This window comes from Astatotilapia calliptera, chromosome 7, assembly GCF_964374335.1.
Source record: "Astatotilapia calliptera chromosome 7, fAstCal68.1, whole genome shotgun sequence".
Taxonomy (NCBI): domain Eukaryota; kingdom Metazoa; phylum Chordata; class Actinopteri; order Cichliformes; family Cichlidae; genus Astatotilapia; species Astatotilapia calliptera.
The window spans coordinates 2,369,108-2,439,584 of NC_137428.1; the positions used below are offsets into that span (position 1 = coordinate 2,369,108).

At 42.3% G+C, this 70,477-nt stretch overlaps 4 protein-coding genes and 1 long non-coding RNA gene across 8 annotated transcripts; all 5 read right to left on the minus strand.

Moving 5' to 3' along the window:
* Window positions 1-612: 612 nt before the first annotated feature.
* LOC145429651 (uncharacterized) lies at window positions 613-4,551 on the minus strand. The gene is made up of 5 exons (XM_080303362.1): window positions 4,286-4,551; window positions 3,626-3,821; window positions 3,472-3,527; window positions 752-1,589; window positions 613-667 (listed from the first exon to the last, which is right to left on the minus strand). The coding sequence occupies exons 2-4, from the start codon at window positions 3,649-3,651 to the stop codon at window positions 790-792; spliced, it is 882 nt and encodes a 293-aa protein (XP_080159488.1). The 5' UTR covers window positions 3,652-3,821; window positions 4,286-4,551; the 3' UTR covers window positions 613-667; window positions 752-789.
* Window positions 4,552-7,910: 3,359 nt separating this feature from the next.
* On the minus strand, window positions 7,911-10,744 carry LOC145429907 (uncharacterized). Its single transcript, XR_013910239.1, has 3 exons — window positions 10,497-10,744; window positions 10,348-10,403; window positions 7,911-9,778 (listed from the first exon to the last, which is right to left on the minus strand). It is a non-coding gene; the product is annotated as an uncharacterized LOC145429907 (long non-coding RNA).
* Window positions 10,745-14,078: 3,334 nt separating this feature from the next.
* LOC113025070 (uncharacterized) lies at window positions 14,079-17,241 on the minus strand. Its single transcript, XM_026172456.2, has 4 exons — window positions 17,085-17,241; window positions 16,931-16,986; window positions 14,218-15,067; window positions 14,079-14,133 (listed from the first exon to the last, which is right to left on the minus strand). The coding sequence occupies exons 1-3, from the start codon at window positions 17,162-17,164 to the stop codon at window positions 14,256-14,258; spliced, it is 948 nt and encodes a 315-aa protein (XP_026028241.2). The 5' UTR covers window positions 17,165-17,241; the 3' UTR covers window positions 14,079-14,133; window positions 14,218-14,255.
* Window positions 17,242-23,873: 6,632 nt separating this feature from the next.
* Window positions 23,874-28,786, minus strand: LOC113027211 (uncharacterized). 2 transcript variants are annotated; one of them, XM_080303363.1, is made up of 4 exons: window positions 28,544-28,786; window positions 28,379-28,434; window positions 26,755-26,788; window positions 23,874-25,282 (listed from the first exon to the last, which is right to left on the minus strand). In XM_080303363.1, the coding sequence occupies exons 3-4, from the start codon at window positions 26,765-26,767 to the stop codon at window positions 23,985-23,987; spliced, it is 1,311 nt and encodes a 436-aa protein (XP_080159489.1). In that variant the 5' UTR covers window positions 26,768-26,788; window positions 28,379-28,434; window positions 28,544-28,786; the 3' UTR covers window positions 23,874-23,984. The 2 variants fall into 2 exon arrangements, with proteins under 2 accessions (XP_080159489.1, XP_026032618.2); XM_026176833.2 differs by lacking the exon at window positions 26,755-26,788 and having other exon boundaries at window positions 28,544-28,784.
* Window positions 28,787-32,794: 4,008 nt separating this feature from the next.
* Window positions 32,795-52,418, minus strand: LOC113027231 (uncharacterized). 3 transcript variants are annotated; one of them, XM_080303364.1, is made up of 4 exons: window positions 52,191-52,347; window positions 52,037-52,092; window positions 32,940-33,819; window positions 32,795-32,856 (listed from the first exon to the last, which is right to left on the minus strand). In XM_080303364.1, the coding sequence occupies exons 1-3, from the start codon at window positions 52,268-52,270 to the stop codon at window positions 32,978-32,980; spliced, it is 978 nt and encodes a 325-aa protein (XP_080159490.1). In that variant the 5' UTR covers window positions 52,271-52,347; the 3' UTR covers window positions 32,795-32,856; window positions 32,940-32,977. The 3 variants fall into 3 exon arrangements, 1 of the variants encoding a protein (XP_080159490.1); XR_013909915.1 differs by lacking the exons at window positions 32,795-32,856; window positions 32,940-33,819 and adding an exon at window positions 51,685-51,803 and having other exon boundaries at window positions 52,191-52,335; XR_013909916.1 differs by lacking the exons at window positions 32,795-32,856; window positions 32,940-33,819; window positions 52,037-52,092 and adding an exon at window positions 51,685-51,803 and having other exon boundaries at window positions 52,191-52,418.
* Window positions 52,419-70,477: the final 18,059 nt, after the last annotated feature.

Genomic DNA, 70,477 nt, shown 5'->3' on the forward strand with positions numbered 1-70,477 from the left:
CTGCCAAACCTCAGTGCTCCACTGCATTTGATAAAGGCTCAGGAGGGGACAGGTCTCATTTAACCCTTAGAAGAATCATCTTACCTAAATCTTTGTCATTATTCACCAGGGAGAAAACGTTAAACATTCAAGTCATCCTCTGCAGCCAAGAACTGTCCTGGAGAACAAGTTTAAGATGTGAGAAACTATTCAATAGTCTGCCAAAACTGACAGTTTGGGGGGCTAATCTCGTGTCTTGGCAGGCAGCGATCCCAGCTTGAGACTCCTCAGAGCAGGAATTCGACTGAAGTGTCATTCGATGGCCGAATGGAGTTTCTACATAAATTGGAGTGCTTGTAAACTTGTACAAGAGCAGGTTGTGAAAGACGGGACACTTGATTTGGTGTCAAGCCTGCAATAATTGTGAAATACTGGGCTCAGTTACATCTCTAGATGCAGTTCAAAATGTACATCACCCAAATATTTAATGAGCTGCAGAGTCAGTGGCTTTTAACATTCGGGCATAGACTTGTTGCTTGCAAACACATGAATGTCATTAGCTCTAAAGAGCAACCTCAACCCAAGTGTTCAGCTATTCTTTCAACCTGACAGAAGACGAGAGAAACTGCAGGAGAGCTTTCACACTTTATTTTAGATAAATACAGGAGATCCTTGTTGCACTGTAGAGCTGTGAAGGAGGAAGAAATTATGAGGAACAGGTTTTAACCATCAAGAAATGCCATGTTGTAATAGCCAAAAACCAGTGACCCACCTGAGCCCTGCGAGTTTGGCTCGTCTCTTCCATCCATGTCAGTCTGAAGCTGACCGATGGAAATTTGGCCAAGGGTCAGAAGATGGATGCGTTACATGACCCCAGTGAGGTCCATGGTAATACCACCAGTAGTCGTTCCATGTAGGATTCATGTGGGAGTTGTAGTAGCCACTGTAAGGGTCAACATATCTCTGAGGATGGCGCGGCCTTGATGGGCGTTCCAGTCCATCTGGCTCCGGAAATGCAGAGACCTGACCAGGGCGGCCTTCATCACGATGATGCTGCTCGTTGGGATGCGGCCTTGTATGAGCCGGCACATAAACTTGCGGTCTTTGGTGACCCAAATCATCTTCCTCAGGCCTGTGTCGATGTCCGCCGTGATATTCCTGGCGGCGTGGAGAACCTCGTGAAAAGGGAACGGATAAGCTGAACTGGTAGCCCAGCTTGGAAGCGTCATGGCCATGGCGTCTGCCGGGATTATTAAAACTGTTGTCAATAATAAAGCCGCTTGGTCCGTACCGAGGAGGATTAGCACCATCACGAGACTGAGCAAAAGGAATCCTCAGGCTCAAGTCAAAGCTCCTGGGCTTGGCCACAAGGTGGTTTCTGTGTGCTTGAGGCTGGAGCGGATACGTTTCCATGGGTCTGTGGGCGGGAATATTGGAGCGTGGCTGATACGATCTCGGGGATTGGACTTGGACCTGATCGTGCACATTAGGGTTGATCTTTGGATCTGTCGGCCGCAGAGCCCTCATGTACTGGAAAGGACGAGGACTTCCATACACATCGTGTTCCCCTCTTCCACCCTGCCACGCTCTAGGCTGCACAGGACTTGTGGCTGAGAGAGAACATGGGTAAGAATACAGATTATACCAAGCTTAAAAAAAAAAAACAAACAAACAAAAAAAAAAACCACATCTACAGTTTTTCAGTATACTGATGCAGATTCATCTTAACAGGAGGAAAGTGACTTAAATTTGACAGAGGTCTTCTCTGAGTGGACCAAAATTTGTGTTTCCTAATCTGTAAGGCGGCAAGAAATGCAGATAATTGCAGCTAAAGAAACCTTTTTGCACAGACCCTGCCTCCCCTTTTTTAAATTCTTTATCTTCTTCACATCTATTTAGTACACAGGGGATCTGCCAGGCCTGGGAGCCGCTGCCAGTACCCTTTGAGGTCTTCCCCAAACCGCAGCTCAACTGGCCAAGCCATTCACCTTTACCTACTAAAACACTGTCAACCCTAAAATGATGACGTGGGCCAAGCAAGTGAAATTTGCTTCTAGAATCAGTCATTTCAGTTTCTTCCCGAAAGTATTTACATAAACAGATATTTCCCTGTGTTTAAAACTTTACAAAGGGTTAGTTTTCAGTGCCATGAAGAGGATTTAGCTGTTTGTTACCATCTTTTCATTCAGTTGCAGTTTGGACTAGTGCGAGGCTCTCCACTTTTTGGTTTGGACCAGTCCTCAATTTACCATTTTCAGGTGGGCCAACATGCAGCCATTTGTCTGCTGACAGGTATGAAACTGATGGAGCATAACCCCAGTGCTAGCCTCCCTACACTGGCTTCCTTACAGGATTCAAGTTGTGTTTTTACATCATGAAAACGACCAAACCCCTTCCTTTAGATGTGTCCTTGATCCAACACAGCTGATTCAAACGGTTAAATTACCTCTTCAACATGCCTTGAAGTTCTCCAGAGGCCTGGTAATGAACTAATCACTTGATTCAGATGTGTTGACACAGGGTGAGATCTAAAACCTGCAGGACACTGGCCCTCGAGGCCTGGAGTTGGACACCCCTGCCTCCAAATACTGGATCTGCACAAACACTGGAACATCTTACGTTTCAAAAAGACACAGCTTTAATGGACTGACTTCCAGCACATGTTGACCCAAACATCAAATTTTACAGCTTTGGTCACTGTTGCTGCAGATGTTTATCTTATTGTATCATTTTATATTTTTATTATTCTAAAAATTTTATTATTGTTGTGCATTTTACACTTTAGTCTGTAAAGCGCTTTGTTGGAAGTGTGCTGTATACAAAACACCAAGAACCTTAACACCAGTCACCTTCAACTGGCGTTTTAGATGTTGTCAAGCCAGTTTAGATGAAGAAAACCTGGCTTTTTGGTTTGGTCTGGAATACTTTGTCCCACCACTGGATCTAATCAGCATTTCCAGTTTAACGTTGCTCTAGCATCAGAAACATTCAATTCTTTAGAGTCTTCTGGTGACATTTCTCAGTGTCTGATACATTTTATCCACTTCAATTCTCTGCTTCCAAAGCAAACCAAATTTAACCTGCTGATTTGGACATGACAGAACTTTAGCCCATTGGCTGCATTGTCCTTACAAAGGTAGACTGCAGACCCATTTAGTGGCATTAACAGTCAGCTTTCAAAGACTTGTAATGTATTAATTATGTGCTCTAGAATATTAGCTGTTCCCAAGGTTGTTTTGTCTCCTGTTTAGTACCCACTGAAGGACTTCATACTTTCCCCAATAATCTTGAATCTAAAGAATGATTAAGTGTTTTCTAAAGAGATGCTCCAGGTTCTGCGTGCAGGCATGACTTTGCTGGACTCTTCAGGTAAGGCAGTAAGTTGTTATAGTTTTTTAACTGTGGAGCAGGTTGTTTCAGCACAGGCTGAAAATGTTATTTGCTACAGGCTTTGGAAAAAATTCATAACAACAAGATGCAAGTAAGGCTCACCTCCTGGAAAAGCTGAGGAGTAGTCCACATCACTCAAAACATAAAGCAGTAAAAACCTGTCAAACAGCACAAATACAGTAAAGATAAAACCAGACAAAGGTCCACATTTGAGTACAGGAAGTGTAGATCATGAAAGCACATTTAAACGTGGTACCTTGCAATGAGGAACCGAGCAGCCATGACTGCTGCAGCTGCACTCGCTGTGTCCTCACAAACCCTCCAACCAGACTGTGCATGCAGTGGTGCCCTGTCAGCTACTCCAGCCAAACACCAGTGTGCTTCTGAGTCAAGTGTTCAGGACATGCTGCTGTCTTTATAGGTCCTTCCTACTGCAGGTGTTTCCAATTAGCCTGTTTTAATGAGAAGTTGAACTGAGGTACCCAACAGGTCAACTTCCCTCCCCCATACACGTGTGAGGGAGAGAGAAGAAATTAGTGGCTATATTTAGCAACCTGAGGAATTTGTTTAGGACAGCAACACAGAATTACAAAATCTTTCATTTGAATATCTTCCCGTTACAGGATTGAAGGAGACAACGTAGTTATTTTTTCCTGCTATTTTCCCACCCACGCTCCAGTAGGTGGCAGTAATGTGGCTTTAAGTTGGTTTACCAGCTGCCATTAGGCTTCAAAGAAGAAGAGCCTTCACGCTATGGACTTTATTATTTCTTAGCCCAGTACAGTACCTTTATTTATCCAGGTAAAAACATCTAATTAAGATTAAAAATCCAATTTCAAACAGAGACGTGGCATCGTGGCAGAAAGAGTATTTATATTATATTTCTTTGTATTTATAGCATTTTCAAAAATGTTACCCCACGAGTTCAGATGGTACGAATCATTGACACTGAATCTCCCACATGGTTTTGTTTGGTCAGCATTACAAACGCCGAGCGTTCCCTCTGCACCGGGTCACAGGGTCGACCTCCTGATGCTCTCGTCCACTCAGTGCTGCTTGATGTTGTGACATAAACATAAAAAAATCACAAAGAAAGAACAATACAGTATCCTCAACTGCACCAAAGAGTAAAACAGTGAAATGTGGATTATTAAACATTAGGTCTCTCTCCTCCAAGTCCCTGTTAGTACATGAGTTAATAATTGATCAACAAATCGATTTACTCTGCCTCACAGAAACCTGGTTGCAGCGGGATGATTATGTTAGTTTAAATGAATCAACACCCCCGAGTCATTCTAACTACCAGAAACCTCGAAGCACAGGCTGAGGGGGAGGTGTGGCAGCAATTTTCCACACCAGCTTATTAATCAACCAAAGACCCAGACAGACTTTTAATTCATTTGAAAGCCTGATGCTTAGCCTCGTCCACCCCAGCTGTAAAACTCAGAAACCAGTCTGACTTGTTATCATCTATCGTCCACCTGGGCCTTACACAGAGTTTTCTGTGTAGTTTCTGTGTAGCCTAAAGCAGATAACTTGTAAGTTGGAGAGGAAATGGCGCGTCACAAATTTAGAAGATCATCATTTAGCCTGGAGAAACTGTTTGTTGCTTTATGAGAAAGCCCTCTGTAAAGCCAGAACATCTTACTATTCATCACTGATTGAAGAAAATAAGAACAACCCCAGGTTTCTCTTCAGCAGAGTAGCCAGGCTGACAAAAAGTCAGAGCTCTTTTGAGCAGTGTTGGTCAACTTTCTTGAAAAAAGTAATCAGTAACTAATTACTGATTACTTCCCCCCAAAAGTAATCCCGTTACTTTACGGATTACTTATTTTCAAAAGTAATTAATTACTTAGTTACTTAGTTACTTTTTAAAAACACGAATTACAACCTGAATAGGTGATAAAGCGAGAGAATTTTCAGCCCAATTCTACTTTTTCTGCATAATCCATCATACAAAATGTAAACAAATGGAAAAGTCTGTTTTTAAAACTTGTTTTATCAATTTTAATCTTTTAACTTTATGCATCAAGCAAAAATGAAATTATATGCTACATTCTCTGACTGGAAGAAATTTGTTTAACATTTAAACCTATTTTCTGCACATTCCAGCACATAAAATAAAATATTTTTTTGTGTTTACACACAAATAGATGCAAGTGAAACACAGCAGAAAATAAATAAAATCAAAGACTAGCGGTCCTGTTGCTCTAGGAGTGGGGCAGGCAGAGGTTTGCCCTGGTGCAGGTGTGCCGCAGCGGTCAGTTGAAGAATCCGCGAGTTTCTCTGTGAATTTCCCATTACGTCGTTGCGCACTTGGTGCTTGCTCGTAAGTTTAGGGGTTTTTTCGCTGTAGAAAGAAGTTTTCTTCCCACGCTGAACGAACGCTAATGTTATTGTCACTTTTTATGGAACCAAACTCAAAGTAAGGTCAGTACTTCCACGCTTTAAATGCACACAGCTGTTGTCACGAACGTCACATTCGCTTACGTCACTGTCATGAGACATTCTCGCAAAAAATCACAGTTTTAGTAACGCAGCATTCCTATGGGAAAGTAACTGTAATCTAATTACCGTTTTTGCAATAGTAATCCCTTACTTTACTCGTTAGTTGAAAAAAGTAATCGGATTACAGTAATGTGTTTGTTGAGCCAACTATCCCTTTAACGTTAACAAGTAATGACTTCATTAACATCTTCACAAATAAAATTTTAACAATTAGAGAAAAAATTACCCATAATCATCCCACAGATTCAACATTTAGAGTCTTTTTCTCCAATTGATATTTCTGAGTTAGCTAATTATAGGCCAATCTACAACCTTCCTTTCATATCAAAAATCCTTGAAAGAGTAGTTGTCAAGCAGCTAACTGATCATCTGCAGAGGTTTATTTGAAGAGTTTCCGTCAGGTTTCAGAGCTCATCACAGCACAGAAACAGCTTTAGTGAAGGTTACAAATGATCTTCTTATGGCCTCTGACAGTGGACTCATCTCTGTGCTTGTCCTGCTAGACCTCAGTGCAGCGTTCGATACTGTCGACCATAATATCCTATTAGAGCGATTAGAACATGCTGTAGGTATTACAGGTACTGCACTGCAGTGGTTTGTATCATATCTATCTAATAGACTCCAGTTTGTGCATGTAAATGGAGATTCCTCTTCACACACTGAGGTTAATTATGGAGTTCCACAGGGTTCAGTGCTAGGACCAATTCTGTTTACACTATACATGCTTCCCTTAGTCAGCATCATTAGAAGACATAGCATACATTTACACTGCTATGCAGATGACACCCAGCTCTATCTGTCCATGAAGCCAGATAACACACACCAATGAGTTAAACTGCAGGAATGTCTTAAAGACAAAGACCTGGATGGCTGCTAATTTTTTGCTTCTTAATTCAGATCAAACTGAGGTTATTGTACTCTGCCCTGAAAATCTTAGAAATATGGTATCTAACCAGATTCTTACTCTGGATGGCATTACCTTGGCCTCCAGTAACACTGAGGAACCTTGGTGTCATTTTAGAAATATCCTGTCTCAGAGTGACGCTGAAAAACTAGTTCATGCATTTATTATTTCTACACTGGACGACTGTAATTCATTATTATTATGAAGTCCTAAAAACTCCCTGAAAAGCCTTCAGCTGATCCAAAATGCTGCAGCAAGAGTCCTGACAGGGACTAGAAAGAGAGCAGATTTCTCTTTTGTTGGCTTCCCTTCATTGGCTTAAATAAATAATCAGGCCCCATCTTATCTTAATGACCTTGTAGCACCATATCACCCTATTAGAGCACTTCGCTCTCGCTCTGCAGGCCTACTTGTTGTTCCTAGAGTATTTAAAAGTAGAATGGGAGGCAGAGCCTTCAGTTTTCAGGCCCCTCTTCTGTGGAACCAGCTTCCAGTTTGGATTCAGGAGACAGACACCATCTCTACTTTCAAGATTAGGCTTCAAACTTTCCTTTTTGCTAAAGCATATAGTTAGGGCTGGACCAGGTGACCCTGAATCCTCAGTTATGCTGCAATAGATGTAGACTGCTGGGGGATTCCCATGATGCATTGGTTGATAGTTCTTCACTCACTATGTGTTAATACACCTCCTTGAATCATACTTGTCATTAATCTCTGTCTCTCTTCCACAGCATGTCTTTATCCTGTCATCCTTCTATTCTTATCTTACCAGTTATAAAAGTAAGTGAGGGAGTTGGAAATGAGGACCCATTCCAGCTGTAATAAGGCACTCTGGCATCCACACCCAACACCAATATAGAATCACTATTTAAACACAGAAACAGCAGGCCCTGATGTAAGATCAAACACTGCATTTCTTACTACAGAGGTGACAACATTCCCGGCAAAGCAGCCTGCTTGTGGTCAAATATCTTTGTAGAAGGCAATATACAGAAGTACGATAAAATGTTAAAGATTTCTAAAACTATTATTGGACATTTTAGAAAATATAAGTGAATACCAAGTTATTTTTGCCCTAAAGGGACTCGAGATGTATGAGTAAAAGTATAAAAATATAAATGACATCAGATGCAAGAAGGAAATTGTGTATTTATTTGCATGGTGAGTTACAGTCTTGGCAGAAATGCGCTCCAAAAGTAAAATAACCTTTGTGCACAGATTGAACAGAGTTGACACTGAGTTAGTTCCTGTGTAAAGCCTGTTGCAGAGTTGGTGCCATATTTAAGGTAGGCCATTCTGATCCATCCAGGGTTGAACGTGATTGAGGCTTAAGACCATCTACCTCAAAGGTTTGTTGCCGAGTCGGTGCCAAATTGAAGACAGGCCAGTCTGATCCACCAAGGGCTGGAATTGATTGTTGCTTAAGATAACCTGATTCATGAGTCTGTTGCTGAATTGGTGCTAAGTTTAAAGCAGGCCATTCTGATCCACCAAGTGTTGAACGTGATTGAGGCTTAAGACCAGCTGCCTCAAAGGTTTGTTGCCGAGTCTGTGCCAAATTGAAGACAGGCCATTCTGATCCACCAAAGGCTGGAATTGATTGTGGTTTAAGATAACCCGACTCATGAGTCTGTTGCTGTGTTGCGGAGTTTAAGGCAGGCCATTCTGATCCAGCTATTGCTGAACTGGACTGTGGCTTAACACGACCTGGCTCAAAGGTTCGTTGCCGAGGTGGTGCCAAGTTTAAGGCAGGCCATTCTGATCCAGCAAGGGTTGAGCTTGATTGTTGCTTAAGATAACCTGATTCACGAGTCTGTTGCTGAATTGGTGCTAAGTTTAAAGCAGGCCATTCTGATCCACCAAGGGTTAAACTTGATTGAGGCTTTAGACCATCTGCCTCGAAGGATTGTTGCCGGGGTGGTGCCGAATTGAAGACAGGCCATTCTGATCCAGCTATTGCTGAACTTGTTTGAGGCTTAAGATGACCTGCCTCAAAGGATTGTTGCCGGGGTGGTGCCAAGTTTAAGGCAGGCCATTCTGATCCACCAAGGGTTGAGCTTGATTGAGGTCTAAGATAACCTGGTTCATGTGTCTGTTGCTGTGTTGCTGCAGAGTTAAAGAAAGGCCATTCTGATCCAGTTATTGGTGAACTTGACTGGGGCTTAACACGACTTGGCTCAAAAGTCTGTTGTGGTGTTGTTTCAAAGTTGAAGAAAGGCCTTTCTGTTTCATGCAGAGTGGAGCTTTGTGGTTTAACATGAACTGGCTCATAAGTCTGCTCCTGTGTTTGAAAATGTAGAAAAGGTCTTTCTGATCCAGTAAGAGTTGAACTTGATTGTGTTTCGATGGAATATGGTTTATAAGCCTGTTCCTGTGTTTCTGAGTAACTACTACCAGCAGAGTTTAAGAAAGGTTGCCTTGATTGTGGCATTTCCTGCTTTATGTTACCGTAATTGACAAACTCTGTGTTCTCTGGATTTTCTTGATTTACTGAACTGTCAACATAGCTGGTCATTGGGATATTGGGATATTGAGAGACAGATGAAGAGGGAACAGATAAGTCGATTTGAAAGCCTGGTTTAGAGACAGGAGCGGTATCATTTCCACCATCATGTCCTTCACTGGCCAAATCTCCCCCTTCATGTCTGACCGAAAGATCAAAATATGGAATGCTCAGACTAAATTCGTAGCTTTTGGGTTTGGGTGACAGATATTTCTTCTGTGGTGGAGGCTGGGGTAGAACAGTCTCCTTTGGCCATTTGGTGGCAACATTAGATCGTGGCTGCAAGGGGTTTGCAGGCTTGAGGTTTGAGGCTTTTTGGTACACTATGGGATGGTTTTGTTTACAGATATGGAAAGGGGCCATCATTAAACGTCCCTGCTTTTCCAATGTTTTGTCCTGGGCACTGATGTAGTAGAAAGGATGACAGTTCTCATAGTTGTAGGCTTCTTCCTCTCCTTCACTTTGCCACACTCCCGGTTGCACAAAACTTCTGGCTATGAAAGAAAACAGGTGAAGGTTAAGTTACAAATTACATTGTAAAATTTGGACATTTAGACTATATTTTCCAAACCAACACCTCTAGAACCTCAACAACATATTTCTGCAGGAATAAACCGGCCTGACAGTTGGCTTAAACAAGGTTCTTGTTTAGTTCCCTGTGCGACATTTTAAGCAGCGTAACATGAAGCACAGGACAACTCATATTTAATAGTGTGGAGCATTTAGACCCTGTAACTCCATAACATTAAAATACTGCAGATATACTCTACACAGTCCTGTTTCAATGTACATGGTCTTGAAACAGGACTGTGAATAAAGCTTACTTTTAATTAATTTTTTTTTTTTTACTTACACTGGTATTTAACTGACAATATTTAATCATTTATTAGATTCAGATTGTAAAAATTACATTTCAGGACTGAAGAAGAGTGCCACCTCGAGTCCCCTTTATAGATTCTCCATTTGCTGTATAGCAAAACAATATTGCAATAAAGGAAAGAGTAAAACAGTTACATGTGGATTTTTGTATTAGTTCCCTCAGCAGGAGGTGAGTTAGGCTTACCTCTTGGAAAAGCTGAGGAGTAGTTCACCTCACTCAACAAACAGACCAGCAATAATCTGTTAAACAGTTACAAATACACAGTCAAGGTAGACTCAAGTAAATAAAATGGACCTAATAAAACCCATTTGGTTTCATATTTAATGTGTTACCTTGTAATTAGGAAGCCAGCAGCCATGACTGCTGCAGTCGCTGTGTCCTCACAGCTGCGAGCGCTGAGCTGGACTGTGCAGCACAGCTGCCCTGTCAGCCGTGGATCCAGAAAGCCCAACTTCCAGCTCCTCCAACTAAACACCCACGAGACTCAAAGTCGAGCATCCAAGCCACGCGGCTGTCTGTGTGTGTCTTTTCTATCTTCCTAATGAAAAGTTGGGCTGAAGCAAACTCTGCCTCACACAGGTGCAAACACTTGATGTGATTGGCCTGGCTGAGACGTTAGAATGATTGAATCTATGCCCCAGAGGGGATGTGGACAACAAGAACACGTTTGATTTCAACTTCTACAGTACAGCGCTGTATTGTTTTCCTTTTACAGTTTTATGCGCTTATACACATTTTGACATGAAATAAAAGACTAATAATAAAAGTCTTGCATTGAGCTCAAGCACCAACATAAAATAAATTGGCTACATTAAAGGCAAATTTATCAGAGGTATGAAATATATGGTTTTTATGTTAAGAAAGCAAACAAAAAAAGACTTGAGATACTTTAAGATTAAATAGCTGAATTGTTCTTGGGGTGAGGCAACACTACATGACTGAATGTGCTGTTTAGCCTTCAACCACAAACTGAAGCTAATTTACCTGCCTGGTCAACGACACACTACAAGAACCTGAAAGTATCACCACAACCAGATTTGGCTGTGGAAATTCATGAACAGCTGAAGGAGGATGAGTCGCTCTGTCATCTGTGGCCAAGCCAGGAAATAAACATGTAAAGGCTCCAACATACACACAGTGAAGTTGGGTGCTTTTATTTTGACGTTACTGAGAAAATCATGAGAGAAATAAATGAACACTGAACAGAAAATGGTAAAGGGACAGAACACATTTACAGTGTGCGTTAATCAGCTTGACATGTTTGAATACAGCTCTAAAAGCTTTCAAGCTATGTTCAAAAGGTTGATGAAAGATGAATAAAATTTTAATATCCGATTCAAACTCTAGAGTAGACTGTTTTTCCTCTTTTTTGTACAGAGGAGGGAGAGTGGATACACTGACAAAGGATGTCAAAAATAGAGCTGCCAGGCAATAAAGAGGAAGACCTCAAAGACGATTCATGGATGTAATGAAGGAGGACAAGCAGAGGGTGGAGTGAAAGAGAAGGATGCTGGGATAGGAGGAGGCGGCAGACGATCCACTCTGGCTAAAGAATAAGATGCACTGGGATTTAACCCAGTGAGCTCAAGTTCACACAGACTCACCAAAATGTGATAACAGAAAATGTTTTATTTATTTATTTATTTTTTAAAAAAGCAACTTCACCCGATCTGATGATTTTCTTTGTGTGGTTGGTGTGAAAAACCAACAAACCCCCACCATGGACACAGCTGCAGGAATGTAAAACTGACCTACAAATCAGTCAAGCATAAAACAGGCATCTAACACACATGAGCCAGTGTTTATCTACACAACAGACAACTTTAAAAATAAAAGAAACTCCAACGACAGCCATAAAATTTTATTTTTCACCAATAATGGAACTCCCAAAGAGCTGGTTGCTGAAAATGTGGCATCTCTCATGGCATCTAGTGGCGGTACATCTAGCTATGAAAAATTATATTTGTCCATATCCAAGGGATGACTTCAAGTAAGGCTAGGGCCACATGTACACAGGTATTTTTGAAAACGCAGATTTTTCTGTGCATTTGCACCTTTCGTCCACACGTAAAACTGAAAACAGATTTTTAAAAACTCCTGCCAGGGTGGAGAATCTCAAATACTCAGTTTTTGCGTTTACGTGTGGATGAGGAAAACTGATATTTAGCCACGGAACGTCACAGGTGTGCGCTTTGTTCGACGCGACGCTGTGCGCCATGTTATTGTTTACATGAGATGAATTTCTACAATGGCAGATAGAGACAAAATACTGTTGCTGTTAATCTGACTATCTGCAGTTCTTACACAGTTACTGTCCGTCCGTTTAGAAAGACAGAGACATCAGAGGGAACTTCGGACGTGGCCTCTACAGTCAACACAGCTGCTTCCACAATCCTAACGTGGTTTTGAATAAATTTACTTTTTATTGTTCATTCCTAGTTGCAAGTCTACACCAACCAAAATACTTTTAACATTTGAAATGCTGAAGGCATTTGAAAAGTAACAAATTTGTCTGCCTTTCCAAGAAAACAAAACTTTTTGGAAGTACTTTAGTCTTTCCGTCCCAGGCTTCTGATTTGCCAACATTTCATTTTTAGCGTTTACATGTGGATAGAAATATATATTTTTTTTTTTTAAACGAAAACCTCCATTTTTACCCGTACACAAGTGTGGGGCTGCTCAAGCTCTTGCCAGTTCTAGGCCAATCAGCATTTTGTCCATTGCCTCTAACAGGGCTGAAACTGGTACCTGAGCAGACTACCACTTACAGTTTTGCGCTACATCCAGTCACTTTAATTTTCAAGTCTGATTTGGAGGAAAACGCAAGGTTCTTGAATGATATGCTAGTAGTGGTGTGGCAGGCGTTAAAAGCTTGAGAGCCTGCAGAATTAAGTTTTAGATCATTAGGGCGATCGTGGCTCAAGAGTTGGGAGTTCGCCTTGTAATCGGAAGGTTGCCGGTTCGAGCCCCGGCTTGGACAGTCTCGGTCATTGTGTCCTTGGGCAAGACACTTCACCCATTGCCTACTGGTGGTGGTCAGAGGGCCCGGTGGCGCCAGTGTCCGGCAGCCTTGCCTCTGTCAGTGGCTACAATGTAGCTGCCATTACCAGTGTGTGTGTGAATGGGTGATGACTGGATATGTCAAGCGCTTTGGGGTCCTTAGGGACTAGTAAATCGCTATATAAATACAGGCCATTTTAGATCAGGCACACTCAAACTTAACAGCCTCAATTTTAGGGGCTCGTCTAGAGGCAACATGTTGGCGAATACTATAATCTGAGAATTACATATTTTGCTTAAAGGGATTAGCCAAGGCCAGCCAATCTGGACTGGGTGCAGCAGAACGTCTTCTTTCAGCAACTGCCAAACCTCAGTGCTCCACTGCATTTGATAAAGGCTCAGGAGGGGACAGGTCTCATTTCACCCTTAGAAGAATCATCTTACCTAAATCTTTGTCATTATTCACCAGGGAGAAAACGTTAAACATTCAAGTCATCCTCTGCAGCCAAGAACTGTCCTGGAGAACAAGTTTAAGATGTGAGAAACTATTCAATAGTCTGCCAAAACTGACAGTTTGGGGGGCTAATCTCGTGTCTTGGCAGGCAGCGATCCCAGCTTGAGACTCCTCAGAGCAGGAATTCGACTGAAGTGTCATTCGATGGCCGAATGGAGTTTCTACATAAATTGGAGTGCCTGCGATAATTGTGAAATACTGGGCTCAGTTACATCTCTAGATGCAGTTCAAAATGTACATCACCCAAATATTTAATGAGCTGCAGAGTCAGTGGCTTTTAACATTCGGGCATAGACTTGTTGCTTGCAAACACATGAATGTCATTAGCTCTAAAGAGCAACCTCAACCCAAGTGTTCAGCTATTCTTTCAACCTGACAGAAGACGAGAGAAACTGCAGGAGAGCTTTCACACTTTATTTTAGATAAATACAGGAGATCCTTGTTGCACTGTAGAGCTGTGGAGGAGGAAGAAATTATGAGGAACAGGTTTTAACCATCAAGAAATGCCATGTTGTAATATCCAAAAACCAGTGACCCACCTGAACCCTGCGAGTTTGGCTCGTCTCTTCCATCCATGTCAGTCTGAAGCTGACCGATGGAAATTTGGCCAAGGGTCAGAAGATGGATGCTTTACATGACCCCAGTGAGGTCCATGGTAATACAACCAGTAGTCGTTCCACGTAGGATTCATGTGGTAGTTGTAGTAGCCACTGTAAGGGTCGACATATCTCTGAGGATGGCGCGGCCTTGATGGGCGTTCCAGTCCATCTGGCGCCGGAAATGCAGAGACCTGACCAGGGCGGCCTTCGTCACGATGATAATATTCACGATGATGCTCGTTGGGGTGCGGCCTTGTATTGGCCGGCACATAAACTTGCGGTCTTTGGTGACCCAAATCATCTTCCTCAGGCCTGTGTTGATGTCCGCCGTGATGCTCCTGGCGGCGTGGAGGACCTCGTGAAAAGGGAACGGATAAGCTGAACTGGTAGCCCAGCTTGGAAGCGTCATGGCCATGGCGTCTGCCGGGATTATTAAAACTGTTGTCAATAATAAAGCCGCTTGGTCTGTACCGAGGAGGATTAGCACCATCACGAGACTGAGCAAAAGGAATCCTCAGGCTCAAGTCAAAGCTCCTGGGCTTGGCCACAAGGTGGTTTCTGTGTGCTCGAGGCTGGAGCGGATACGTTTCCATGGGTCTGTGGGCGGGAATATTGGAGCGTGGCTGATACAATCTCGGGGATTGGACTTGGACCTGATCGTGCACATTAGGGTTGATCTTTGGATCTGTCGGCCGCAGAGCCCTCATGTACTGGAAAGGACGAGGACTTCCATACACATTGTGTTCCTCTCTTCCACCCTGCCACGCTCTAGGCTGCACAGGACTTGTGGCTGAGAGAGAACATGGGTAAGAATACAGATTATACCAAGCTAAAAAAAAAAACCACATCTACAGTTTTTCAGTATACTGATGCACATTTATCTTAACAGGAGGAAAGTGACTTAAATTTGACAGAGGTCTTCTCTGAGTGGACCAAAATTTGTTTCCTAATCTGTAAGGCGGCAAGAAACGCAGATGATTGCAGCTAAAGAAACCTTTTTGCACAGACCCTGCCTCCCCTTTTTTAAATTCTTTATCTTCTTCACATCTATTTAGTACACAGGGGATCTGCCAGGCCTGGGAGCCGCTGCCAGTACCCTTTGAGGCCTTCCCCAAACCGCAGCTCAACTGGCCAAGCCATTCACCTTTACCTACTAAAACACTGTCAACCCTAAAATGACGACGTGGGCCAAGCAAGTGAAATTTGCTTCTAGAATCAGTCATTTCAGTTTCTTCCCGAAAGTATTTACATAAACAGATATTTCCCTGTGTTTAAAACTTTACAAAGGGTTAGTTTTCAGTGCCATGAAGAGCATTTAGCCGTTTGTTACCATCTTTTCATTCAGTTGCAGTTTGGACTAGTGCGAGGCTCTCCACTTTTTGGTTTGGACCAGTCCTCAATTTACCATTTTCAGGTGGGCCAACATGCAGCCGTTTGTCTGCTGACAGGTATGAAACTGATGGAGCATAACCCCAGTGCTAGCCTCCCTACACTGGCTTCCTTACAGGATTCAAGTTTCGTTTTTACATCATGAAAACGACCAAACCCCTTCTTTTAGATGTGTTCTTGATCCAACACAGCTGATTCAAATGGTTCAATTACCTCCTCAACATGCCTTGAAGTTCTCCAGAGGCCTGGTAATGAACTAATCACTTGATTCAGATGTGTTGACCCAGGGTGAGATCTAAAACCTGCAGGACATTGGCCATCGAGGCCTGGAGTTGGACACCCCTGCCTCTAAATACTGGATCTGCACAAACACTGGAACATCTTACGTTTCTAAAAGACACAGCTTTAATGGCCTCACTTCCAGCACATGTTGACCCAAACATCAAATTTTACAGCTTTGGTCACTGTTGCTGCAGATGTTTATCTTATTGTATCATTTTATATTTTTATTTTATTATTCTAAAAATTTTATTGTTGTTGTGCATTTTACACTTTAGTCTGTAAAGCACTTTGTTGGAAATGTGCTGCATACAAAACACCAAGAACCTTAACACCAGTCACCTTCAACTGGCGTTTTAGATGTTGTCAAGCCAGTTTAGATGAAGAAAACCTGGCTTTTTGGTTTGGTCTGGAATACTTTGTCCCACCACTGGATCTAATCAGCATTTCCAGTTTAACGTTGCTCTAGCATCAGAAACATTCAATTCTTTAGAGTCTTCTGGTGACATTTCTCAGTGTCTGATACATTTTATCCACTTCAATTCTCTGCTTCCAAAGCAAACCAAATTTAACCTGCTGATTTGGACATGACAGAACTTTAGCCCATTGGCTGCGTTGTCCTTACAAAGGTAGACTGCAGACCCATTTAGTGGCATTAACAGTCAGCTTTCAAAGACTTCTAATGTATTAATTATGTGCGCTAGAATATTAGCTGTTTCCAAGGTTGTTTTGTCTCCTGTTTAGTACCCACTGAAGGCCTTCATACTTTCCCCAATAATCTTGAATCTAAAGAATGATTAAGTGTTTTCTAAAGAGATGCTCCAGGTTCTGCGTGCAGGCATGACTTTGCTGGACTCTTCAGGTAAGGCAGTAAGTTGTTATAGTTTTTTAACTGTGGAGCAGGTTGTTTCAGCACAGGCTGAAAATGTTATTTGCTACAGGCTTTGGACAAAATTCATAACAACAAGATGCAAGTAAGGCTCACCTCCTGGAAAAGCTGAGGAGTAGTCCACATCACTCAAAACATAAAGCAGTAAAAACCTGTCAAACAGCACAAATACAGTAAAGATAAAACCAGACAAAGGTCCACATTTGAGTACAGGAAGTGTAGATCATGAAAGCACATTTAAACGTGGTACCTTGCAATGAGGAACCGAGCAGCCATGACTGCTGCAGCTGCACTCGCTGTGTCCTCAAACCCTCCAACCAGACTGTGCATGCAGTCGTGCCCTGTCAGCTACTCCAGCCAAACACCAGTGTGCTTCTGAGTCAAGTGTTCAGGACATGCTGCTGTCTTTATAGGTCCTTCCTACTGCAGGTGTTTCCAATTATCCTGTTTTAATGAGAAGTTGAACTGAGGTACCCAACAGGTCAACTTCCCTCCCCCATACACGTGTGAGGGAGAGAGAAGAAATTAGTGGCTATATTTAGCAACCTGAGGAATTTGTTTAGGACAGCAACACAGAATTACAAAATCTTTCATTTGAATATCTTCCCGTTACAGGATTGAAGGAGACAACGTAGTTATTTTTTCCTGCTATTTTCCCACCCACGCTCCAGTAGGTGGCAGTAATGTGGCTTTAAGTTGGTTTACCAGCTGCCATTAGGCTTCAAAGAAGAAGAGCCTTCACGCTATGGACTTTATTATTTCTTAGCCCAGTACAGTACCTTTATTTATCCAGGTAAAAACATCTAATTAAGATTAAAAATCCAATTTCAAACAGAGACGTGGCATCGTGGCAGAAAGAGTATTTATATTATATTTCTTTGTATTTATAGCATTTTCAAAAATGTTACCCCACGAGTTCAGATGGTACGAATCATTGACACTGAATCTCCCACATGGTTTTGTTTGGTCAGCATTACAAACGCCGAGCGTTCCCTCTGCACCGGGTCACAGGGTCGACCTCCTGATGCTCTCGTCCACTCAGTGCTGCTTGATGTTGTGACATAAACATAAAAAAATCACAAAGAAAGAACAATACAGTATCCTCAACTGCACCAAAGAGTAAAACAGTGAAATGTGGATTATTAAACATTAGGTCTCTCTCCTCCAAGTCCCTGTTAGTACATGAGTTAATAATTGATCAACAAATCGATTTACTCTGCCTCACAGAAACCTGGTTGCAGCGGGATGATTATGTTAGTTTAAATGAATCAACACCCCCGAGTCATTCTAACTACCAGAAACCTCGAAGCACAGGCTGAGGGGGAGGTGTGGCAGCAATTTTCCACACCAGCTTATTAATCAACCAAAGACCCAGACAGACTTTTAATTCATTTGAAAGCCTGATGCTTAGCCTCGTCCACCCCAGCTGTAAAACTCAGAAACCAGAGCACCCTACCTCCAACATTGAATGAAGCAACTATTATAGTACTTCCAAAAAAAGGCAAAGCACCGGAGGAAGTGGGATCATATAGACCTATTTCTCTATTAAATTCTGATCAAAAAATTCTGGCTAAAATACTAGCGAGTAGACTTAAAACAGTAATAGATAAATTGGTGCATTCAGACCAAACAGGTTTCATTCCAAACAGGAGTTCTTTTAATAATCTTCGACGTCTATTTAATATAATCTATTCCCCCAAGGTACAACAGGACCTACTTATACTTAGCTTGGATGCCGAAAAGGCATTCGATCATGTGGAGTGGTCCTACCTCTTTGCAGTCCTAGAAAAATTTCAACTGGGACAAGATTTCATCTCTTGGATAAAACTACTTTATAATAATCCCACAGCCAGAATTCTTACAAATCAGACATTATCAACTCAGTTTAAACTCAGCAGAGGTACAAGACAAGGATGCTCTCTTAGTCCTTTATTATTTGCCCTGGCTTTGGAACCCTTAGCACAGACAATTCGAACCCATATGGATATACACGGTTATGATACAACATACACTTCTAATTCTATATCGCTCTATGCTGACGACATATTATTATACATAACAAAACCATTAATATCCCTCCCAGCAATTCTCTCCGTGATTGATAAATTCAGTACTTTCGCAGGCTACAAGATTAACTGGGGAAAAAGCGAAATACTGCCCATTAAATTAGAGAATAAACAATGGCTTACATCTCTTCCATTTAAAATAACCTATGAAAAAATCACTTACTTGGGCATTACAATACCAAAAAAATACAGCTCCCTAATGAAAGAGAATTTTCTTCCCTTACTGGAGAAACTTAAAAATAACATTCAGTACTGGAGGACACTTACTATTTCTTTAATAGGGAGAGTGAATTCAATAAGAATGGTATTCCTCCCGCAGTATTTGTATCTGGTTCAAAACATCCCAATTTTCTTGCCCAAATCTTTTTTTAAAAAGATGGACGCCATCATTATGCCATTTATATGGAATTATAAAACACATAGAATAAAAAAAGACCACCTATGCAAACATAGATCCCTTGGTGGACTTACACTACCTAACTTTATGTACTACTACTGGGCATCAAATTTAAGAATAATTTCCCTTCTATTGGATGACACTGCAATACTCCCTAACGGCTTACAGATGGAGCGGGAGGATTGCCTTCCTTACTGTGTTGGTGGAATACTACTCTCTCCTATTCTTTTGACAAACTCATATTACAATTCGAATCCAGTGATTCATAATACCGTACAAATTTGGAGACAAATAATTAAGCACTTCAAATTGAAAAAACTATCAATGTGTACATCCATTACAGCTAACCCCTCTTTCCTTCCATCATGTGTAGACGGAGCTTTCAATATATGGCAGGAATTGGGAATTTGTAAATTAAAAGATTTATACCTAAATGATACTTTTATGTCATTCCAACATTTAAAAGATAGATTTGGATTGCCTCACAGTCATTTTTTTAGATATCTTCAACTAAGAGACTATATCCGTACATACCTGCCACAATTTGAAAACATATCGTCCGATCCTTTGGACAGATGTCTTAGTGATGGAAGGGGGTTTGAACAGAGAATTTCATTATTTTATAATTCAATACAGGAGATGAGTATACCTTCAACTACTTCAATCAAAGAGGAGTGGGAAAAAGATTTTGGGACTCTCCTATCAGAAGATTTCTGGCAGGAGGCCTTACACAACATAAATACGCCTTTTATTAATTCCCGTCACTGTTTAATTCAGTACAAAATTATACACAGACTACACTATTCAAGGGAAAAACTTCACAAAATGTATCCAGAGTGTTCCCCCCTCTGTGAAAAATGCAAGATACACTATGGAAATCTGTTACATTGTTTTGCACTATGTCCAAGGCTTCAGGGTTTTTGGTATGATATTTTTACTTATATGTCTAATATTTTTAAAAGTAAGATTGAACCAAATCCGACAGTAATCATCTTTGGGATTTCCAACGAAACACAAAATTTACAACGTTCTCAAAAAAGGTTTATGGCATATGCTTTGATTATTGCAAAGAAATTGATCCTGCAGCTTTGGAAAGGCAATGAGACTCCTGTATTAAAAATGTGGCTTACTGAACTTATAAACACTCTTCACCTTGAAAAAATAAGATATAGTATGAATGACAATGTAAAAGATTTTGAATTAATCTGGCACCCTTTACTTATATACCTTGGGAAAATATAAAACATTGCTTACTTGTTTCTCTTCCCTTTTGCTGACAGCCGGGGTATTGGGACCCCTTATGGGTGACTGCGGGTTTTTTTTTTTTTTTTTTTTTTTGTTGTTGTTGGTGTTGTTTAATTATTTGCCTTGTTAGTTTAGAGAAAAAAAGGAGCATAAGCTATGTTATGTCAATTTGTAAAAACTACAATCATGATACTTGCTCTCAATAAAAAATATTTGAAACAAAAAAAATATTTGAAACAGAAACCAGTCTGACTTGTTATCATCTATCGTCCACCTGGGCCTTACACAGAGTTTTCTGTGTAGTTTCTGTGTAGCCTAAAGCAGATAACTTGTAAGTTGGAGAGGAAATGGCGCGTCACAAATTTAGAAGATCATCATTTAGCCTGGAGAAACTGTTTGTTGCTTTATGAGAAAGCCCTCTGTAAAGCCAGAACATCTTACTATTCATCACTGATTGAAGAAAATAAGAACAACCCCAGGTTTCTCTTCAGCACTGTAGCCAGGCTGACAAAAAGTCAGAGCTCTTTTGAGCAGTGTTGGTCAACTTTCTTGAAAAAAGTAATCAGTAACTAATTACTGATTACTTCCCCCCAAAAGTAATCCCGTTACTTTACGGATTACTTATTTTCAAAAGTAATTAATTACTTAGTTACTTAGTTACTTTTAAAAACACGAATTACAACCTGAATAGGTGATAAAGCGAGAGAATTTTCAGCCCAATTCTACTTTTTCTGCATAATCCATCATACAAAATGTAAACAAATGGAAAAGTCTGTTTTTAAAACTTGTTTTATCAATTTTAATCTTTTAACTTTATGCATCAAGCAAAAATGAAATTATATGCTACATTCTCTGACTGGAAGAAATTTGTTTAACATTTAAACCTATTTTCTGCACATTCCAGCACATAAAATAAAATATTTTTTGTGTTTACACACAAATAGATGCAAGTGAAACACAGCAGAAAATAAATAAAATCAAAGACTAGCGGTCCTGTTGCTCTAGGAGTGGGGCAGGCAGAGGTTTGCCCTGGTGCAGGTGTGCCGCAGCGGTCAGTTGAAGAATCCGCGAGTTTCTCTGTGAATTTCCCATTACGTCGTTGCGCACTTGGTGCTTGCTCGTAAGTTTAGGGTTTTTTTCGCTGTAGAAAGAAGTTTTCTTCCCACGCTGAACGAACGCTAATGTTTTTGTCACTTTTTATGGAACCAAACTCAAAGTAAGGTCAGTACTTCCACGCTTTAAATGCACACAGCTGTTGTCACGAACGTCACATTCGCTTACGTCACTGTCATGAGACATTCTCGCAAAAAATCACAGTTTTAGTAACGCAGCATTCCTACGGGAAAGTAACTGTAATCTAATTACCGTTTTTGCAATAGTAATCCCTTACTTTACTCGTTAGTTGAAAAAAGTAATCGGATTACAGTAATGTGTTTGTTGAGCCAACTATCCCTTTAACGTTAACAAGTAATGACTTCATTAACATCTTCACAAATAAAATTTTAACAATTAGAGAAAAAATTACCCATAATCATCCCACAGATGCAACATTTAGAGTCTTTTTCTCCAATTGATATTTCTGAGTTAGCTAATTATAGGCCAATCTACAACCTTCCTTTCATATCAAAAATCCTTGAAAGAGTAGTTGTCAAGCAGCTAACTGATCATCTGCAGAGGTTTATTTGAAGAGTTTCCGTCAGGTTTCAGAGCTCATCACAGCACAGAAACAGCTTTAGTGAAGGTTACAAATGATCTTCTTATGGCCTCTGACAGTGGACTCATCTCTGTGCTTGTCCTGCTAGACCTCAGTGCAGCGTTCGATACTGTCGACCATAATATCCTATTAGAGCGATTAGAACATGCTGTAGGTATTACAGGTACTGCACTGCAGTGGTTTGTATCATATCTATCTAATAGACTCCAGTTTGTGCATGTAAATGGAGAGTCCTCTTCACACACTGAGGTCAATTATGGAGTTCCACAGGGTTCAGTGCTAGGACCAATTCTGTTTACACTATACATGCTTCCCTTAGGCAGCATCATTAGAAGACATAGCATACATTTACACTGCTATGCAGATGACACCCAGCTCTATCTGTCCATGAAGCCAGATAACACACACCAATGAGTTAAACTGCAGGAATGTCTTAAAGACAAAGACCTGGATGGCTGCTAATTTTTTGCTTCTTAATTCAGATCAAACTGAGGTTATTGTACTCTGCCCTGAAAATCTTAGAAATATGGTATCTAACCAGATTCTTACTCTGGATGGCATTACCTTGGCCTCCAGTAACACTGAGGAACCTTGGTGTCATTTTAGAAATATCCTGTCTCAGAGTGACGCTGAAAAACTAGTTCATGCATTTATTATTTCTACACTGGACGACTGTAATTCATTATTATTATGAAGTCCTAAAAACTCCCTGAAAAGCCTTCAGCTGATCCAAAATGCTGCAGCAAGAGTCCTGACAGGGACTAGAAAGAGAGCAGATTTCTCTTTTGTTGGCTTCCCTTCATTGGCTTAAATAAATAATCAGGCCCCATCTTATCTTAATGACCTTGTAGTACCATAATCACCCTACTAGAGCACTTCGCTCTCACACTGCAGGCCTACTTGTTGTTCCTAGAGTATTTAAAAGTAGAATGGGAGGCAGAGCCTTCAGTTTTCAGGCCCCTCTTCTGTGGAACCAGCTTCCAGTTTGGATTCAGGAGACAGACACCATCTCTACTTTCAAGATTAGGCTTCAAACTTTCCTTTTTGCTAAAGCATATAGTTAGGGCTGGACCAGGTGACCCTGAATCCTCAGTTATGCTGCAATAGATGTAGACTGCTGGGGGGTTCCCATGATGCATTGGTTGATAGTTCTTCACTCACTATGTGTTAATACACCTCCTTGAATCATACTTGTCATTAATCTCTGTCTCTCTTCCACAGCATGTCTTTATCCTGTCATCCTTCTATTCTTATCTTACCAGTTATAAAAGTGAGGGAGTTGGACCCATTCTAGCTGTAATAAGGCAAGACTACTCACTCTGGCATCCACACCCAACACCAATATAGAATCACTATTTAAACACAGAAACAGCAGGCCCTGATGTAAGATCAAACACTGCATTTCTTACTACAGAGGTGACAACATTCCCGGCAAAGCAGCCTGCTTGTGGTCAAATATCTTTGTAGAAGGCAATATACAGAAGTGCGATAAAATGTTAAAGATTTCTAAAACTATTATTGGACATTTTAGAAAATATAAGTGAATACCAAGTTATTTTTGCCCTAAAGGGACTCGAGATGTATGAGTAAAAGTATAAAAATATAAATGACATCAGATGCAAGAAGGAAATTGTGTATTTATTTGCATGGTGAGTTACAGTCTTGGCAGAAATGCGCTCCAAAAGTAAAATAACCTTTGTGCACAGATTGAACAGAGTTAACACTGAGTTAGTTCCTGTGTAAAGAAGCCTGTTGCAGAGTTGGTGCCGAATTGAAGGCAGGCCATTCTGATCCAGCTATTGCTGAACTTGCTTGAGGCTTAAGATGACCTGCCTCAAAGGATTGTTGCCGGGGTGGTGCCAAGTTTAAGGCAGGCGATTCTGATCCACCAAGGTTTGAACTTGATTGAGGCTCAAGACCATCTGCCTCAAAGGATTGTTGCCGGGGTGGTGCCGAATTGAAGACAGGCCATTCTGATCCAGCTATTGCTGAACTTGCTTGAGGCTTAAGATGACCTGCCTCAAAGGATTGTTGCCAGGGAGGTGCCAAGTTCAAGGCAGGCCATTCTGATCCACCAAGGGTTGAAATTGATTGAGGTCTAAGATAACCTGGTTCATGTGTCTGTTGCTGTGTTGCTGCAGAGTTAAAGAAAGGCCATTCTGATCCAGTTATTGGTGAACTTGACTGGGGTTTAACACGACTTGGCTCAAAAGTCTGTTGTGGTGTTGTTTCAAAGTTGAAGAAAGGCCTTTCTGTTTCATGCAGAGTGGAACTTTGTGGTTTAACATGAACTGGCTCATAAGTCTGCTCCTGTGTTTGAAAATGTAGAAAAGGTCTTTCTGATCCAGTAAGAGTTGAACTTGATTGTGTTTCGATGGAATATGGTTTATAAGCCGGTTCCTGTGTTTCTGAGTAACTACTACCAGCAGAGTTTAAGAAAGGTTGCCTTGATTGTGGCATTTCCTGCTTTATGTTACCGTAATTGACAAACTCTGTGTTCTCTGGATTTTCTTGATTTACTGAACTGTCAACATAGCTGGTCATTGGGATATTGGGATATTGAGAGACAGATGAAGAGGGAACAGATAAGTCGATTTGAAAGCCTGGTTTAGAGACAGGAGCGGTATCATTTCCACCATCATGTCCTTCACTGGCCAAATCTCCCCCTTCATGTCTGACCGAAAGATCAAAATATGGAATGCTCAGACTAAATTCGTAGCTTTTGGGTTTGGGTGACAGATGTTTCTTCTGTGGTGGAGGCTGGGGTAGAACAGTCTCTTTTGGCCATTTGGTGGCAACATTAGATCGTGGCTGCAAGGGGTTTGCAGGCTTGAGGTTTGAGGCTTTTTGGTACACTATGGGATGGTTTTGTTTACAGATATGGAAAGGGGCCATCATTAAACGTCCCTGCTTTTCCAATGTTTTGTCCTGGGCACTGATGTAGTAGAAAGGATGACAGTTCTCATAGTTGTAGGCTTCTTCCTCTCCTTCACTTTGCCACACTCTCGGTTGCACAAAACTTCTGGCTATGAAAGAAAACAGGTGAAGGTTAATGTAAATATTACATTGTAATTTGTAATTTCTGCAAGATTACATGGCAAGACCACTGACCAAGATGGCTGACCAAGATGGCAGCAGCATGTCTCCTTGTTGAATGTCTGCTTTGAATTTGTTGGGTATTTTTCTGTTTTTACTATTTTAAATGGATTCTAGTGTTTTTCCAACAAGGTATTTTAAACTATTCTGTTAGTTCTTGGAAAGTGGCCCATTTTGGGAGCCTCTGCTACTACCAGAAACCGTCTGCACCACACCGGGGCCTGTGCTGCTGGCTGGACCTATCGACAGCACACTAAGCCATCTGCTAGCAAGCAGAAGCCAAGCAGATGCCAGAAGCCATCTGCTAGCAAGCCACCAGGACATGAGCTTCTGGCTGGAGCCTTACCTGCCATCCTAGGTCTTTGCAGCCTGATGATACATTTAATTCAGTATCAACAATAGTCGTGTGTTTTGGATAATTACTTTTTAAAATAACTTTGCTTATTGGCTGTGGGGGACTTTGGGACACTGAATTTTTCTAAGTCAAGCACATTTAACATGATCCCAGATCTATATCATCACTGCTGCTGTACATCCTGTACGATCTCCAATGTATTTGGAATAGGACACGGATTTTTCATTTGATCTACACAAAGATTTACCTCATCTTCAAAACCTTTTTGTTTTGTATGATTACAAAGTTAAGAAAAATTCTGCTTAGTTTCAACATTTCACAAGTCAAACTCAAAGTCTCAAAGCAGAGACTTCTGATTGTCTTAATACTGCTCTTATCTGGTGATGTTCAACCTAGACCAGGCCCTGAGCTGCAATGCAGTCAAACACCATCTGAATTTAAATCCTCACCTCGGCTGAAGATTATTCATCTTAATGTGTGCAGTTTGATAACCAGGATGGATATGATCACAATTTGGGATAAATTAAGTTTCTTCCTGTTAAAAGGGAGTTTTTCTTTCCTATATGAATAAAGTTGAATTGAATCAAATTCCCTCAGTATGAAAATCAACTTTTGTTATCCCTCTACTAAAAGTGGGCGACCCAGCAGTTTTTACTAATTATAGACCAATATCTAATCTGTCCTGTGCCACAGTTCTTGAAGCTCGTGTGTGCGAGCAGTTAGTTTCTACACACCAATGCCGTTTTATCTGATCAATCAGGCTTTAGAGGAAGAAAATAAATAAATCACAGTACCATCACAGCTGCAGTGAAAGTGGCAAATAATATTACTGTTGCACTTGATAAGAAACAACACTGTGCGTCCCTTTCTATTAATTTGTCAAACGTATTAGACACTGTTGATCATTGTATTTTAAAACTTAGACTCCTCCAGTCAGGACTCAGAGCAGTGGCATGGTTCTCAAACTGTCTCAGTGATATGTCTCAGTGCATTAAATCTGATGGTCTGAATTTGTTACAGTGCACAACGGAGTGCCACAGCGCTCACCTTCAAACCACATGTAGAGAATCTCGTGAAAAATCTGAAGTTAAAACAGATTTTATTTTCAAAATAAGTTGTTTTTCTTACAATATAAAGAATCTGCTTTTAAATGCAACATTTTTGCCTGTGCTGGGTTATGGAGATATCCTATACATGAATGCTTCTGCTCAATGTCTTCGAATGGTTGATAGTGAAGCATACTTCACTGAGGTTCATCACTAACCGTAAATCTCAGACTCAACACTGAGTTATACTCTCGGGTAGGATGGCCTGCTTCGGCAAGTCGAAGGAACTCTCATTTATACAGTTTTATATAACAGACATTTAACACCCTTGGCTTGGAACAAACTGCAGAACGACTGGAAAAACACTGAATTATTTCATAAAGCACTTAAGTGCTAACTAAGAATCCCTGAGGCCAAGTCCATAACATGCAATTGCTTCAATTAGATTGTCATTTTAACTGAATTTTTGTATTTTCCTTTGATTTTTAAATTTTTTTTTTCTAATTTTATTCTTTTCATTTAATTTTGCATTTGTGTTGTTGCCGTCTGTGTTTAACAGTAATTTCTGTAACTGTGACTTGTAACTTGCTGCTGCCCATCCATGGAAAAGGTTTTTAATCTCAATGGGATCTTCCTGGTTAAATAAAGGTTAGAAAGAAGTAGTAAAATTTAGACATTAAAAATCTATTTTCAACACGTCTCTAGAATCTCAACAATCTAATTTGAATTAATGGACTTCATAATTCATGATTAGCGGCACAGAAACAGTTCCCGACTGCACCCAAGTGTTGTTACGGTGTTTTGCAAATGACAACAAAGGAGCGTGGTGACGAATAAACCGGCCTGACAGTTGGCTTAAAGAAGGCTCGTCTAGTTCCCTGTGAAACAATTTAAGCAGCATAAGATGAAGCACAGGACAACTCATTTTATACCAACTGCATTTCATATAGTGTGGAGACAGCATCTAGATCCAGTACACAAGAACTCCATAGCGTGAGAATGCTGCAAACATACCCTGAACACTGTCCTGTTTTAAGACCACATACATTTGAAAAGTTAATAGCATATATTTCTTATTAGACTCAGATTGTAAAAATTACATTTCAGGACTGAAGAAGAGTGCCACCTCGAGACCCCTTTATAGACATTCCCCTGCATTTGCAAATTGTTATGGCTCTTTGTTGATTTGTGCAGGGTTGGAAAAAAAAAAAAAGAAACAGGACATAGGTCAGATTTCTTATGGAGATTTCTTACATCACTATACATATTAAAGCACACTTTAATAACCGCGGTTTGGTTGAGAGCTGCTAGAATATTCTAGAATTTTAGAGCCATCTTGTGCCTGTAAGTCTGCAGATGAAGCCAACGTGAATGAAGCAGTGCAGTTTCCCTAAAACACCACCCTGAATTGTCAATGCTGTGTATCAGATCGTAGGCCTAGTGTTTGGTCTCACTTTAATTAGGGGAGCTGGTAAATTGTTGCTAACGAATCAAAGCTTAACAGGGTTTAATTTGCAGGACTCTTCAGTTATAGTAATACAGGTATTTTAACAAAGGCCCATTCTCTTGTTTACAAGAAGAGTTTTAGCCCCATTTCCAAACAGCAGGAGGTGAGTCAGGCTTACCTCTTGGAAAAGCTGAGGAGTAGTTCACCTCACTCAACAAACAGACCAGCAATAATCTGTTAAACAGTTACAAATACACAGTCAAGGTAGACCCAGACAAACATAGACTCAAGTAAATAAAATGGACCTAATAAAACCCATTTGGTTTCATATTTAATGTGTTACCTTGCAATTAGGAAGCCAGCAGCCATGACTGCTGCAGTCGCTGTGTCCTCACAGCTGCGAGCGCTGAGCTGGACTGTGCAGCACAGCTGCCCTGTCAGCCGTGGATCCAGAAAGCCCAACTTCCAGCTCCTCCAACTAAACACCCACGAGACTCAAAGTCGAGCATCCAAGCCACGCGGCTGTCTGTGTGTGTCTTTTCCATCTTCCTAATGAAAAGTTGGGCTGAAGCAAACTCTGCCTCACACAGGTGCAAACACTTGATGTGATTGGCCCGGCTGAGACGTTAGAATGATTGAATCTATGCCCCAGAGGGGATGTGGACAATAAGAACACATTTGATTTCAACTTCTGACCTGATTGTCTAAGTGCAGAGCTGTATTATAGTGGGGTTTTCTTTCTTTTATAATTTTATACACCTTGCACACATTTTTTTAAAGGCCTTGTATTGACATCAGGAGCCACAGTAAAAAACGATGATCCCATATTGAAGATAAATGTAGCCTCTGTGATGTCCCCCAACCCGTCTTGAACCCTTAAGTTCAGTATTTCTCACGACCAGCTCTTGGTGTTTGGAAACTGAACGTGATCAGTGAGGGTTGGATCTGGCTGATTCACTGCTCACTCACGTGGTTGAGAAACCTGAAGGGTTGGTTTCTCATAAACCTTTAAATAATGTGATTATCTTTATGACATTTACATATAAAAACTGCTAGTCATGCTTCACGCTGAAGTAAGAAAACACAAATAAAGGGAGTAAAAGTTTTTCAGTGTCAGGTAATTTCAAATGCAGCGTTTCTGTCAGCTCAACAAACATCAGCAAACACAGTGAGACTGTGACACAGCGTGCTGCAGCTGAAGGCCCAGCTGTTGTATTTCACAGGGAGACAAAAGAAAGAGAGCTAACTTCACTCACAGATGGAGAAAGATAAGAAAGACAGGACAGGAGAGGAAGAAGAGATGTTATCATTAACCTCTGCTCAGTGGGATTTGATCAACTGCAAATGTAAAGCCTCGTGGTTTTCAATGAGATACCGATCTGTACATGTGACATCGTGTTTCTTCATACTGTGAAACGTGCGGAAAAACAAACTGTCAGTGTAGAGGATGGAATAGTACAACTCATAAAACACCTGCTGACATCTTGTTAAATTCGGTTGTGTAAATCCACAAAGAGCAGTAAACCTCAGAGCAGCAGTAGCCCAGATCAGCTGATCACAGCCTGTACACAAAGAACATCTTATTTTTCTTTCATTTTCCTTCTTTAACTCATTTTCTACTTGGCTCAAAAGTCTATTGCAGTGTGGTTTCACAGTTGAAGAAAGGCCTTCTGTTTCATGCAGAGTGGGACTTTGTGGTTTTACATGACCTGGCTCATGAGTCTGCTCCTGTGTTTCGGAGGCACTAGTTCAAGAAGGGTTGCCTTGATCCAATCATATCTGTACTGATGAAGAGGGAACAGATAAGTCTGTTTGACCTGGTTTGGGGACAGCAGGAGCATTTCTCCAGTGCCTTCAACACCATTCTTCCCTCGGTTCTGAAGGACAAGCTGGTGAACTCTGGAGTGGACCATCACCTCACTACCTGGATCCTGGACTACCTCACCGACCGACCACAGTATGTGAGGACTCAGGGCTGTGTGTCGGACAGGGTCGTCTGCAGTACGGGGGGCCCCACAGGGAACGGTTCTGGCTCCGTTCCTCTTCACCATCTACACTGCAGACTTCTCCCACAACTCCACCCAGTGCTTCCTGCAGAAGTTCTCTGATGACTCTGCAATAGTCGGCCTCATCACTGATGGAGACGACAAGGAGTACAGAGGACTGACTCAAGACTTTGTGGACTGGTCCCAGCTGAACTACCTCCAGATCAACGCCAGTAAAACCAAGGAGCTGGTGGTAGACTTCCGCAGGCACAAGCATTCTCCACTGCAACCACTGAACATCCAGGGTATGGACATTGAGGCTGTGGACAGCTACAGGTACCTTGGTGTTCATCTGAACAACAGACTGGACTGGACTCATAACTCAGACGCCCTCTACAGGAAAGGGCAGAGCAGGCTGTACCTGCTGCGGAGACTCAGGTCGTTTGGGGTGGAGGGCCCACTCCTGAAGACCTTCTATGACTCTGTGGTGGCTTCTGCTATCTTTTATGGTGTGGTCTGCTGGGGCGGCAGCATCTCTGCTGGGGACAGGAAGAGACTGAACAGGGTGATCCGAAGGGCCAGCTCTGTTCTAGGATGCCCTCTGGACCCAGTGGAGGTGGTGAGTGACAGGAGAACGGCGGCTAAGCTGTCATCCCTGTTGGACAACATCTCCCACCCCATGCAGCAGACTGTGACAGCACTGAGCAGCTCCTTCAGTGGGAGACTGCGGCACCCACGGTGTGGGACGGAGAGATTTCGCAGGTCTTTCCTCCCCACTGCTGTCAGACTCCATAATAAAGACTTTAACTGATCAAGCACACACATCCATACATGTGCAATAACACTAAGTGCAATAATCCTTTCTGTCATCGTTGTATTTTTACTCAGTTGTATATAGCATTCGTATTCTATTTTTATCTTATTGTATATTTTTATTCTATTTTATTCTACTGTATATAGTATATTATTTTATTCTATTCTGTACAGCTGTGTACTGTATTTATTCTTATTGTATTCTAATTTTTGCGTCATAACTTTTGCACTGTCCACTTCCTGCTGTGACAAAACAAATTTCCCACGTGTGGGACTAATAAAGGTTATCTTATCTTATCTTATCATTTCCACCATCACGTCCTTCACTGGACAAATCCCCCTCTTCATTTCTGACCAAAAGATCAAAATAAGGAATTCTCAGACCAAATTCATAGCTTTTGGGCTTTGGGGATTGATATTTCTTCTGTGGTGGAGGCTGGAGTAGAACAGTCTCCTTTGGCCATTTGGTGGCAACATTAGATCGTGGCTGCAGTTAGAACAAAACAGTCAAGCTAAACAACTTTATTGATCTACAGTCCAAAACCAACATGAAAGAAGTGAACAGTAGTGAATGGAAGTTTTTCCTAAGTTCATTGTTAATTTGTTTGCTTTATAGCAGCTATAATCCTCTATAGCAAGAGATGAAAAATAATATTTATGGATGCTGTGGCCTTCAAGAGCAATCATGAGGGGAAATGTGTATAAAAGTCTTGCCATTCTCTTCTCTCTGCATTTAAAAGCTTCTCTGACACTGAGACACACCCACACACTGGTGGGAGGAGCCTCTTGTACCACTGAGGTTCAGATGTCGTCAGCTTAATAAAATACTGTTTCAGTTATTGGCTGAGATGTGGAAACCTTTGAAACAACCCATTGTAGACTACTGGCGTCAGTGCACCAAGCCATAAGAGCCCCACTGCTTTTTTTTTTTTGATGTTCCAGGTAGATCTCACATTCTGGAGAAACCTGCTGCTCTCTGCAAAACAGAGCACCAACATACAATTCAATTTCTGCTCACCGGTTCCTTCAAACACATGTTTTAGGCGATTGCTCTTGCAGAGCACGTACCTGTCACCTAGTGGACGTTCATTGTGCCAGTGCACTGCTGCATTTTTCTAGTCTGTTGCACATTTCCTTTATGCTGTGATGCGTCACTGCTGTGCTTCAACCTCTTTAAAGAAACTTATTTGAAAAATGATGGACTTTGTGTTTTGTGCATTGCTATTGACTTTTGCAAACCTTGGAGGTTCAGCTTTTAACAAAACCCTCAAACACATCTTTACAGATGTTCTGCCACTCCCCCTACCATCAGCCCCACTGTCAGCCAGCACAGAATACTTGAAGTAGAACCATTTTACAGTTCTTCCACAATGATGCACTGGATTAAGGAGTAGCAATATTAAAATCTTATGACAGGCACTCGACTAAAGTTCCAAAACCATTTCAAGTTTGTATGCAAGCAACTACTGAAGGATGGAACGTCTGATTCACTCTCGGGGACTTTTAAATGGCAGCTCTAGTGAAAGTGAGGGCTAGAGTTGGCTCAAAGACGGGACACTTGATTTTGTGTCAAGCCTGCGATAATTGTGAAATACTGGGCTCAGTTGCATCTCTAGATGCAGTTCAAAATGTACATCACCCAAATATTTAGTGAGCTGCAGAGTCAGTGGCTTTTAATATTCGGGCATAGACTTGTTGCTTCTTGCTTGCAAACACATGAATGTCATTAGCTCTAAAGATCAACCTCAATCTAAATGTTCAGCTATTCTTTCAACCTGACAGAAGACGAGAGAAACTGCAGGAGAGCTTTCACACTTTATTTTGGATAAATACAGGAGATCCTTGTTGCACTGTAGAGCTGTGGAGGAGGAAGAATTATGAGGAACAGGTTTTAACCATCAAGAAATGCCATGTTGTAATATCCAAAAACCAGTGACCCACCTGAGCCCTGCGAGTTTGGCTCGTCTCTTCCATCCATGTCAGTCTGAAGCTGACCGATGGAAATTTGGCCAAGGGTCAGAAGATGGATGCTTTACATGACCCCAGTGAGGTCCATGGTAATACCACCAGTAGTCGTTCCACGTAGGATTCATGTGGGAGATGTAGTAGCCACTGTAAGGGTCGACATATCTCTGAGGATGGCGCGGCCTTGATGGGCGTTCCAGTCCATCTGGCTCCGGAAATGCAGAGACCCGACCAGGGCGGCCTTCGTCACGATGATGATGCTCACGATGATGATGCTCACGATGATGATGATGCTGCTGCTGCTCGTTGGGGTGCGGCCTTGTATGAGGCGGCACATAAACCTGCGGTCTTTGGTGACCCAAATCATCTTCCTCAGGCCTGTGTCGATGTCCGCCGTGATGTTCCTGGCGGCGTGGAGAACCTCGTGAAAAGGGAACGGATAAGCTGAACTGGTAGCCCAGCTTGGAAGCGTCATGGCCATGGCGTCTGCCGGGATTATTAAAACTGTTGTCAATAATAAAGCCGCTTGGTCCGTACCGAGGAGGATTAGCACCATCACGAGACTGAGCAAAAGGAATCCTCAGGCTCAAGTCAAAGCTCCTAGTCTTGGCCACAAGGTGGTTTCTGTGTGCTCGAGGCTGGAGCGGATACGTTTCCATGGGTCTGTGGGCGGGAATATTAGAGCGTGGCTGATACGAGCTCGGGGATTGGACTTGGACCTGATCGCGCACATTAGGGTTGATCTTTGGATCTGTCGGCCGCAGAGCCCTCATGTACTGGAAAGGACGAGGACTTCCATACACATCGTGTTCCCCTCTTCCACCCTGCCACGCTCTAGGCTGCACAGGACTTGTGGCTGAGAGAGAACATGGGTAAGAATACAGATTATCAGGTTGAAAACACATGTACATCTTCAGTTTCTCAGTATTGTTTGGATACAACTTCAGTCTTGAGTTTAAACCAGTGTCGTAGACCTTTGCATTCTTATACCTTTTTAACATCAGAGAAGAAATCGCTTAATTTGCTTGATCCACTCAGGCAAAGCATAATATTCATGCATTTTTATACCATCTACAGTTACAATTGTTCTTTTCCAAATTTAACAGGGAAGAACTTGACCTTTTAAAGTGATTACTGGAGTAAAAAGGTAATAAAACACCAGTGAAACAGCCAAGCTTACGATGACTGATTACAATGCGTCGTAAATGCAACCTGTAGAGTTTCCACCTCACTGAATGAAAGTCTGCTGTCACGTTAAAGCAGTGGAGCTCCAAGTGTGCAGCTGTCACATTAGAAATACAGAGCAAGGACGGCAGTGCAATTAACACATCAGTAGATTCGTTTTACTGCAATCTGTTTAAATACCTTTGACTGAATTAAGCCTGCTGATTTGGACATGAGGCATCACAACTTTACCCCAATATCTTTAAAGTCCTGAAAAAGTACACTGAGAGACGTTTAGTGACCAACAGCTTTATCATCTGAAGTGGGGAGTGAAAGAAAAGACTGCCTGGATAACATACTACACAACTTGCACCAGTGTAAATAATAAAAGGACACTCTTAAACCTCTCCTTTCACAGACTTGAATTATTGATGTGCTCTCGATCATATTACAACTTTTACCAAGGCTACTGCATCTCTCGTGTACCTCGTGTGGAACTAACAGTGTCAAAAGGTGAAATGAACTATTTCCTGAAACATTGTACAGCTTAAGCTGCTGCACATACTGATCTCACGCATGGAGGTAAAGCACAAGCAACTAGGGCTAATCTTTTAGGATAGTAAGTTACTGGCTTCATTTGTGGAAGAAGTGCTGTTAGTTATTTCACAGTCACCTGGCATTTGTGCTGTTCACAGAACCACAAGTCCATCGCTGGACCCCCTGTACACAGCTGTAATAACCCCCGCTGACTTCTTTTACTGAGGTTATATTTATCAGTGTTTTATTTCCTGATGTTCTTATGTGTCCTACGTGTTTCAGTCGCCAATTCTGAATTATAACTAACATTAAAAACATGTTTAAGGAGGAGAGAGAGCAAATAAATCTGTTTAACATCTGATCTTTGGGTTTTTGTTCAGTAATCAGCGTGACCTGTGTATAAACGCATAAAAGAGATAACGTTGGTGTTTCCGTCATGTAGTAACTGCTGGCTTTAACTGTACAAAGGTTGTTCGACACTATGAAACACATACAGACTTCATGATGTTCGGCTAATATTTTTATTGTGAATATTAATCATGAGGGTAAACGGCCCTGTACACCACGGAGCGAGGTCAGCATATCCACGATATCCTCAGCTCCATGAGTTAACACAAAGTTTCCCAGCTGACTATCTAACTGCCAACTATTCCAGAGACGTGAAAATATACAGCATAAAGAAAAGTGTAAGAGACTCAGCAGCAGATTAGAATAACATTTATACATTTAATAAATCACCAAATGAATCCAAGAAACGAGCAAACCTGTTCCGACAATTTGAGTTTGTAACTTTAACCTCAGCCAAACCGATTTGCTCAGTTGTAAATAAAACAGCGAAGTAAACGTGACCCGACAGACAGAACCTGAGTGAATGAAGTCATGCGTTTAACCACTGAGAGCTAAAACTAAGGTGAGGTTTCAAAGCTGTGTGCCGGTGATTGGACATCAGCCGCTGATGAAGCTGCTTCGCCTATAAAGTGCTCTGTAAGGAAACAAGCTCCAGCAGCTCTGCGCTCTGGGAAAACACTATATTTACTTATCTTGTGCAGAAAAATGCGCTGACATTGCTTTATATCGAGTACCGGCTGCCCAGTTACTATCACCAGGTAACGTAGGCGTGTTTCTTGAATTAGCAGCAGGTGTTAAACAGCTGACAGATGAGGAGGAGGATGCATGCAGGTAAACTGAGGGTCTGTTGAGCTGATCGCTGGTTTCGTGAGAAAAATGTCAGCTCGTTCTTTATGCTCCTGAACCTGAGGAGCTTGTTTCTCCAGTCTCAGAACCATCTACTGATGTGGTGCCGACACAGGAGAATCTTGGTCCTCAACCTAAAGAGCTTGATTCTCCTGTCTCAGAACCGCTAGTACTCATCATCAGCGGTGATGCAGTCAGCCTCTCTGACCAGATCATATAGACCAGGGGTAGGCAACTCCAGGCCTCGAGTGCTGGTGTCCTGCAGGTTTTAGATGTATCCTTGAACCAACACAGCTGATTCAAATGGCTAAATTACCTCCTCAACATGTCTTGAAGTTCTCCAGGGGGCTGGTAATGAACTAATCATTTGATTCAGGTGTGTTGACCCAGGGTGAGATCTAAAAGACACCGGCCCTCGTAGTTTTAAACCTTGTGATCCACAAAACAGCATAACAGTAAAAGAAGAATTGACTGCGTTACAGTCAGTGCGGGAGCGGCGGTTTTGCTCGTGCGCGATTCATTTGCAGTTTGGACGCACGTGAACATCTCCTGCCCTGATAGCGGCTGGAGGAGGACTATCCTCCGCCTGTGAGCGCTTTGGCACGAGCGATGTGCCCACGGCAGCACCCGCTGCTTGTTGATAGTAAGAGCAACAGGCGCTTTCACGTCAAAAGTCGTCATAAATAAGCCTCCAATAACACCAGAAAAAGTCGCCAGATTTGTCGCTAGTCGCTTTTTAGAAAAAAAAAAACGACGCTAAGGGGGGTTTGAAAACTCTCTAAATATAGCGACAAAATCGCTAAGTTGGCAACACTGTTTTCAGGGTATTTAAAAAAATTCAAACAAAACAAAACCGTGCATCTCAATGTGTATTCTCTGAGCATGCGCAGAATTACGCACAGCTGTCATGTGATCCTGTGATCCTGTGATCGAACAAAGGATCAAAGGCTCAAAGAGCGCTGACGTCAAATTCGCAGCCACGAAAGTCCTTAAATAGGGATCAGAAGCAGCAATTTTAAAATCAGTTTCTTCACAGCCTTCAAACGTTCGACCAGAGATACATTTGGAAATATTTCTAAGCCTTTTCAGAGTCACTGTGCACAGGCTCCAACATGCTTCCACGAAAACGCCAACAAACACAAAAAGATTATGCTCCCTGTCCTTTGTGTTCTGGCCGGCCAATCTCTCCAGGAGAAATGACCACGGATGGTGTCTTATCAGTCCAAAGAGCATTACATGAAAGTCAGAAGGAAAAATCTGACCTACATTACAAAATTAAACAAATTGAAGAAGAGAAGCTTCAACTAGAGCAGGGGTGGCCAACCAGTCAGAGACCAAGAGCCACTTTTTTTTTACTGTGTTACCGCAAAGAGCCACATCATACGCATGGGCACACATGAACATCACCAATCCTTTTTTCTCTCTCTCTCTCTCTCTCTCTCTCTCTCTCTCTCTCTCTCTCTCTCTCTCTCTCTCTCTCTCTCTCTCACACACACACACAAAATACACACATCTCTGCTCAGCCAGATTTATTGTAAATGTCACACACCAACATGATAATGACAGAAATGGACTCCTACAGTACTAAAACCACAGGCCAGTCATTTTCAACAATGAACATTGTGTGCACTGTCTCACACACACAAACTCTCAGTTCAACCAAGTCCACAAACAAAAATATAATAATCTACAATAGCATTTACTTTTATAATGCATGTTGTTTAGTGGGACTTCTGGCATTCCTTGCCTTGAACAATCCTCTTTAAATCTGGCTTGTATTCCGTTGTTGTCACTCGAAGCAATTCTTTCACATGTGTGTCAGTCAGAACAGATCGATGCTTTGATTTCACATGTTTTAGGGTAGAAAACACAGACTCGCAGACGTATGTTGACCCAAACATTGACAGTATCTTAAGCGCAGCCCGTTTGACATTGGGGTATTTTTCCATTGGCACACTTTTCCAGAACTCAATGGTCCCTTCCCTTAAAGCAGGTTTCAATTGGTCCTCTTCACAAAGATCGATCATCTCCAACTCAGCCGCAGCTTCATCTGTGACTAGCGGGACTTTCAAACAGCCGGTCTCTGCATTAAATGGGTCGACGAGGAACGTAATCTGTGGCCTTTTCAATTGTAGATCATGGAACCGGGTCACGAAGCTTTCGTGCAAGTTTTCAATCAGCGTTGCATATCTGGCTCTTTGCTTACTCAGGGCAGCGCTGGTGACTTGCCCGCTGGCTTTTAGCAGAGTGGGAAAATGCGTTAAATCTCCCTTTTGAATATGTGTCTTGAACAGCTTCAGTTTGTTGACAAACGCAAACACACTTTGCACTAGGTCAGGGAGCATTTTTAACTTACCCTGCAGGGTCAGGTTCAGTCTGTCCAAGTGACACAGCATGTCGACCAAAAAGGCCAGATCCATAATCCACTTGAGGTCCGAGAGCTCGGGATAGTCCTTGTCCTTCTTTTCCATAAACAGTTTCACGGCATCCAAAAGCTCAAAGAAGCGAGAGAGTACCTGGCCTTTTGACAGCCACCTCACAGTGCAGTGCAGCGGCAGGTCACCTGGAAGCCCTTGGTCCAGCTCAGCGATGAGATTCTTGAATTGCCTGTGGTTAAGCGCATGTGTGCGGATATAGTTGACGATTTCCATCACAGGCTTCATGACGTTATCTAAATTCAATGATTTAGACACGAGTTGCTCCATGTGGATGATGCAGTGGAAATTCCAAAAGTCAGGAATAGTTTGGTCAGCTTTGCACAGCCCCACAAGCCCGTTCACAGATCCCATCATGGCTGGTGCTCCATCCGTGGCTATTGCAGTTAATTTCGTTATGGGCAGATTTGCTTTTTCAAATGCAGCCATCATGGTTTCTTTCACATCTATGCCACGGGTTCTGTCTTTTAATGGCACAATATCCAGGAGCTCTTCTTTGATCACACAATCGTTTGAAACAGACCGTGCAAATATTGCCAACTGAGGCTTGTCTTGTATATCACAACTCTCATCCAATGCGACACTAAAATACTCACATGCTTGAAGGTCAGAGTGCAACTGTGATTCAATAGCCGTGTTAATGTCCGATATTCTGTGTTCAACAGTGTGGCGGGACAGTTGGACGTCTGATACCATGCGTTTTAATTTGTCGTTTTCAGGAGACAAGATCTCAACAACATCACTGAGGCATTTTTTAACGAACTCCCCTTCATTGTATGGCTTTTTAGCCCGTGCAATGTTCCAAGCCAGCTGATAGGATGCGAGCGTTATGGTCTCTGACCGCTTCGTAAATTTTTGGAAAAACTGTATCTGCTTTTCTGCCTGACTTTTCAAAGTGGCCAACTCGTGCTTGCGAAGTTCAGTCCCTTTTGGAAATTCCTGGTCGATGTTAGCATGGAGTGAGCTGAAGTGGCGCTGAAGATTTGAAGCTTTGAAATGCGCTAATGACGTCTGACATATAAGGCAGAATGGCTTGCCATTGCGTTCAACAAAAAAATATAAACTCTCCCACTCTGTTAAAAACGTCCTGTGTTCATCTTCATATTTTCTTTTTGCTGTGCATTTTTTTCCTGCCATTTTAAGGGCGAACTTGCTCCTACTGGGAAACTGCGGTATTTTCATCTCACACACATGCGCATTTGATGAAAATACCGTATTGAACTCAAGCGAAGCGAACGCGCACATTTTAAAACAACAACATAAAAAAAAATCAAAACACAAACTTTGATATGAACGTAAGAGCCGCATGAAACCAGGCAAAGAGCCGCATGCGGCTCGAGAGCCGCGGGTTGGCCACCCCTGAACTAGAGGAAAAGTGCAGACAACTGGAAGCACGAAATAAAGACCTGGAAGAAAAACAGCAACGCCAGCCTGATATAAAAATGATCAACGAGGGCTCGGGAGTGAAGTTTGATGAAGGACGAGAGAAGATCTTTTCTCGTTTTCTTTCATCAGGAACACAGAGTGCTGAATTAAAAGAAACATCTGCCCAGCTTCAACGAAAGAAAGCTAATATTGAGGAGATACAGTGGGATCTCCAAAACATTGAGAAACAGAATCAGGTGCTTCGAGGAAAGCTCAATGAAGCGGAGAAAACAATTGAAAAAATCCACCAACAGAAGACTAAACAGGAAATACAAGTGCAGGACGAACTCAAAGCCATGCAGAAATTGTACAACGATCTGATAGTCAGGTTTGGTGAAACAAAGCGCAAAAATGAAGAGCTTCTTGAAGAAAAAAAGCAACAGGAAGAAGAAAAACGTATTATCCAGGACTTTGAGAGAAGGCATCTAGAATTGCAAGAATTTTATAATAAAGAATATGACGAAACACTTAAACTGCAAAGAGAAAAGGAAATACAAATGCAGGACAAACTCAAAGCCACACGGAAATTGTACAACGATCTGATAGTCAGGTTTGGTAAAACAAAGTGCAAAAATAAAAAGCTTCTTGAAGAAAAAAAGCAACAGGAAGAAGAAGAACGTATTCTCCGGGACTTTGAGAGAAGGCATCTAGAATTTTGTAATGAAACACCTGAACTGCAAAGAGAAAAGGAAATACTGGAAAAACGATGTTCAGAGATGCAGCGTAGGATTGATGGAATGAAGAGGAAACACTCAGCGGTCATTAAGGAGATGTTGTTGAAGTCCAATGACTTGAAGAGCCAAATAATTGAAATGCAGGCACAAAAGCAACAACAAGAGAAAATACATGAAGACCTGCAGCGTACGAGTCAAGAAATCCAGAGAAAAAATGAGCTGTTAGAAGAGATGCACAACAAAAAGCAAGAGAGAAATACAGACATGTGCAAGGCAAATCTAATGGAGGAGGCAGCATACAAAGACCTGACAGAAAAGCTTAGAAAAAAACAAGAAACTTTAAAAGAAATGGAGCAAAGATGCCAGCAACTCGAGCAGCAGAATGCAGAAACAAACGATCAGCTGAGAACCCTTATCCTGGAGAACGAGCTCATGGAAAAATACCTGAAAAAGAAGAAAAAAGGCTGGTTCTGCCGCTTATTCAGATGATTTAGCCTCGTCCTCCTCCACCTGTGATCCATCTTACTTTTCACCTCTCCTGTCCCCCCAACACATATTCTCCACCTTCTTCATCTTTTTTCTTTTTTCACCCTCCCCCCCAACCAGTCCCAGCAGTTGACTGTCCCCTCCTGAGCCTGGTTCTGCTGGAGGTTTCCCTGCCTCGGAACCACCTCCTGATGTGGTGCCGACACAGGAGAATCTTGGTCTTCAACCTGAAGAGCTTGATTGTCCTGTCTCAGAACCATCTCCTGACGTGGCTCCGACTAGTGGTTCATGGCGTCATGGTGCCAAACGCCTACTTAAAATTAGAGATGGACCGATCCGATATTACGTATCGGTATCGGTCCGATACTGACCTAAATTACTGGATCGGATATCGGAGAAAAATAAAAAATGTAATCCGATCCATTAAATATCACGAAAGCACCTCACAAAACTTGCAACACGCCGTAACTCGCCTCAGAACGTCGGAGCAGTATGCATCACGTGATAGAGCAGCTGTGGCATGTGGGACCTGTCGGTGGTCTGGATAGCATTTGGAGCTTCGCTAGCAACCTGGCATTTCATCTCCGACAAAGTTATCCCCGAGAGAAGTAAAGCAAGTGTGTAAGTCCATCTCTGAATGTTTGTAAAGCATTCCCACGTTAAGCTTAACGAGCGACTGCCTCTCGCTCTCCGGCTGCTACTTCAATCGTGAAACTGCTAATGATCAGCTGATCGGCTTTTCTGTCGCGAGTCTCTCTCCTTTGTTTTTGGCCCACTTTGCGCCAGAAAGAGCAAACCAGCGGCTGAACAACAGCAGCACGTTTAAGCTTGATAAGCTGTTGTTAGAATTTATTTAATATTACTTTCTACTCGAGGATCTTTTTCTACGTAGCTGACGCTGGTAACTGTGCAGGGGCGGATCTAGCAAAGTTTAGCCAGGGGGGCCGATAGGGCATTAACTGGGAAAAGGGGGCACAAAGACATACTTTTCTTTCTTATTCTCATTTAAAATGTCTAGCTTTTAATAAATAATTATCTGACACCCAAAGTTTTAATTTGATGTAAAATGAATAGAAGTCAATTACTGTATATAGTGACTATTAAGTCTAATATATATACCCTAGCAAGCTATAGTACATTTTCCTTTGGGAAGGTACCATCTGTGCAGTCTGCAATTTTGTTGAAGAAAGATGTTGAATCTATTTAATATTTCTTGAAAAATAATTGATTTCTGTGCATTTTTTTTCACACTGCATCAAATTAAGGTTGATTACGTTGATTAAGCATCATGAGGTGGAGTGTGAGGGGTGGTTCCCTATTTTTTATTTATTTATTTTTGTTGTTGCTGGGAGTTGGAACCCTATTAGTTAGGTTGCTTAATATTTGCTAAGTACTCTTTAAAATACCAGAATAGGGAGGATGGTGTAGGTCTAAGTTTATTAGATTGATCAGTATTGCTGAACTATGAAATATTTTTTTTGTATACAGGTATAACAGAATAGCTTTAGTGTAGTTGTTGTTTTAAACTTGAGTATGAACTTGCAGACTTGCAAAATGCAGCAAGATATTTTAAAAAACAGTTTTGTTGATTAAAAAACACTATATCGGATTCATATCGGTATCGGCAGATATCCAAATTTATGATATCGGTATCGGTATCGGACATAAAAAAGTGGTATCGTGCCATCTCTACTTAAAATAGGTTTAGGTGTTGCCGCAGTAGGCCTTATTATACCTGCAGCTTACTGGGGCTTTTCAATGCTTAACAGTGATTGCCTATTTAACTCTGTCTATGGCCTCCTTGAGCCATATTGCCACCTTGGTGATGGATTAGTTCCCTTTTAAAGACTAGTAATGATGGACTGCTTTTCATCCACAGTCCAGAAAACCATACGTTGTTCATGTTAGACAACGTGCGCAACATTTAGCTAACTTGTGCTCTCATTTTTCTTTTCTTTTGCCTCTCACCCCCCAACCAGTCGCGACAGATGGCTGCCCCTTCCTGAGCCTGGTTCTGTCAAAGGTTTCTTCCTGTTTAAAGGGAGTTTTTCCTTTCCACTGTGCCTAGTGCTTGCTCACAGGGGATCATTTGATTGTTGGGGTTTAATTTGTTAAAAAACATAACAAATTAGGTGAGGGGTTCACATAATAGAGAGCACGACAAAAACTACAAATTTTTAAAAATTTTGTTAGTTGCAAATCAAAATAAAGACAACAATTTCTGAAAAACATCTCTTACGGCTCTGTTTATTTGCTTAAATGAACACTTGTATTTTTTGTCATAGAAGAATATATACATTGTCTTAAATATCTAATAATTTTAAATTTAGCCCTGCACTCCATGAGATAAACTGAGATGAGATAAACTGTGGCACAGACGGCTGTCGGCCTGGCGAGGGAGAGTTCCTCTTCAACCTCCAGACGGAACCCAGTTTGTTACTCGCAGCATCGCAAAATTAGACACAGCAATTTCTTAGAGTCTGGTTTAAGTCCTGAAATGACATCTCCTTACCTGTCACGGTTCTGGGTCAGTTTGAGCCAGTATTTTGAGTTGTTATGTTTTGGTGTGTTTTTGCATTATGGATTGTTTTCTTATTCTCTTGTGGTGCTTTTGTTGGTCTCTCAATATTGCTCTCCCTGAGAACCCTGTGCAGCCCACAGCTAGGTTTAAGGTATTCCCAGGTATTAGAATACTACATATTTAAGTATAGTGACATAGGTAAGTTGATTAGGGTGACCAACCGTCCTCTTTTCCCCGGACATGTCCACTTTTCACATTCCATCCGGAGCGTCTGGGGTGATTTTTGAGATTGATAAAAATGTCCAGGTTTTCCTATCCGGTCTTTAAGTCTGACGTCATTGCCCATGTCTGGGCCCAAACTCCGCTGCAAGTCCCTTAGTCAAATGATCACTGCAGCATTACTGAGAGTTAGAAACTGTCTAAATTCTCTCATCTGTTATAAAATGATCAGTGTGGCTGTTCTACCAGGTGTAACAATTAAGTTTAACATCCAGACATCCATGAAAACACAATTTATGATATTTAACGGAGTTAGAAGTTAGCAGGGAGTTAGCTCGCTAGCGGCCATCTAAATATAATATACCATGTTCTGACTGAGCAATTTATGAAACAAATTAAAACGTACAGCTCTGCTATCACTTCCAACATAAATGAAGACAGAAAACTAAACAGCAGCAACGTTTGTAGGGCTACTGAGGTTGGGCTAGCTGGTATATAATGATGTGCTACGTTATCGCTAGCGCAACAAAGCTATATTAACATAACATAAACAGTAAAGCTGGAGGAGGAACGCTAACGAACGGAAACCTTTTTTCCCACTCGATAAAAGTTAATGTGAGGGTTCCCAATGATTAGGGGCAAATGCAATCCCATGGCAGGATGCTGTAAATGGACCAAACAGGAAAACCACTGAGATAATCCATCCACAATACGAAGTTAGTCATTAATATACTGCTGCATGGGCTGGGCTGTAGTTACATCTTAAGGGTTTAAAAACTGAGCTTTAAAATGATTAGTAGTAGCCTAATAAAAACTGAGAGAAGCCAACAGTGATCACTGACTGTTTTAGAGGCTTGTTGAGATTAAATAGAACAAGATAGAAAGCATTAAAACATGATAAAAACACATCAGCTTTATTAAATGCAGACCACTTTGGGCCCAGAAACAGGATTCATCACGTCATCACTCAAAGACTGGATAGTCCGACAGCAATTGCATTTATCTGCATCCCCTCATTTCAGTACACAGAAAAGGCAACAGCCAATGTACTAGACCACCTTGTGGCCTTGGGAATGTTGATCAGTTGAGAGAAGAGCTTCTTACATCCAGCGTAGCAGGCCAAGTACAACCCTCCAAAGTCAAAGGTTGTAATTTGTCACTATATAAAAAAAATGGAATTGAAAATTTCATCAAAGCAGTTCATTAAAGAAAACAGGAGAGCGATAGAGAGATAGAGTAAATATGAAGTTAGGTGAAATAAGATCTGGATTAGGCAGCTGGTTCAGAAATAACTCCAATAAGGAAGAAAGAAAACATTGTAAAGGTGTGCAGGCTGTTCGCTTACAGAGAGTTGCAGAGTGAAGGGGAACGTGCTGTCCCAGTTTGTCATTTCTGACATATTGTTTTTTCTAGTGTTCAATTTGGAGACCGTGCATAAACATGCACCCAGTGCAAATAGTTTTCCATGATTTATGAATAAAAACAAACTTGCTGTTTATTTGTTTGTTTTCCCTTTTTAACTGGAAAAATGGAAGTTGTTGCCCTCCTGAAGGTAACAGAACACACCAGCCCTTACACACTCTGATAAATTTTAATGCTTCTTTGTTAAAATGTGTTTCAAGTATGGGAGAAACGAATGGGTATACAGTAACGGTGTGCTGAACTCACTGTCATGTTTAACCCTAGAACACTGTCACTATAAAGAGTAACACCATCACTAACATCAGAAATATATCAAATTATGACAAAAAATTAGAGTGGTCTTCTTTTGTTTTCAACTGTGGTATTTTCAACATGTCTAACAAAACAAATGTCATGGGGGGACCCTAAAGAAATGCTCCAAAGTTACTGAAAAATTAGGAATATGAGAATAAAAAATTCCTAAACAAAAAATAATGACACTGGAAAGTTGGGGTTTGACCTGCCCTTCCAGGGACATTTGAGACTTCCCTGGTGAAGGCACAGCTGTTCTACATGCGAACAGCTGCAGGAGAGAGAAACAAGAAATGGCATTTTTGAGTGGGTGAAAATGATCAATTGACTAAAATATTTTCTTCACCCTATGAATTCCCCTGGTAATCACCACTTTGTGATATTTATCCATAAGCACTGCCCTAAATAAGGATAACATGGAAATTCTAGGACCACTCTTACATGCTGTCAGTACACGCAGGGTAATAATGGCATGGACACACTTCCTGTCCAAGCCTGCGGGGCAGTCAGCACACCTCACTAAGGGAATACTACTTTCTTCTACTGCTGGTCCTGCCTTACCTGCAAGAGTGACAAGGGTAGGGATGTCGAGCATGCTACAGATCAGGACTGTGAGTTGACGTGTCAGATTTGAAGAGGGAAGCCTCTGCCAATGGTTTGATAAGTGTCGGTGCCAAAGCCTGCATATAATGCCTCCTCTGCATTTGGTTGTCACCTCTCTTCACTGCATTCTTATTGTGAATGGTCCACGAGTTCACACCAACAATGATCATGCCATAGAAGACGCAAAGGGGCCATTTCTTGTTTTTTCTTCCACAGCCATATGAGTGCACATCTGGTCAAAAGTATCAACACCACCTTTGCTTGGTTTTAAAATCCAATAATTTCAGGTTTTCAGTGGGTCCTATGCTTGGTTGTATGTGCATGGATGACAGGAGCAGGACAACCTTTTTTGAAGCCTCATCAGGGAGGAAGGACACATGATTTTCTTTACTTTTCATCACTTGCGGGATCTTGCTTTTGTTCGCTTTTACTGTCCCCACAAGGGTCATGCCACAGTTCTGTTCTATATATATTACATTGAATAAATGTAAATGCCTAGAAAGACTTGTTTTCTAAAAAAAAAAAAAAAAAAAAAAAAAAAACCTGTGCAAAATAAAAATGTTGAACTCCAAAGTAACATTTTATTGAAAGCTACTGAGGTCACAGTGATCTTGAAATACATGTAAATGTCCTTTGCAGTACATTAGGCAGGTCAGTTCCTTATCAATGAGGCCACGTATTGCTGAACAAAGATTAGTTTTTATCAGAAGTGAATAAAATGATGGATCACATCAGTGCGCGTGCTGCCTGACATGTCTGCCGTTGCTGCTGAGCAGTTTGGGGTACGCCGTCCCGAGTGAGCGCCCGTGTCTGATCACCACCAGCTCCATCTGACACTGGTCAATGTTGACCACAACTGTGGTGCTTCTCTCCGTGTTCATGAGGAAGACGATTGTGGTGTTTCGACAGAAGAACGGAGACGGCTTGGTTTGTAATGGAACGTATATATTCAGCAGTAGCTCGCCATTTTACATCTCACCATACACTTCACTTCTTCTCTCCTTCCATCATCCTTAGTCACAGAGCCCCCTACTGGTAACTGAGTATATGTTCATATTCAGTCCCCCTTGTAAGCAACCCTTCACCATCTTAGCAGTGTATGTAAACACAACATCTCTCCTCATTCTCACAGAATTCTACTACCTCAGTATTACTTACTTAGTATGGCAACATTACTATTTGCACAGAACATTATCAGTAGTAAACTTTGCAACCAGACAGCATTTTCAATACCTATTTCACTTATAACATTACTGGGTGTTTGAACTATACCCGTGATCTTAACATACAATCTTGTTATGGTGCCTAAATCGTCCTTTATAATGAATACTTGTACCGTTAAGGTTACTGTAGTAACTTAACAACCTTAAGTCACAAAACTCACAAATAAATCACAGTAAATCAATCCTCTATTATACTTGGACCTCAGAACTAGCAGTATGGAACTTAACATTAGCACCCAACAGCTCAAGCGTGTTTTTTTCACTTTTTTTTCTTTTCATTTTTTTTTTTTTTTTAACTCATTTCATAACATAATCCTTGGTCCAAGCTGGTAACTGTCTCGGTCTGTTAGGAACAGAAGGTCTTTTAGGAGTTTCTCTTGTGTTATTTTCAACCCCGTCATCAGCCTGCAACGGCTCAGCATTCTCTGCGCGGCAGAGTGAGAGACGGGCTGCATTCCATCTCTTTCCATCACTCAAGATGAAGGTGCTCAGTCCAGTCTGTTGCTGCACTGACAGTGGATCAGTGAACTGTCTCTCTCCCTTCCCCACTCGAAAAGGTTTACGTATCCGCACCCTGTCACCGACCACAAGCTGGGGAGGTTTTGCCCCCCTCTTTGCATCAGTGTAGCGTTTACTCTTACGTTGCTGGTGAGAGACTCTGGCCCTGCATTGGTCATACTGTCCTGTGTCTTTGGGAAACGGCAGGACATTTAGCTTTGTTCTCATGGGTCTCCCTCTGAGAAGCTGGAACGGAGCTGCTCCAGTCGTTGCATGAGCTGTAGCACGGTAATTCTGTAGCATCTCTGTCACGGCGGGCTTCCACAGCTTCTGGGACACCTGTGCAGCCTGAACACAGTCCTTCAGCACTCTGTTGAATCTTTCAACACACCCGTTCGCTTGAGGGTGATACACACTTGTTCTGATGTGCTTGATGCCCCTTTCCTTCAGGAAATCAGCAAAGGCAGATGAAGTGAATTGTGGTCCATTATCTGTGGTAAGCTCACAAGGGTTTCCCTCCCGTGCAAAAACTGAAGACAAGAACCTAATCACAGTGTCTGTAGTAGCTGATGAAGTAAAGGCTACTTCTGGCCATTTGCTGAAGTAATCGACCAGTGTGATGGCAAACCTGCAGTCCTGCGACCCGCGGTCAAAAGGTCCAACAATGTCAACGGCCACATGCTGAAAGGGACCATCTGGAAACTGAACCGGCTGTAAGGGAGTAGGAGCAGTTTTGGCCGTTTTGTCACACAATTGACAGACTGAGCACGATGACAGAATCGCATGGACTTGAGTATCCATGCATGGCCACCAGTAAAGCTCTCTGAGCCGCTGCTTTGTGCGAACTATGCCCTGGTGACCTTCGTGTGCGAGGCATATCACCTTTTCCCGCAGGGACCTTGGGACCACCAGACGTGTCCCCCGGAAAACCAACGGTGATTCCACAGCAAGTTCATGTCGCACCAGGAAATACGGCTGTATCTCAGGTGGGAGAGACCTTTTCACCTTAGGCCAGCCTGAGCGGATAACCTGTCGCAGCAGAGAAAGGTCAGGGCAGTCCTCACATTCAGCTTTAAAATCCGTCAACGGTGTCGCTGTCAAGAGAGGAGAAACTTCAGCTATCTCCAAGAGAAGGTCTTTTTCAGCATCAATGTCAGTGCTGGAGTACATCAGGGGAACCCGTGAGAGGCAGTCTGCGATGACATTCTGAACACCAGGACGGTACTGCACATCATACTGAAAACACATCAGCCTTGCAGACCATCGTGCGATTCTCATGCCCGCTCTGTTCATACCTTTGGTGCTGAGAAGGGTAGTAAGAGCTTGGTGGTCAGTACGAAGTGTGAATCTGCGGCCCCATACATATGTACGCCACCTTTCCACCGCCCAGACACAGGCTAACGCCTCCTTTTCTGTGGTGGAGTACTTTCTTTCAGCAGGAGACAGTGTTCGGGAGGCGAACGCCACAACCCGCTCCACTTGATCTGGATGTAACTGTGTCAACACAGCGCCTAGCCCATAGTCTGATGCGTCTGTGGTGATAAAAGCAGGTAAGTCAGGGTCATAGACGGCAAGTGCGGGACTTTCCAGAAGGAGTTTTTTCAGGTTACTGAAGCTCTCATGTGCTGCCTCGTTCCACTGGAGTTCGACTTTCATGTCTGTTTTCAGCAACTGTCGCAGTGGTTCCACCAGTGTAGCATAATCTGGAATAAATTTACTGAACCAGGATGACAAACCCAGGAACGAGCGCAATGCAGCCATATCCTTTGGAGCAGGAGCCTCGGCAATAGCAGTAAGGTGATGTTGGCTTGGACGTAGGCCTTCCTTTGAGATTACATGGCCCAGGAATGTGATGTGTGACTGGCAGAAGGAACTTTTCCCAGCATTAATCTGCAGGCCGACATCTCTGAGACGTTGGAGAACAGCTTGCAGGCGTGTATCATGCACCTCCTTTGATGTTCCGTAGACGATGATGTCATCCAAGTAGTTGCGAACACCAGGCAGATCTTTCAGGACCGTTTGCATCATTTTCTGGAACGCCGAAGGTGCTGATGCTAGGCCAAATGGGACACGTGTGAACTGGAACAGTCCCTCATGAGTGATGAAAGCAGTCAGCTTGCGGCTCTCCGGATGCAAAGGTAATTGGTGGTATGCTGAGCTGAGGTCAATCTGGCTGTAGTGAGTGGCACCTGCCAAGTCAGAAAACAGATCCTCCATATGAGGAAGAGGATGGCAGTCAGCAATAATGCTCTTATTGGGTTCACGAAGGTCAACACACAGTCTCAACTCCTTTTTTCGCTTTCTGGCCACGACCAAAGGACTCACCCACTCAGCTGCATCGATCCTTTCAATTATGCCAGCTTTGAGTAAGCGAGAGAGTTCTGCTGACACCTCTGTACGTACACTTAATGGCAGGCGTCTCAGCTTTTGGCGTACAGGCCGCACATTGTTGTTTACCTGTACTTTATGGATGAACCCTTTAACACATCCAAGTTGAGCTGGTGGAATAGGATCAACATTGTACACAGCAGACTTCTGGTTAGACGAATCCGGCTTATCTGCAGTTTCATCCTGAATACGGTCCACTTTGCCTCCGACGATGCAGACGTTCAGTGCTCTAATGAGGTCGAGGCCTAATAGCGGGGAACCAGCTTTGACAATGTAGAAGGAAGCAGGAACTTTTTCATTCTGTGCATGCAGTGCAACTGATGCAGGCAGACAACCCATCACAGCCAACTCATCTTTAGCATAAGTAACTAGTTTGACTTTAGGTCGCACCAGTGAACAGTCTGCAAAATACTGTCTGTAGATAGTTTCTGGCAGAATAGACACAGAAGCTCCAGTGTCTACTATCAGCTCTACTGTCTTAGAGCCACCTTGTACAGTTTCAATGTCGACAGTGCAGGTAAGCTTATCTTGAATAGCTGCCATCATTTTAGCATCTTGCACGCACAGTACTGCCAATTCTGGAACCACTACTTCTCTCACTTCACTGACTGACGACTTACATACCTTGGCAAAATGTCCCTTTTTCCCGCAGTTATTGCATTTTGAAGAAGCAGCCGGGCAGTTTTTATCATTAGCTAAGTGCTTGTGAGAACCACACCTGAAGCACTTCCGCTGCTGCTGCTTTGAACCTCCCCATTTGCGTTGGTCTGGAGTGCAGCCTTTAGCGGGGCGAGGTCCTCTCCTCTGGTGAGAGTGGGAATTTGCCGCGTCGACTGTCTGAACAGGCGCGGTCGGACACGAGCCGGGTGTGGAGAGTAGAGTAGCGTTTTTGACTGCTGCTTCTACCTGGCTCGCAATAGTTAGAGCCTTATCCAGTGTGAGTTCATCCTCCAGTAACAGTTTGTCTTTCACAGCGCTGAGATGAGCATTGGAGATCAACTGATCTCTTATCATTTCACTTTCCATTTGTCCAAAGTTACAAGATGAAGCTAACGCTCTCAGAGCCACCACATACTGAGAAACAGTCTCATCCGCTCGTTGAATACGCTGTCTGAATGTATGACGGCACGCCACGACATTCACTTTCGGCACAAAGTGCTTCTCCAGTGCGCTCATGGCGTCAGCATATGTATCACCTTGCTCCGGTAACGTGTAGAATAACCGCTGTCCCTCCGGGCCCAAGCAGTGTAGCAAAACAGCGCGTTTCCTAGCATCCGGCCATGCGTCTCCCGTGGCATTGATTACTAGCATGTAATTGTCGAATATTTTCCGCCATGTAGTAAATGGAATCGGCGGCTCACCCACATGTGGAAGAAAAGATGGTGGACTCGGAACTGATGCACTCATCCTCGTCGCCAATTTGTGGTGTTTCGACAGAAGAACGGAGACGGCTTGGTTTGTAATGGAACGTATATATTCAGCAGTAGCTCGCCATTTTACATCTCACCATACACTTCACTTCTTCTCTCCTTCCATCATCCTTAGTCACAGAGCCCCCTACTGGTAACTGAGTATATGTTCATATTCAGTCCCCCTTGTAAGCAACCCTTCACCATCTTAGCAGTGTATGTAAACACAACAACGATGGTGAAGACGGCCATCTCAAACTCGGGGCTGGTGCCGATGAAGGCACTGCCAACGGGCTTCACCACACCGTGCCAGCTGAACTGGAGGTTGAGAACGTGGTCATCTTGATCAGGCTGTGACAAAAGCATGAACATTAATGGTTATGTTACCAGCGAAGGAAATGAGAAAGTCTGACTGGGTACGACTTTCTCCCTAAATCTCCAACATAAGTCTGTAGAATAATGAATAAAGTATTTTCTAAAGGGATGTTGCAGACTGTGGGTGCAGGCATGACTTCACTGGAGTCTTCACGTCAGACAGCAAGTTATCATTTCATAAATCATTGGCACGGGTTCAGCATGCTCACCTCCTGGAAAGGCTGAGGAGTAGTTCACATCACTCAAAACATAAAGCAGTAAAAACCTGTCAAACAGCACAAATACAGTAAAGATAAAACCAGACAAAGGTCCACATCTGAGTACAGGAAGTGTAGATCATGAAAGCACATTTAAACGTGGTACCTTGCAATGAGGAACCGAGCAGCCATGACTGCTGCAGCTGCACTCGCTGTGTCCTCAAACCCTCCAACCGGACTGTGCATGCAGTGGTGCCCTGTCAGCTACTCCAGCCAAACACCAGTGTGCTTCTGAGTCAAGTGTTCAGGACATGCTGCTGTCTTTATAGGTCCTTCCTACTGCAGGTGTTTCCAATTAGCCTGTTTTAATGAGAAGTTGAACTGAGGTACCCAACAGGTCAACCTCCCTCCCCCATACAAGTGTGAGGGAGACACACACAGGCAGCCTCACGCAGGTGTGACCACTAGATGTGATTGCTCCAGCAGAGAGCACTTGCCTGTCTTCTGCAGAGGATATGATGCATTACAGCAGAGGGTTTTCTGCTCAGCTGCTCTCTCCTTTTACTTATACATGTTCATTTTGTTCGTCGCTCAAACATAAACTGTTGCTCCAGGGCCTCGCAGGTTTAATCCAGAGAAGACCAAAAAATTCTGTCTAGATTCTGACTTTATGACCCTGATGAAGACCACAAGCCGAAGCACGTTGGTCACCCAATACAGCAGATCCCTAATACTTTAAATGTCACCGAAGTCATCAGATCTTTGTCTTCTCCTCACCCGTGTTGCTAAATTCAGACTTTACAAAGGAAAAGTGAAATAAAAATTTCTGTCATAAACTTATTTTATTTATTTATGATGCACTGTATTTCAAACGTCCTAAGTATATATTTAGGAGTTGAGTTTTTATCCATTAAAATCATAAAAAAACTGCAGTAAACTTTCTGAATTGATAATGTTAACTGCTTTAAGAAGCCATGCATCTGATCGCACAGCTATGACTGTGACTTTGCATGCATGCACAGTACTCCAACAGTCTGTTTGGTACTCCAGTCACAACAAAGCAAGCTGGCTGTCGGAGCCATAAAGATTGAACCTCGGCTGTGCAGTCACCGTTGCAGCTTAATAATGATGGATCTGCACAAGGTGTCGACTTGTTTATTTTGACTTATTCATTTCCTCGCCGGTTTATTTCCTCCCAAGGCCCACAGCAGCAGCAGCAGCAGCAGCAGCAGCAGTGACTTTTTGCTTGATGAACTGGTTTGAATTTAACAAACACAGCATTATCTACTTCCTGTAGCTGCAGGTGAAACCTAAATCCAGTCCCCCATAATAATAATACTGACAAACATACCGGGACCCATCAGTGCCTCGCTGTAACTCCCTTCACCAATCACATTTTCTTATATAAATCTGCTGTAAAAATGAAAGCAGTCAAGATATGAAACCACTTTCAGAATAAAGGAGAACTACATTAAAAACTTAACATTTTTATTTACCAATTACAATTTATGAGACACACAGTGATATTATTAATGTGCTTCAGACTTCTGTTTTCTGGATGGATTTCTGTCTCTCCAGCTCAGGTTGGAGTCTTCCACAGTGCAAATGCATATTTTAAATTAAATTTAGCTTTGCAGGCTCAGTGTTAAAGTTAAAAGGAAAAGATGACTCTATTTATTACTTCTAGTCAGTAAATATCATTCAGTAATATTTACGCTGTGAGACATCGGCTGAAGTTGAACGAGGATCGGGCTGCACTTTTGTGTAATACTAATTCATACCACAAGATGGCACAGCAAGTCAATGTAGCACTTCCATCCATCCGTTTATAGACGTAGGTCACAGAGTGAGGGGGTTGGACAGGAGAGGGCCTCTCCCAGCTGTAGAATCACTGTTTAAGCACGGACACATGCAAACACAGGTTAGACAAAATACGGCATGTCCTATTACGCTAAGCCTTTCTGGTGAACGTTGCACTCTGGTGTCTGAAGGTTCTCAGTCATCCAGGGCATGGTAGTCTAAGGAAGACGAGAAGCTTCTTTAGTTCTAAGAGTCAAATGGTACTGGGACTCTCCACCATTTGACTCTTAGAACTAAAGAAGCTTCTCGGAGGTGAAACATCTTCAACAAGTCAAAGAAGTCCAGACGCTTTTCTTTCCAAGCTCCTTAGACCCCTGGTGGTCAAACATCTTTATAGCAGGTAACTACAGAAGTCCCATAAAACATTTCTAAAATGATAAGTAAGGGGGCTCAAAGTAGATATGTTAAGTCATTATTTGCGAATCAAACGTTTAAAACTCTAAATGATGAAGTCAGATGTTCAAAAGGAAAATGTGTGTTGCTGTGCAGCTCAGTCTAAACCTTTTGACCATCAGCCGTAGCGTTGTTTACTGCCGGCCTGCTGTCGTTTGTTTGGCCTTTGCTCTTCGTCTATGTATTCCCCTCTCGTTCTCCTCTGGATTGATTCCTTTGTGCTCCGTGTCATCCCGCGGGGGATAAATGATGTTGTTTGCCCCTCCGACAGCCAATCAATACCTCATTTTGTTTCATTTTCAGATGCTGCGTGTGCAAACGTGCACCTCTGTTTATGTTTGCTTATGTATTTGCCAGAAAGCTCTCATTGAGTCGGTGGCTAATTGCTCTGCTGATTAGGACTTCATCCTCATACCGGCTGTGTTGATTTAAACAATCCAATATGCGTGTGCTTGTATGGGCGTCTTGAGCGCCCGTGCCTTTTTTTCTGTGGGAACAGTTGGCACAAGCCGCAGCACAGCACAGTGAGCAGGGCTGAGCGGGTGTTACGCTGGAATAATGATAACAAAGAGGCACCTGTCAGAGCCGGGGCTCTTTCAAAATGTCATTTCACACTGAATGGGTAATCAGGTCGGCGGCGTGTGAATTGGAAGGCTGCGGAATTACAGGCTTCTCAAACTTTTTAATGTCAAGTATACTCTCAGAGAGGCAAGGCGGGCACGCGTGGGGGAAATAATATGGTGTGGGACACCTGTCTGAGGGAGGGGGACTTTAGAGTTATTAGATTTAGTGAGGCACAGAGGTGTGTGTGTGTGTGTGTGTGTGTGTGTGTGTGTGTTGGTGAATAATGAGGTGGAAACAACCGAGAAAAAATGGTTCTATTCTTTGTGGATAAATCATAGGGCTGCTATCAGGTGGCTGAAGCGGTGCTATCTATCTGGAGCTAATTGTGCATGAATTATGAGTGAATTCCAAGTGGTTTCAAGTGAACGATGCAGCCCAAATGCCAACCAATCAACCATAGTTGGGCTCAATAAAAAATCACTTTGAAAGTGATGTTGTTTGCTTTCTCCCCGAGCTTTTTATCAATCTGTCATTATTAGTAAGAGGCTCCTGGAGCAGGAGTTGGTAACCTTTACTTAACGAGAGCCATTACCGAGCAACATTCGACCACAAACATCTGAATGGAGCTGCAAAACATTTGAGCTTTCTAATAAGGTGACACAGTAAACAGAAAGTTTCTGTGTGTAAATAAGGTTTTATATATCAGACAATAATTAAAGTAATCTGGTCCTCAGCAGTGTTGGTCAAGTTACTTGAAAAAAGTAATCAGTAACTAATTACTGATTACTTCCCCAAAAAAGTAATCCCGTTACTTTACTGATTATTTATTTTCAAAAGTAATTAATTACTTAGTTACTTAGTTACTTTTTAAAAACACGATTTACAACCTGAAAATTATCTGCAACATTCTCTGACTGGAAGAAATTAGTTTAACATTTAAACCTATTTTCTACACATTCCAGCACATAAAATAAAAATTTTTTTGTGTTTACACTCAGTCTTTCAAATAGATGCAAGTAAAACACAGCAGAAAATAAATAAAGTCAAAGACTCAGCGGTCCTGTTGCTCTATTTTCACCTGTTTAGCAGGAGTGGGGCAGGCGGAGGGTTACCCTGGTGCAGGTGTGCCGCGGTCAGTGGAAGAATCCGCGAGTTTCTCTGTGTTTCCCATTACATCCTAGCTACTCGGTGCTTGTTTGGAAGTTTAGGGGTTTTTTTTCGCTGTAAAAAGAAGTTTTCTTCCCACGCACAGCGGACACTAATGTTTTTGTCACTTTTTATGGAATCAAACTCAAAGTAAGGTCAGTACTTCCACGCTTTAAACGCTGCACGCTCATACTCTCTCCCACAATCGATATGTGATCCATTGTTGATCTGCACACAGCTGTTGTCACGAACGTCGCACTCGCTTACGTCACTGTCATGAGACATTCTCTTTTTTTTTTTTTCGCCTGTCCCATTTGGTTCTTTAGCCGTCAGAATTGTTGTCTGAAGACCAACAAGGATACCCAATGGATTTACTTTGCCAAATGGATCATCGTGGCATTGCCGTATTGGTCCATTTAGTCGATCTTTGTTTTTATTATTTATTATATTTTATTTTCAGATGTTACAGACGGGACAGACATGAGTGAGGGATAGGAAAGGGAGAAAGAAAGAGGAAGGAAAGGAAAAACAGAAGGGGGGAGGGACAGTGAGAAAGGGGGGGGAGAAAAAAAATAAAAATCTCCTGGATCACCTGTTGAGAGAAGAATAGAAAACAAGCAAAAAAGACAAAAAAACAAACAAAGCATAATACTAAACACAACACCATCGCATTAATCTAGCTAAGTGTAAACAGCAGTAAATACTAAATATTCAATGTTGTTGTGCAGCACGCAGGACAGATGTGCTTCGAAGTAGCAGCCAAGAAAGGTGTAATTTGGGTCTACGAGCAGTGAACACCTGTGTGCATACCTGTGTGGCTCAGCGCGCTTGTATTCCAAAGGTTGTAACGATCTGCTAGGGAGTGTGGGGGGGCCACAGCCCCGTCCTCCAGGATGTGAAGCAGGTATGGAGGAGATCAAAACTCCAGACATCCAGAGGCCCCCAGAACACAAGAGACCATGGAAGACCAACAGAGGGGCAGCCGCGCCACTGTCCCAGAAAGAGCTGAGGAGAGTCCCAGATGAGGGCTCACTCAGCAGCCGCGGAGCAGAAGCCAGGGGGAGTTGCAGTGATGCGCCCGTGAGCTCCGCCGGCAGCCAGCTGTGCCTGAGTGACCGAGCCCCAGGCCAAGAGGCCGGGGGCACCCCACCTCCGAAGGGGCCCGAGCGAGCCCCAGGCTCCAGGCCCCGATAAGCGGCCGCCAAGGAGTGAGCCGGTGTGTACCTGGATGCCCATCCCCAGACACAAAGAACCACCAACACACCGACACCTGAGGGAGTCCGCCACTGGCAGGGGAAGTGGTGGTGGGTGGAGATAGGCCTCCAAACCTTGGAGGGCCTGAGGTGTCCCCACAGAGGTGGCGTCTGATACCCAACCTGACATATAGACACAGACATACAGGAACACACAGACACAAACATCCATTCCCACCCTCATGCTCTCATATGCACTTACTCCACACTCAACCAACGTGGAGACAGACATAAAGAGACGCTGTACTAGGGCTGCTCGATTATGGCAAAAATGATAATCACGATTATTTTCACTGAAATTGAGATCACGATTATTTGACGATATTTATTTAACCCTTTAAGACCTACTATACAACCAAGTCCACCAGAGCTTATATTATTTTTTTTACATGCTGTAGTGCCATTTGTGGGAGCATTTCAAGTTGCTATACATCAATACAACTGTTATAGCCCATATTTTAATAATATGTATGCATTAAGTCCATAGTAATTACATAAATTGCAAAAAAGTGCAATAAACTACAAAAAAAATTGAAAATCGCTTTTGTTTTGTTTACATATATTTCTACTTGGAGAAATTTAAGAGGTTTATCCCTCAAAACTTTAAATACAATAAAGTTGCAAAAAATAGTTTCCCACCACAGGAAATTTATTTTGAGTGTCTTCATAGTTTTATTTTGGAGATACAGCAATTTTTATACACTGCAGGAAAAACAAAAAACAATCCTATGATGCAAATTTGCAAAGAAAACAGCATGTGCATCATTTCACTGTGGGAAGTGTTACGAACAGCTGATAGGAACGGCGAAGCCTGTTTCTGGAATATTATGTTTTTGTTCCTGCAAGCGCTTTTTATGCAATTTTTGCAAAGCTTTATGTGGAACGAAACCGTGACCGAGGACAAGCTGATGGCATCAGATGTAAGTACAACTCCTCCGGTTTCATATGCAAAACAAATTATTGCGCTAGCTTACACGGTTCAGGTTCTACAGGGATTTAAAAATAGTTATGCAAAACGGAGCGTGCTGCTCTGACCGGCTTTAAAGGGTTAACAATGACTTTAAAAAAAATAATATAAAATAGTGTGCAACACCACTGAAGTTTGTTTTTTTAAACTCTCTTTTCAACCAACGGCAGTCACTCTCCAAATAACTTCTGCTTAGCTTTCCGAGCTTCCCTCGGGTCCTCTTAATCAGCGGTTTATGCCCGACAATATTTTCACGGACCGGCCTTTAAGGTGTCGCGGATAAATTAGGGAGGGGCTAATAATCGGCTCAGTCATTTTTAATGATCGTTGAAAGCCCAGATTGTAATCGTGATTAAAATTCGATTAATTGAGCAGCCCTACGCTGTACACACGATCACACTCCCCAAGCATACTCTACAAACCGGGTCTAGGTACTCTTGCCCCTGGAGGGGGGAACTGCACCCAGACCCAGGTGGTGTTACCCTTTTCCCTGCGGTGGGGAGAGGCAGACCACCCCGACTCCGTAGCAGCAGGGAGGCCCCACACTCCAGACCGCAGTCGGACGGCCAACTCCTCCTAGCCCTCCTGCTCCAGCAGGTCGCAGAGAATGGGGGTGAGAGAAGACTCCAAACCTCCCTCCACCCGCTCATTGTAATGTTGATGCATGTGTGTTCTAAGGTGCAATTAAAACCCAGGAGGGCATGGAGCTACCTGCCAAGGAGCAGCAGGTAAGCGCATAGTCCCTCCTGATAGCCCTCAATGTCTAAGTGTGTTTAAAATTGAGAGGTGGGCAACGACGCCAGGGGTGAGGTGTACACCCTGATGGTAATTTGGACTCCGTGATTGTGCCCACCCCCAAGATCCTATATGTATGTGTAATGAGAGTGTGAATAATGTGAATGTCTAAGTTGTGGGATAAAATTGAGGCAGAGGCAGCCAGAAGGGGACAGGGGGGGGGGGGGGGGTAGCCTCCTCTGCACCCTGGTGACATACCCCTACTCCAAGGCCCTGCATGTGTGGGTGGTTGTGGTGGAGCGGGAAGAGGGAGGCAGCTGGAGATGGGGAGGGAAGGAAGGGAGGGGCAGTTGACCTTAACTCCCACCATGCTGTCAGAGAAAAGCTGATGATGCTTTTAAAGCATTCATGTCTTTTGATGTTTGAGCTAATAAATGGTAGGTCTGAAATCTCTAGATCCTTGCATAGTGCCTGTTCAACATCTAGCCAGGGCTCAACTAAGAAGGTATGTTTTAACCATTCTGAGATGAACTGAAGCCTGTTGGCTAAGAAGTATTGGTGAAAATTAGGCAGATCTAATCCTCCTCTATCCTTGGTTCTTTGTAGCGTTTTTAAGCTGATACGCGGGGGTTCATCTTTCCAAAGGAATTTGGAAATATATGAATCCAGAGATCTGAACCAAGCTTGTGATGGTTTGTTAGGGATCATCAAAAATAAGTAATTTATTTTTGGCAAGATCATCATTTTTATAGTGGCGACCCTTCCCATGAGTGATATGGGTAAAGATCTCCATCTAGTCAGATTGCCTTCTACTTTCTTTAGAAGTGGGATGTGGTTTAATTTAGTTAAGTCTGAAAGCTTAGGAGAGACATTAATACCTAAATATTTAATATTTCCGGATTGCAGTGGGGCAGAGGAAGAATTATGGAAGGAGCAGTTAATGGGGAGAACTGTAGATTTTGGCCAGTTAATTGAATAATCTGAAACTCTTGAAAACCAGTTTATTAAAGTAATTACCTCAGAGAGGTTGGTTTGTGTGTTTTGCAGAAAAAGCAACACATCATCTGCATAGAGACTGATTTTATGTTCTATGTTCTTACATTTTATGCCCTTAATTGTTGTAGCCTGTCTAAATGCTGCTGCTAGAGGTTCGATAAAAATTGCAAACAGTGAAGGGGAGAGTGGGCATCCCTGTCTGGTGCCCCTCAGGAGACAGAAGCTGGAGGATGTCTGGTCATTTGTTCTGATACGAGCTGTTGGGGAATTGTATAATATTCTTATCCAGTTTATGAAAGAGTTTCCAAAACCAAATTTGTGTAAAGTTGCGAATAAAAATTTCCAGTTAACTCTGTCAAATGCTTTTTCTGCATCTAGAGAATAATATTATGGTTTCGATGTTTTTATCGTATGAGTAGTCTATTAAATTAAGTAATCTACGAGTGTTTGTTGAGGAGTGGCGAACTTTTATGAAACCAGTTTGGTCAGGATGAATTAAGAGGGGGGTTATTTTCTCTAATCTCTTTGAGAGAGTTTAGCAGATTATTTTAAGGTCTACATTTAAAAGAGAAATTGGACGATAGCTTGAGGGAAATAAAGGGTCTTTGCCTGGTTTTAGCAGGAGACTAATGTTGGCAGAATTCATATTTGGTGGTAGTCTGCCATTTTCCTCGATTTCCTTCAACATTCTGTGGAATACTGGTGCCAGAATTGTCCAGAATTCTTTGTAGAATTCTGCAGGGAAGCCATCTGGACCTGGAGCCTTATTATTGGGCATACTTATCAGGGCTTCCTGGAGTTCACTTGGCGTCAGTGGCGAATCCAGTTCCATTGCTTGACTGTCTAGTAATTTTGGAAGAGTTACGTTGTCAAGAGACATTCTCGCAAAAAAAATCACGGTTTTAGTAACGCAGTAACGCAGCGTTCCTACGGGAAAGTAACGGTTATCTAATTACCGTTTTTGCAATAGTAATCCCTTACTTTACTCGTTACCTGAAAAAAGTGATCAGATTACAGTAACGCATGCCCATCTCTGGTCCTCAGCAGGTCTTAAAATGAAGTAAATGCAATCTCAGAGTAATTTTCTCATCCAAATAATTTAAGAAAATGGAGAAGCAGCCTAAAAGTCCAGTCTTTCTGCTTCAATAAGAATTAAGAGCAAGAATAGCAGCCGATGCTGCGATCACATACATTTGATTAACTGGTCACCAGCAAGTGTGAGCGCCTCTGTAGAAGCAGGTCTGCATGTCTGGAGCTTCCAGGTGTGTGTGAACACAACGCCAGCGAGGAAAGGCATCAGCAATGAACTTTAAGCTCCATCTCAGACTCTACAAGCCCCAGTTTGCATGTTAAAGGTGAAAGTGCATGACAGCACACTTAGAACAGACTGAATGTGTGTTTGTTTAAAAGGGTTATCAGGAGAAAAGACTCTCTAAAAAACAAACATGGCAGCACAGCGTAGGTTTGCAAAGCTGCATCTGAACAAAGCTCCACACTCCTGGAACAGACGAGACCACAGTGGAGATGTTCGTCCATCACACACAGCAGCACGTCTGGAGGAAACAAACACCTCAACACGGTGGAGGAGGGACGATGATCTGAGTGGACCATGAGCTTCTCTGTAGAGTCAGTGTGAGGCCGTGTGTCCCACAGCTGAAGCTCAGACCAAACCGGGTCAAGTGCTGTTTTAAGACCTGGTGTGGGATAGTTATGGTTAATTATTTATTATGTCCTTATTGGCAAAATCTTAGAAATGTCTCAATAAACGAAACAATCCTATTAGCCTTTACTGTCATGGTCCTGGATTTCAGACCCAGAGGTTTTGGTTTGTGGAGTGAAATCTTGTTCTATTTGGTTAATATTTACCCGTCAGTCATAAAAGGCTGACGGGGCATTACTGCCACCCTGCCAGGCACACGGTGGACACCTGAGGCTGTGAATGCGATAACGCAAGAAGGAGTCACCCAGGATTTTCAAACTGATACCACAGGTCCATCTACTGCTACTTCCACTTAAATAATGGCATCCGTGTAGTATTGATACTCAATATGCAAAATTAGTTACATCAAATTGTTGTATTATTTGTGTGTGTATCACTAATCTCAGTGCTGGAGGTGACTGAGCAATTTTTTCTATAAGATAACTACAAAATAAACAAATCAAAGCTATTTCGATCAAATTTGCTTCTATGTTATAGTATATTACAAATGGAAGTAGAATAAATTACGCTGCTATTCTGTATTTTTAATTTATGCTTTGTTGTGTTATTCTAAATAACAATAATACACACAGCCTTCCAGCACTCTCCTGTCCGCTCTCCAGATCTCCTGTCCAGGAAACAAAGCAGTAACGCCTTAGAACCGCTGTGGGATCTTTTCACTCTCACCTTGGCCACTCCCACCGTCCTGTAGTTCCTCTCTTATCTTCACTCAGTCTAATTATTGCTGCTTTCAATCAAAATGTTGAAACTGCAGTGGGTTTCCTGCTTCTGCCTTCTGAGTCCAACTATATGGGTCGCACATGGGCAAATGCAAGTCAGACCCTGAAAACATGTCTATGTGGGCCCCATATTATGTTAAGTTAATATGGGCACATATTTTACGTGGGCTCAAAATTGTTTAGTATGGGACCCACTTGGGTTTCTCACATGAAAGCCATATGGGCAAAACCAAGTGGAAACATATAGTAGGTCCTGGCTGGGTCAAACATGGGAAACACTTCACTTGGTCCAAATTGGGAAACACACGTAGGACCCACTTGGGTTTTTCACCTGGGTTAGACATGGGCAAACACAGTCATTTAAAGAAAAGCATTTGCTGTGTGCCCCAGGTGGGGCAAAGTGAGGTAATCAGTATATATTTTTGGTACTGATGACATACAGTGGGGCAAAAAAGTATTTAGTCAGCCACCGATTGTGCAAGTTCCCCCACCTAAAATGATGACAGAGGTCAGTAATTTGCACCAGAGGTACACTTCAACTGTGAGAGACAGAATGTGAAAAATAAATCCATGAATTCACATGGTAGGATTTGTAAAGAATTTATTGGTAAATCAGGGTGGAAAATAAGTATTTGGTCAATAACAAAAATACAACTCAATACTTTGTAACATAACCTTTGTTGGCAATAACAGAGGTCAAACGTTTACTATAGGTCTTTACCAGGTTTGCACACACAGTAGCTGGTATTTTGGCCCATTCCTCCATGCAGATCTTCTCGAGAGCGGTGATGTTTTGGGGCTGTCGCCGAGCAACACGGACTTTCAACTCCCGCCACAGATTTTCTATGGGGTTGAGGTCTGGAGACTGGCTAGGCCACTCCAGGACTTTCAAATGCTTCTTACGGAGCCACTCCTTTGTTGCCCGGGCGGTGTGTTTTGGATCATTGTCATGTTGGAAGACCCAGCCTCGTTTCATCTTCAAAGTTCTCACTGATGGAAGGAGGTTTTGGCTCAAAATCTCACGATACATGGCCCCATTCATTCTGTCCTTAACACGGATCAGTCGTCCTGTCCCCTTGGCAGAAAAACAGCCCCATAGCATGATGTTTCCACCCCCATGCTTCACAGTAGGTATGGTGTTCTTGGGATGCAACTCAGTATTCTTCTTCCTCCAAACACGACGAGTTGAGTTTATACCAAAACGTTCTACTTTGGTTTCATCTGACCACATGACATTCTCCCAATCCTCTGCTGTATCATCCATGTGCTCTCTGGCAAACTTCAGACGGGCCTGGACATGCACTGGCTTCAGCAGCGGAACACGTCTGGCACTGCGGGATTTGATTCCCTGCCGTTGTAGTGTGTTACTGATGGTGACCTTTGTTACTTTGGTCCCAGCTCTCTGCAGGTCATTCACCAGGTCCCCCCGTGTGGTTCTGGGATCTTTGCTCACCGTTCTCATGATCATTTTGACCCCACGGGATGAGATCTTGCGTGGAGCCCCAGATCGAGGGAGATTATCAGTGGTCTTGTATGTCTTCCATTTTCTGATGATTGCTCCCACAGTTGATTTTTTCACACCAAGCTGCTTGCCTATTGTAGATTCACTCTTCCCAGTCTGGTGCAGGTCTACAATACTTTTCCTGGTGTCCTTCGAAAGCTCTTTGGTCTTGGCCATGGCAGAGTTTGGAGTCTGCCTGTTTGAGGCTGTGGACAGGTGTCTTTTATACAGATGATGAGTTCAAACAGGTGCCATTCATACAGGTAACGAGTGGGGGACAGAAAAGCTTCTTACAGAAGACGTTACAGGTCTGTGAGAGCCAGAGATTTTCCTTGTTTGAGGTGACCAAATACTTATTTTCCACCCTGATTTACCAATAAATTCTTTACAAATCCTACCATGTGGATTCATGGATTTTTTTTTCACATTCTGTCTCTCACAGTTGAAGTGTACCTCTGGTGCAAATTACTAACCTCTGTCATCATTTAAGTGGGGGAACTTGCACAATCGGTGGCTGACTAAATACTTTTTTGCCCCACTGTATATACATTGCGATTGTGCTCATTCGGAGTTGTTGCTTGGTCTACAGAGGGTCTTAAGCTTTGTTTGGCGCGATGTCCAGACAATCTATTGTGTAAGAGACTTAGAGCATAGAAGGCCGCACACGCTTACAAACACATAGAATCCATAAACCTGTCAGGCCAAAGGCCTGAAATTCATTTAGCTTATAACTGAAGCAACAAGTGATAGAAAAGAGGAACTGAATAGGAGTTTTGCTTGTAATGAAACTGTGACGTGTAAAGTACCGAAATAACACATGCAGCTCCACAGGTGTCTTATGTGTTGTTAATGCTAAAAGAGGAGAAACTTGTTGATATAATTCGTGCCATTAACAAAAGGGGCCACTGTATAAGCTAACTAGAGTTTATAGAGGAGCAAAATGAAATAAAAATGCTATATCAAGAACAGGTTATAACACAGGAAATGTGAGTTTTAAAATGAAGTTGGTGTTAACACACAGGAGTTGTTTCTAGGCAGCTTTTAGCTATGATGAAATTTACGCATGAGTAATTGCTTAAATGCTTAAACCTAATTGATTAAAATGGTTGTTTTCTCTTTGATCTTTCAGTATAATAGGCGCTTCTAATGATTTGCTTGTGATCTATTGTGAAAGGTGACTTTTAGGTCAGAGTGGAGGCACTTGCAGCAGCGACAGTTTTGTGTACAGGATGTTGATGATCAGATAAGGGAGAAGATAATTAGGATCATGCTTTTGATTAAAGAGTCCCAAACGTGATAAGTTAGGGAGGCGTAGGAAAAGGTGTTTTGTTCCCTTTGGAGGTCTCGGCGACCACAGGGCTGGCAAGGATCCTGGAGGCCGGAGACCGAAGGGAGCCACAAGAGAGGGACCCAGAAAAAGGACAGACCACTGGAGATTCACAAGTGTAAGGGGTATCTCACCGGTATCGGTAAGTTCAGTGGTGAGGGAGGAGTGCTGATTGAGCTCAGCTCGCACTCTCATTCTCTCCAGCCACTGGCCAACTTTAGGCTCACTGATACCTTGGGTGTGACCACCTCAAACATGAAATGTTCTCAGGTGGAAACTGGCGTCTTACTACTGGCAACAGCTCTTCCCCCTTCTCGATTCAGAGATGGTCAGCATCCTGACAGCCCGATGGACGAAGCTGTCTCTCAGTCTGCGTCTTCTGGCCCGGAGGCTCTTCAGTATCCTTCCTGATGGCAGCAAACTGATAATAAGCCCCTGCCTCTAAAAGCTCTGTGGTTACTTTGTATCAATGCCTGATCTGATTTTTCCCACAGCAGCCACTAGGTGGCAGTGACTACACGCTGCTCAACTATGCATTCAGCCTTGTGCAGGAGGTCTATCGGCAGTGAGCTGAATTATTCACTGTCCAGACCATTGCTCTATTATTAAAGTCTGATTTCAGCTTTTGCATTGTTTGTTGGGCCACATGAGAGTGAGCCCATTTTCCCTCCTTTTGTGTCTTCTAACAGCTAAAACTGGCTGTTTAGGTTAAGTTTCCGTAACACGTTACATATATGTACATAATGTCAGCAAATCTTTTTTCAAGGCAGATTTTCTGGCGTGTTGTAAAAACAGCAGAGGCTGGGGCAAAATTTCCTTACAATAATTTAGTCCCATTCACAGTCTGTGGCAGTGGCAGTTACCATCAGCGCGCACAGCCAGCTCTGCTAAATGAAATGCAGTACTAAATTACACCTGTGCTTTTCCTGCAAAGATAGAAGCACACCGAGGCGGCTGAATCAAATACCGTAGCAGCACAGCACAGAAAGCCAGTCTGAAGAAACACAATGAGGGCCTGTGGCCATAACTTTGAAGATAAAGCTCCGATTTGATTTGCTCAGACTGTGAGGACAGCAGGTTTCATCTACCACCGCATCCCCTGCAAACATGTTTGGGAGAGGTTTTGTGCAGGTCTGTGGCTGAATCCGAAAGCTTCACCACAGCATGCAGGCGAGCTCAGCGTGTTCCTGGGAAAACAGAGGCTAGTGCACATACCCACAGCTCACAAAGTCCAGGGAAATCTTCAAATTAGGCTGACTTATAAACTATAAACATAGAAAACAAAGCTGAGCTTGAACATGAACAGAAAAAACCTCCATGGTCCAGTCAAGGCTCAATCACAGAGCTTTAATAACCAGCTTCATCAGTGAAACACCAGCTGTTTGCAGTATAGATCCAGAGGTTCACTTACTGCATTTGAACTGAGCTCATTAAGCAGTCTGCCTCTTGTCATTGAGCGAATCAAACCATGCTTATGATCTTGGCTGACTTTTCTCATCCAAGTAATCAACAATCACTTAGTGATAAAAGTGAGCAGAAAGATGTTCAGTGACTTTTAGTAACAACTCTAGTGTCCTTGAATGCTATTTAACATCTCACTCCACTCACTGTGGTTAAAGTATGAAGCCATTAGCAAAGACCTTGTGTCATGACAATAGCTGTGTAGTAATGGAGGAAAAATCTTATTTATTTACTTTTTAAAATCCTGTCTGAATAATCTGAACTGTTGTGCCAAACACATTTTACCAGAGCAGCTCTATGAATTCTCCACAGGCTCCTCTTCTTCATGTGTAAATTTTATATGCGTATTTCTTCGTTTCTATTCATGTTATTCCAGTTAGTACATTAAATGTGGTGGTGTGTGTGGTATACAGTATGACAACATCTAAGACAGGACAGGCACAGGTACAAAAATCTTCTAGTGGTGTGTGTGTGTGTGTACCTGTTTAGATATCTTTGTGAGGACCAACAATTGGCTTGGCTAATATACATGTGGGGACCCTTATGGGGACAAAATGCCCGTCCCTGTGAGTTTGAAGCATTTCTAAAACTCAAAAAGTGGTTTTAGTGTCAGGGTCAGGGTTACAGTTAGGTTAGGGTCAGGGTTAGGCATACATGTTTAGGGTTAGGATAAGCGTCAATTAGATGTCCTCACTAAGATATGAAAGTGTGTGTGTGTCTTTGTTACAAAATGTATTTAAACATGAGGGAAGTCACAATAACGGCCCCCAGGAGCAAGAGGCAGACCGAGAAGGATCCAGGAGAACCGGGCCATTCACAGCCCCGCATGAGTACTGAAGACCGAAGTCCGCACATCTCAGCGATATCTCCGAGCCCGTCCCAGCAGGAGAAGGAGGGAGGGCCTAGTTGGGGCGCCCACGGCCAAAGGGTGGGAGTCCCAGAGGACCAGTGGAGACGGGCAGCCGACCCCATTAGAGGTCGGACCCTGATCTTGTCCCAGAGCTCCAGCAAGCTCCAGATCCGGGCTCAGCCACACACACTCGGCATTCTAATGGCACACAGAGACACACAAAGACACATGTGCACAAACCCTGACAGTGTACCAAATCCAGGTATTACTTGAATTGCTGAGCAACAGGTAACTGCAACTATGTCCAGTTTCCACACAAGCTCAATTTTCTAACAAGGGCTATGTTGCAAAAGAAGCTTTCTCTCAAAAGGAAAGAAAAACTTTGAAGAATTTGTTCAATTTTAAACTTCCACCATCTGTGGCATGAAATTTATATTCAGCAGAAAATGATGAAGACACAAAGGCTCATTAGCCTGTGTTCTCAGGGATCTTTTAGTCTTTCAGCACATCGCTTTACTCTGCAAATAATTAACCAGTGTGATTCAATGTCACACAAACAAAGTCTAAAAATGTGTGCCATTAGATTTGTGTAGGACATAAATTTGTAGATGGTATTTTTAAGACTGATGGAAGTTGCGTCGCCTGTGAGATTCATTTTTTAAACCTGGTTGTTTTTGTGGTTTTCAGGCCACCTTTTCAGTGTTGGCCTCTGATACCATGCAAAATAATTTATATTAGCATGAACTTATAGCTGTGGTTACATTCATCCTTCGCTCCTCCATTAGCAGCTTCACAGTAGCATTTCACACACGGGTGTCAAAAAATAACTCTTTGAATGAACATAAAAAAATCACGGAAAGAATTTCCACGTAATTAAATTGCTTTATTTTAGCATTATGCAATTCTGTTATTCCAACTTCATGTACTTGAGTTGGACTAACGTGATTAATTAATGATGAATCAACTGTTTTACCACAGTTGTGTCCAACTTATTTTAATTGATTTGATCCAACCCATGTGAATTACGTTAGTGCAACAAAAAATGCTTATTCGTAATAGAAATCAATTTATTAATCCATTTATTTTAAGTTCATTTAAAGAGTTATTTTTTGGAGTGTTCAACAAAGTCTAGAGTCTGGTTAACATAAAATGTTAATGGATTTATAATAACTTGCACTCCATCCGTCCTCTTATCTTTATTGGGTTGCAGTGAGGCTGGGACCTAACCCAGATGTGATAGGGTGGGAGTCAGAATACTGGGCAGGTCACCAGTCTATCACAGAGAGACAGACAACCATTTGCCCTCATGTTCACAGATATTTTAGAAACACCAATTAACTTAACCCTAATTACTGCATGACTTTAATTGTGGCAGGAAACCAGAGTACCCAGAGAGAACCCACTGCACACTTGGCAACAGTGCTAACCACTGTGCCACCGAGCTGTCAATCTAGACTTCAAAAAAATAGGGAAACCTTGATTACTATAGAATTTTAAAAACCACAATAAATAGCTGAGGCATAGTGTGTGTATGGTTGTCTGTCTCTTCTAACCCAGTGATTTTCCTGTGGTTTGAACTCTTGTGTGATCTTGTGAATTTTGTGAATCCAGGCAACTAACCACTCTTACTAGATTGTATCCTGTCATCTCAACAAGAATAAATTAAGTTGCTGGATTTCATGCAGATCCTACAGGATTTCATTACGTTCACCACAGAAACATGAAATTATTTTGTTCACATTACAAGTTTGAATTTTGTAAATTTAACAACCACCCAATTTCATTTTTTTGAGTATATGGTCAGGGGGCCACAACTGGCTCACCAAAGGCTCCAGTCTTACTATTAACTATGTTTGCATCAGTTTTATTGATAAAAATGTGAACCTGCCACAGCTGAATCCAGTGTCCCTGCACAGTTACCGCAGCTGGATGAATTTCACCTTCTTCCTTCCAGATGATGATGATTTCCTGTCCCAGATTTCTGCAAACAACATGGTTTTAAAAATGCCTTTTTTCCAGCCACCATCACTACGGTGCACAAATCATCGCTTTGCTCTCCTACGTGATTCTGTGTGAATTCTCTGTTTCAGAGCAATGAGTGATATCTAAACACTTCTTATTACCAGTTTTAATTTACTTTTATGCAAATAAATACATTTATATAAATGTGTAACTGTACATAGTTGTGATTTCAGACTGAATTTCTGTGATTACTGGCCCACCTGTAATGCCTTCAAAGTACACCAGGGGGCCACAGTGAGCACTTTTGAAATCGCTGCTCTGTTGTTATTATTGATTTGTTTATTCCTTCAGTATTTTGTCTCATGCTTCCTTGTTGTGTGTACACCCGTGTCATTAAAACATCCTCCAGCTGCATGACTGTTTTGATCTGACAGACTGGTCCATTGTCGAACAGCTGGACCTGGAGACCTTCACTCAGTCTGTGCTTTTCTACATAAAATGTTGTGTAGAGAACGTGACAGTGAACAAAACCATCTGGGTTTTCCTAATTGAAAACCTTTGGATGATGAGTCCAGGTTTTCGTTTTTTTGGTTTCGAGTCTCGTAACTCAGCCTTCAGGCGGAGGGACAGTTCTCTGCGGGAAAGTAAAGGTAATCTAATTACCATTTTTGCGATAGTAATCCCTTACTTTACCCGTTACTTGAAAAAAGTAATCGGATTGCAGTAATGTGTTAAAAGTAACGCGTTACTGCCCATCTCTGATGGTCACTGCATCACGTGTACCTCGTTGACTTCTAGTCCTAGAAATGTAAAATACATCAAAAAGAAAGCTTTCTTTAGCAATAAGTGACAACAGCGAGCTGAATCTCAAATTCACAGTGTCTGACGTGCTTTTCACATTGCTATTTGAAACATTTTGTCTGCATGTTAGTGGACATTAGCTGACAGTAAACATGTGCTGTTTAAACTGAGACGGCATTTTAAAACTAGACATAAATG

Bases quoted from the DNA above. Each gene is read 5' to 3' on its own strand.
- LOC113027211 (XM_026176833.2), bottom strand. From the start codon at position 28,569: ATGGCTGCTGGCTTCCTAATTGCAAG. The intron at 28,435-28,543 runs GTAACACATTAA...ACTGTTTAACAG, and splicing joins GCTGGCTTCCTAATTGCAAG to ATTATTGCTGGTCTGTTTGT. The intron at 25,283-28,378 runs GTAAGCCTGACT...TTTCTTTCATAG, and splicing joins CTCCTCAGCTTTTCCAAGAG to CCAGAAGTTTTGTGCAACCG.
- LOC145429651 (XM_080303362.1), bottom strand. From the start codon at position 3,651: ATGGCTGCTCGGTTCCTCATTGCAAG. The intron at 3,528-3,625 runs GTACCACGTTTA...GCTGTTTGACAG, and splicing joins GCTCGGTTCCTCATTGCAAG to GTTTTTACTGCTTTATGTTT. The intron at 1,590-3,471 runs GTGAGCCTTACT...GTTCTCTCTCAG, and splicing joins CTCCTCAGCTTTTCCAGGAG to CCACAAGTCCTGTGCAGCCT.
- LOC113027231 (XM_080303364.1), bottom strand. From the start codon at position 52,270: ATGCACAGTCCGGTTGGAGGGTTTGAGGACACAGCGAGTGCAGCTGCA. The intron at 52,093-52,190 runs GTACCACGTTTA...GCTGTTTGACAG, and splicing joins GCTCGGTTCCTCATTGCAAG to GTTTTTACTGCTTTATGTTT. The intron at 33,820-52,036 runs GTGAGCATGCTG...GTTCTCTCTCAG, and splicing joins CTCCTCAGCCTTTCCAGGAG to CCACAAGTCCTGTGCAGCCT.
- LOC113025070 (XM_026172456.2), bottom strand. From the start codon at position 17,164: ATGCACAGTCTGGTTGGAGGGTTTGAGGACACAGCGAGTGCAGCTGCA. The intron at 16,987-17,084 runs GTACCACGTTTA...GCTGTTTGACAG, and splicing joins GCTCGGTTCCTCATTGCAAG to GTTTTTACTGCTTTATGTTT. The intron at 15,068-16,930 runs GTGAGCCTTACT...GTTCTCTCTCAG, and splicing joins CTCCTCAGCTTTTCCAGGAG to CCACAAGTCCTGTGCAGCCT.